Genomic DNA, 56,703 nt, shown 5'->3' with positions numbered 1-56,703 from the left:
ATCGACCATCTCGTCTGCACGTCTGTACGTCCGCGTCCGGCTGTCTATCTTGCTCTCTCTCTCTCTCTCTCTCTCTCTCTCTCTCTCTCTCTCTCTCTCTCTCTCTCTCTCTCTCTCGCGTGCGATCCTTTGTCGGGGGGTAATAGCGTGTATGTGACCGATGCTGCACCGGCCATTTTTTATTAAGGGCGCACTTTCGAGCCCGATACGCTGCGCACTTTGCTACCGGAACTTCGCTAATGATGCTCGTCGGCGGCCACTTCAGCGCCAGGGAAGAGTCGCTTCGGCGAAATTTTTTGCGGAATAATCGAGCATCGATCCACCCGCCGCCGCCCAGCGTGTTTTCGGAAAGGGGAAATGGATGGTGCGCGATGGGCTGCGATAAAAGGACGCAGATACGCGGAGCAAATGTGTTTTTGAATCTTTGTTTGTTGCTCCATTCGGCTATCCAAACCGTTATCTGGACTGGTTTTCGCGGGAACACAGCGTTGAACTGTTACTTTCGAGCAGTTTTTTTTTTTTTTCAAATAGACTGTCGTTTCTAATCCATGCGTGCTTCGCAAGATGATAAAGTCTCAATGCATTGTTCATAACTAACGATTGAGTTCTATTAAAATTAACTATCATTTGAGTAACGATTTACGATCATCAATAGCTTCAGTCCATATAACGTCAGTGAGTGACATTTCCTTTAGAATATAAAAGAACACGTATATGACATCGAACGGAAATCGATAAATTAATTACGCCGTCGGTCATACCGAATGAGACGACGAAAGAAGTTCTATTCCTCTGGTGTTATTTCATCGAGGAATCCTCATTATTCAAAATTATCCTCATTGTACATCCGAGACGCTTTTGCTGAAACCTACTTTACGACTTAAAGAGCCGATACCCGTGTACACTGTCGGAGCAGTGAATCTCTTTTACCTTGTTTCTAAAGTTTGCGAGTCATAATCAGTTAATGGCTCTCTCCGAACTGCGATCCGATATAAGCTGCAAGAAAACGTCGAACGACGCTATTCTGCTGCGACGAGTCGAGAAAATATCGCAAGGCGAACACGATCGACGATGATTCGGGAAGATCGCGCAGCCGCTTTTCAGCCTCGAGGGACAATTTTCACCGAGCACTCGAATCCCAGCTGAAGCAGTGTAATTAAGCACTATCTTCGCGCGTGGCCGCCGATAAGTAGTTCGCACTTTATACACGCTCACCGAGTACAGGCCAATAGTCGTCGGGGATCGAAAAAGCGAAAAGGGAAGCTCTTGCGTCGGCGTTTGAGCCGCCGAAGGCCGATCGTGACTCGACGACGCGGCCGGGAATTATGGATGCCATTACACCCGCCGCGAAAGATTAGAGCTTCTCGTAATATTTTTATTATGCTCCCCTCGGCCCTTGGCGCACTTACATTACATCTGATGCGACTACCTCTATAGCGACGCGCCTCGGTCGCCTTTGTCTTTTTTCCTCGTCGTCGTCGTCGTCGTCGTCGTCGTCGTCATCGAGAAACTGCGCGGTTAGGACTTATATAACTGCGCCTGCCATTTTCCGCGGCAGTAAATTCATAGGTCGGCGAGCGCGAGCGCGCTGTTCGCGAGTCTTAATAGACAAAAATCCAATTTCGTTCCTCGCTATACGTCTACCCTCCTCCTAGACGTAAAAACACGATGATTGTCTGAGGTCGCCGCAGAGGCGTTTCAGCAGTTGCGGAGCGGAGGGAAAAAGAGGGCTGCGCGAAGTTCGGCTGGAGGATAATTTTATCGGCGTATTATAGAAATAATAAAACTGCGCGCGGGTATAATGAAAAGCGAGACAAAAAGGCGGAGGGAAAAAGATCGACCTATCTGCAGCCAGGGGATATCCGGTTCGCACTGCATTACGCCCTCCACCCCTCGCCCGTACGCTACGTACTACTTCACGGTCGGGTGTCAGACTTTGAGCCCTTGTACCGGGGCGCTTTTGCGCGCAATGCCGCCCGCCGCGAGCCCGATGCCCGCTGCGCGCGAAACTAACAACTGTCGGCGCTATTAATTTCCCCCGTTATGCGCTTCGCTTTTTCTCGCTCTTTCCGACCCCCGGCTACACGCTCTCGGTACATAGGCCTTTTTTGTTTTGGAAAAGTAATCTTGCGCTTTGGAGCGGACTGATGGGCCGAGCGTGTGGCTGTATTTTTGCTGGTCCCCCGGTTTACTGGATGCAGCGCGGATGAGATTGCGAGAAAAGTTGCTCGGCGCCCGCACTGAGTTCGGTGTAAAGCAATATCGTGCGATCGCGCAGCTATAAGTACGAATGTTCCGACGGTTGGGAACTCGAACTCTCGCCGATGAATATGCGAGCCATTATTATTAAATCCAGATCATCGCAATTTGAGAATTAAAAACGGTACTTGGATGTTCGATATTTGATTCCGCTCATATTATTCCATGCATGTCGCTATGGTATTCTGCGAATTTTCACTTCTGACAATTATTCACCCTGGTAGAAACGTTAACGGTTAATAAGCTAAATTTTGGGCACTTAGCTAAGTTGTGGTTAACAATTTAAATGAATAAGAGTTTAAACATTATAAATGCATAGATATACACATTAACTCAAGATAAAACAGAACATTTGCTTGAAATTTGTCAAATGACTGTTACAATCCAGAAATTATAGAAAAATATCTTGCAATCGTGAAAAATCCAAATATTTGTAATAAAACATGCAAACGTTTTAATGCAAGGAAAAAAGGAAAAAACAATTTTTAACTTAAAAATAATACTGTGTTGGTATAATAGACACGCATCACTAAAATATTAGCAATATTTTGCTTTATTATTTTACATTCAAATTTGATAATAATGGTCAACTATACTTAACTTTTTAACGGGTTTTACTCGTTAATTTTCTACCAGGGCAGGTCACGGAGAAATAATACATATTGCGGTATGGAAGAGCGCGAATCGAGAGTTGTAAAAACTTTTACATATATAGGGGAAATTTAATACAATATCTCGCCCGCAAGGCTGCGCTCGAGCGTGTCAAGAAACTGCCCTTTTAAAGCAATTACAAACTAAACTTCGCGTTTTATTATCGCATTTTTTATTGATAAAAACACTTTTACGTGCGGTGAGCCGCGAGGGGGAAAATTTAGAAAGTTTGTCAGGAAAATTTCCAAGAGCTGCCGCTCTCTCCCTCTTTCGAGCAATAGTACACAAAAGCCGGGAGCTTATTATTTAAGAGCTCTCGAATTCAGAGCAAAAATTGCACGCTCGTGATTGGCTTTGCGCTAAGACGTCAAATTGCTTTCCTCCCGCTGCGGCTACGCTTTTTTGCCACTCCGCGGTCGAATCGGCTTAGCTCTCGACAATAGACGCATCCCCGCAAAGATTTTCCATCCTCCTCGATACAACGTATACAACTGCACGAGTAGCATGAGACTCATAATCCGAGATTCAATTTGACTCGAGGATCGTTCGCTGTGTGTTTGCGAACCGATTTTCTCGAAAAACCCTATGGGGGAGGACGAGAGCGACGTTCAAGGACGGATTTATTTCCTCCGCGAATAAAACTATCAACAATGAGTGCCGCGCTCCGCGGATACAAGCCGGGGCTTGATCATCCATAGCGCGCACGTGGACGTACAGAGAAAATAAGAGAAAAGTTCCGAAGAGAAGTTTTCTATTCACTTTAGCACTTAGACTTTGCCGAGAATTCTTTCTTCCGCCATTGGGCTTGTTCATTTGTTCGTCTTGTTCCCCGCCACTTATTTCCGAATTCCTCGAGTAGTTGCGAATGATTTGAATTCCCGATTTGATAACCCGATGCTCTTTCCACTCGGCGGTCCGACTCGGCTCGCGCAGCAAAGTGGGCACGCAGGCGAACAAAGTCATCGGCGCGAGAGCCTTTAATCCGAACGTCGGCATCCGGACGTGCGAAACAGGTGCGTGTACCCCTCCGAGAAAACTAATTTCCAATAAAAGGGACGTGCGCGCGCTCGGAAAAAACAAGCCTCCCTCCGGATTCGCGCGTTGAATTATTCCATCCCTCCCAATCACTATTTCACAGCGGCGGCGCAAACATCGCTCCGGCGGCGCCTCGAATGAAATTTCAATCGGCCTCTCTCCATCTCCTTTCGCAGCGGCAGAAAATACTCGGGCTTTTCTTCCCGCCGTCGGCGCCGCACTGCGCAAAGAAAAGCTTTTTCGTGCAGTAATAAGCGTTCTACGAGATATTGATTATGGGCAAACAGCGCACCCCCTCCCCCCATGCCATTTCCGCAGCCAGTCACTTAGCATTTTTATTAGATTCTCACATTCTGACTCGGCGGCGCTGCATGCTACACGTGTATGCGTATACATATACATAGCTCTCGTTTATTTTTCCCGGCGGCGTGACGTCACGTTCGTCTCGCAGTCGCGCGGGCTTTTTGCATAACCGCGTTAAGACGCGACCCACGGCTACAGCTGTGCGGAGTATTGCATTCGGGCTGCCTCGGAGCGGATGATGCAGTTTTATATTCTCGATGCGCTCCCGGCGGTGCGCCGCGGCTCTTGTATTCGCGTATTCTTGTAGGCGCGTCATCTAAATAACCGACATGAATTCGCCGAGTTATCGAGTAAGAGGGCTGCCGCTGTCGAAATCGCGCGCTCTCTCTCTCTCTCTCTCTCTCTCTCTCTCTCTCTCTCTCTCTCTCTCTCTCTCTCTCTCTCTCTCTCTCTCTCTCTCTCTGTTTAACCCCTCGCGTCCAAATTCAGGCTGGAACAGCGGCAGGGGGCTTTACTTATTGTCGGAGGCTTCTTCTTCTTCTTCTTTGCTTGTTTTTGTTCCTCTTCTTCCGGCGTCTCTGCAGCGCTTCTCTCGAGTGATGCAGTCTAGCTCGCGGCTGATGCGTTTTGGCGTACGCGATCGGGTTGGCTACAGCAAATTGACTCTTTGTTTGAGTCGCGCAGACGAATGGGAATTTCCTTCGCGATCGCTACATGCGCCACTCCGAGCATTTTCTTTTTCCGTTTCGTCGACGAAAAATTATTTGCGGCGTCGTGCGCGAATTTACGATAATTACACCGCTCGAGATATGCGCGTCCGCGCGCGAACATGGAAGGAAAGCGGGAGCGAACATTTTTCATCTTTTCGATTTCCATTTAATGCTCTCGTGTATTAAAGCCGGAGCAATCAAAGCGATAAGGAGAAACGAAGGAAGCGCACGATGTGCCAATATTGAAAAAAGAAAAGTTCCAACGCAAGTATTATACACACTCCAGGAGAGAGGCTTTGAAATATCAAACCGAGATAACAAAAACGTATATAAAAGGAAACTTGAGGTTGCCCTACCCTCTAAGTGAAAATCAATATACTTTTATTGTGTATAGCTGAAAAGAGCTGCTGTTTTATGACGAGACCAACGTGCATGCGCGGAAAATAGCATTCTTCCATTTGGCGAGAAAAGTATACCTAGTTGTTTATCATAAAACGGGGGTCGACAGAGGCTATAGTCGACTAATTAATCAATGCTGTACACTTCGAAAGTTCATATTGCCGTTTCGCGACGAGTAACAAAATATGTTTTCGGGGTATTGTCGTGTTCAACTAACAAGTTAATGTGTTTTGTTGAACTAGATCAAAAGGACAAATGAGCGAACGGGAGAAGGAAAAAAGTAAACAAAGCGCAATTTGATAGGAGAGAAATCCGCTCGAGCATAACAACGTTCCAGTTTCTCCACTGGACAGCAGTCGCATTACACTTTTAATTGCCCGTGCTCGGCAATTGACATGCTTGTTAACTATAAACCATGCAGTTTTTTTGTTTTAACTTTGAATCAATTTCAGTTACAGTTACGGCGGGCGAACGATTGCACGAGTCTCATTCGAAGAAAATATCAAATCACGCGTGGATATTACAATCATTATATTATATGATTGTTCTTGCGTTCCAGATACGCATATATGAGTCATTCTACGAGAAACCAAGTTTTTCGCATGTGTTTGGACATGCAATATGTGAAAAACATGGATAACACCTCCAAATTATGCCAAGAAAAAGTTACAGGCCAATTACTAATTGCTAATAAAAATGCCTTTATTGCGCCCCGGGTAATTTATTACCTGGCCGAGCGAGCATTTTTGCCGGCATAAATGGGCAGCTGAGCCCGAGATCTTGAATTGTAAAAAAAATCGTTGAAAATGGGAAAAAATGCTTAAAAAGCCAGAATTTTCACATTTTTCTTAGATTTTCGGATTTTTGACGATATTTTTTTTTAAATTCAAGATCTCGGGCTCAGCTTATGCCGGAAAAAAATGCTCGTTCGGCCAGGTAAATTATCCGGGGCGCTATAAAGGCTATTTTCTTCGGCAATTAGTAATTGGCCCGTAACTTTTTGTTGGCATAGGGTTTGGAGGTGCTATCCATGTTTTTTGCATATTGTATGCCCAAACGCATGTAAAAAACTTGGTCTGGTCAGTGTGCCCTCAAAATTACAAGAGCTCGATTTTTCGACAGGAAAGTGTCCGACTATTCGCAGAATGATTCATATATACATCGAATTTTCTGTTCGAAGTTTAATCATTTGCTCATCGAATCTTGATTTACATCGAACGGCAGCCCCAGCTCTCGTTAAATAGCCATTTCGGCAAAATCCTCGCGTATACATCTCCGCGGAGCAAACGAAAACGCGGCCGCGTAAAAAATGTAGACGCCCGGAGCCGGGTCAATATTCATTATTCGCGCTCGAAGTCGTGTATCTCTTGGCGCGCAGCCTCGTTACGTCCGAGAAATATCTAAGAAAGCGGGGAATAAATCGAGCGATAGGCGCGCTCGGTTATAAATTTCCGATAGCCGAGTGAAGAGCAAAGGTGCATAGGGCAAGGAAAAGAGCAGAATACGAGATACACTCTCGGGCACGTTCGCGCGATGTTTCATGCGAAACAATCGTCTTCGCGTTATACAAGCGGCTAGCATCGACTGTAAGTGTTGTTGTTCTTGCGAAGATATAAGGAGAACAAGGGTTGATGCCGGACTTATAATTCAGTCGAGTTTAGGTTCGTAATTCAAATATCTTGATTCTCTGGTGCAGTGGAAGAGTGAATTGCGCTACGTTTGCGCATTTATGATTTCTTCGAGGATTTAATTATAAAGGCACGAATCTAAAAACTTTTATAAATAATCATCTTTTATGCGAAGCATTCAATTCTTAAACGATACGTGAGTCGCAAGTGCTGCTTCATAGCACAGTGTAAAGCAGACTTACTATAGGCTACGAACGTTATTGGGGCCTCGTTCGAAGATAGCACAAAACTTTTAGATTTATATACTTTGATTTTTATCACCGACTCTTTAAAACCTGTTTGATAGTTTAGTAGACATGATTTATAAGATCAATGTTTGGTTTTTAATTATTTGAGCGAATAAACAAGTTAGTTTTGAGAACTTTCTTCTCTCCCAACACTTAAACTTTCAATTTCTCTGTTGGCAGCAGTTCACCTACGATACCATAAAACTTTTTTTTTGGGGCCTGCTACCTCTGTGACGGTCGTGTTGTATAACTGCCTTAGACTTTCTCTCTATAAAAATAAGTCCCCAAAAACGCCCATACAGCACATCTTAACCCACAAGTGCTATAAAAGAAGATTATTGCTACACGGCGGGGGACAGCTGTCTTCGGATCTACCGTGTGTCCACCACGAAACTTTCGATAGGCGATATGTAGGTGGAAAAAATTTCCCCAGGAAAAATCATAGTGAAAAAATTTTCAGGCCTTTTTCGGATTTTGCAGCCCATAATGAGGGGACGATAATCCGTTGAGGAAGGGTCGGGGATGAGGCTGCCGGTCAAGGGGCGATAAACTTGACACCCATAAAAAATATAGATCACTAAATTTCTGTATAAACAAATAAATTTAAAATTGACAGACAAAATTTTAATAAATAAAAAATGCCGATTAAAATCAAATTTGAATCACGAAAATCGGATAAGATTTACTCAATGCTTTTACAGCACTAATGCAAAACATTTTCACCATTCACGGTGTGCGTAAGTATTAGTGCTCTAAAAGCATTGAGTAAATCTTATCCGATTTTCGTGATTCAAATTTGATTTTAATCGGCATTTTTTATTTATTAAAATTTTGTCTGTTAATTTTAAATTTATTTATTTATGCAGAAATTTAGTAATCTATATTTTTTATGGGTGTCAAGTTTATTGCCTCTTGACCGGCAGCCTCATCCCCGACCTTTCCTCATTCTGGGCTGTAAAATCCGTAAAAGGTCTAAAAATTTTTTCACTATGATTTTTCCTCGGGAAATTTTTTCCACCTACACATCGCCTATCGAGTTTCGTGGTGGCCACACGGTATACGACGGGCCTCAGGCAGGTTGTTTCAGTTGTTTTATACCGGACAGTTTCTGGTCAGGGATACAATATAGAAGGAGGACGAACGGGGGACTGTGAAAGTCTGCATGATTATTAGATGGGACAATTTCTATTTTTGGCTTGACAGGAGTCCAGGAAAAATGTTCAAATATCTAAAATTCTGACAGGTGTATCGGATTTATACCATGAGTTCCATCAATGAAATATTTATTTTATTTTATTGAAAAAACGATTGCTTTTCAAAGCTCGCACCATGTATTATGCATGCCGCAGCAGAGATGATAATACTTTACAACGTATCTTATGATATTTTTAAACAGCTGAGGGAAATGAAAATTTCATATTTCTCGCGGCATACAAAGGATATCAACGATCACGTGTAACTGCAAAGATAATATTGATAAAAGCCGTTCAACACTTGTCCCTTGAAAGATCATCGATGTACAAGATGCAATGTGTCAAACCCGTTTCGAAGCTGTGCAACTATACCAAACGAGAATTCGTCATCGGGTAGCTCAAGCTCGCTCAAATTCGATGAAACAAACAGATCAGGACGAAGCGTCAAAACGCCAGTTGCAGAGCCAATAATACCGTTGGGTCTTAGTTAATCCAATGCTCAAATCAGGGATCGGGTATGCCTATAGACGGTCGCGCCTCGGTGTAGCTCTACAGTCTATACAGCCTACAGACATACAGCAGCAGTTTGCAGATATCGGATACTCCTTTGCCTCCGCCTCTCCAAGGACTTTGACATGCATAGCTCCTTCGCGACTGTTATGGCATTCCGAGTAGATAACTATACTGTACAATAATATACCGCGTCTACGCGCCTCTCGTCGCCGGCGCGTCGAGCAGTTGACCCGATTGACGAAACTTTTGTCGGCTCCGTAGTGCTGCATGTACGTCGTCGCGTTATAGCGCGTATCTGCATAGCTTTCGCTTCGGATGATACACGAGGTCGCAGGACGATCCAGCGAGCAGCTTCGGCTGACTTTCCACCGCGAGACTGTTTGCACACTCCGCAGATTATAAACTAATGTTTACAGGGTAATGGAGCTCGGCGAGCGAATTGAATTATTTATGCAGCCGAGCTGCCGCGCATAAACACGCGATGCTGGGGAAATTAAAAAATTTGCAATGTGTAAAAAGGAAGATGATGCATTATATCATAGAGCTTGTTAATCAAAATGTAAGGAAGTCGACTGAAGATCACAAAATCTTTACGGGCTGCACGGCTCATCATAAAAATCTCTACGTCGCTAGTATATAGGGTCACATCGTCTTAATCGCAGAGCTTTGCGGGGCCTGTAGTAATTAGCTAAAATTTTAATTAAATTCCCGCCGCCGCCGCTGCTGCTGCTGCTGCCACGCGAGAGGCTCTGATGGAAGGCGTTAAGTAAACCCCCGGGACCGATGTCCGCCCGCGCGTATTCTAAAGTGGATCTCTATAAATCCTCTTCTCTTAGCCGAACTTCTGGTCTCTCTCTCTCTCTCTCTCTCTCTCTCTCTCTCTCTCTCTCTCTCTCTCTCTCTCTCTGTTTTGTCTCCCTCGCGCTCTTTCTCCGCGCGGCCATGCCCGCCGCTTTTCCCTCTTTTTTTCTCGCTTTCTCTCTCGATCTCCCTCGTCGGCAGCGGGGCTTCCGGCCTGGAATTTCCGGCTTAACTTAAGAGCTAATAGCACCGCCAGATCTTGCTTTCCTAGACTTCTTATTCCGCGAGCTATGCTCCGCTCTCGCTCTATATCTCCAGTCCGTTTCTGAGCTTGCATATCTCGGGATTTCGAGAATCGGCCCAGATTTTCGCGGGCTATCGTACGTTTGTTACGTAGTATATTAGCTGGCTGCTATCGCGATGCGCGTGCGACCCTGTCGGATATGATCCCGAAAGCAAAAAACGCAAGGCGGAAAAATCCGCGAGCTTGACTGCGAGCATCGCAGTAGGTGAGCTAGGCCGGTACGAGGACAGGCCGGTACGAGGACAAGCCGGTACGGGGACAGAAGGGTACGGGCTCACCGAAGTCATGGACTCACCCAAGTCACCGAACCTCGAATCACCCATGAGGCCGCCCGAGCGCACTGCTACATGTACCCTCCGCTAAGCTACTTCGCTTGCAGGTTGCGCGACTCAATGATGATTACATATAAACAACAACGACGTGGTCGTGGATTTCTTAAAAAACTTATCAACAAACTTCCCATTGAACTTCATATGCCAGGATATCAATACTGTGGACCAGGTACCAAGTTAGCTAAACGTCTTGCTCGAGGTGATTCAGGAATTAATCCGTTGGATAAAGCTTGTAAGGAGCACGATATATTCTATTCGCAAAATCGCGAAAACGTTGAAGCTGGACACGTTGCTGATAAAGTATTGGCTAACAAAGCTTGGCAAAGAGTTTTGGAAAAGGATTCAAATATTAGTGAAAAAGCAGCTGCGTACGCCATAACTAACGCTAGGAACTTAAAATCAAACCTTGGAATGGGAATGAAGTCTCGCACTACACTCAGAAATGTAGTGAAGGCTGCTTCAAAATCAGTTGTACCAAGCAAATGTGCTAATAAAGTTATTCTTTCTGCTTTAAAAGGTGCTCGCAAAATGGTTAAGAAGGTTGGTGGTAAGAAACATATTATAGTTCCTCGAATATTACCAGTTCCATCTAAGATAGGTGGTTTCCTACCATTTCTTGTTCCCATATTTGCTGGTCTTAGTGCAACTGGTGCATTAGCATGTGGTGCTGCTGGAATAGCTAAGGCTGTTAATGATGCTAAAGCTGCCAAACTTAGATTGGAAGAGAGTCAGAGACATAATCAAAAGATGGAAGAGATTGCACTTGGTAAAGGACTCTACTTAAAACCTCACAAGAAGGGATTAGGTCTTCATCTGAAGCTTGGAAATGGATTGAGAAAAAAAGATCCTCGAAGTAAGATTGCCTGAGAGAGCTCTAACAGATTTTGATCTTCTAAAGTATGCTAAAATTATGAAGATCTCGAACTTTCGTGGTGTATTTATGCGTGATTCATTACCGATAAAAGGCCCGCATTACAATGAATCAGCCGTAGTAAATTTGGATGATACTCGTGACCCTGGTACGTATTGGGTTGCATACCGTAAGCGCGGTCCAAATGTAATTTACTTCGATAGTTTTGGTGATCTTCAACTTCCATTAGAATTACTACTTTATCTGGGTGTTAATGAAGTAAAATATAATCATGAAAGATATCAAGATTATAATACATTCAATTGTGGTCATCTTTGTCTCAAGTTTTTGAGTGGAAGCCTATATAAGAAGATAAAAAAATAGTTGACAAGTCATTATCAGTTTACTATCATGGAGGATTCATTAACTCTGAGTCTCTCTGCTACAACTTCTATATTTGAAGCTCAATACTTTCCTCCTATTGAACTATCTCCAAATAAAAATTACGTTCTCGGATTAGTTGAATTGCTCACATTTAACTCAATTCCTAATATAGATACAGACAATAACAAGTTCTACGTAGGTGAGGAGATAATTTACTTACCGACAGGTAGCGATGAAATTGAAGATATAGAAAATTATCTTCATGATACATTAGTTTTGAAACGTATATCAATATCTCTCAAACCCAACAATAACACTATTCGCAGTGTAATTCAGTGTAGTCATACCATTGATTTTCGTCCGTGAGATTCGATTGCTCAACTACTAGGCTTCACACAACGCATTCTTGAAGCTAACATTATTCATAACTCCGATCTACCAGTGTCTATTATCAAGGTTAACGCTCTACGAGTCGAGTGTAGCAATACCTGGTGCCTACATAAACGGTCAGCGAGTGCATATCATACACGAGTTCTTTCCTGCAGTACCACCAGGCTACAAGATCATCGAAGTTCCATCCACAAGTTATTTACCTTCCGATCACTGTGAAGAGTATTGATCAATTGCAACTACGTATAGTATACATATAGATCAAGACGGAAATCTTGTTAACTTTCGAGGTGAGATAATTACAATCAGATTACATCTAAAACAGGCGTAATGGGTATTGTCTACCGCGGAAGAGGGTATATAAGCAAACCAAAATGGCAACCAAGCATTAGTCGTCAGCGAGTAATCAAAACGCTAACACGGCAAAATATACAATTCTTAAAAGGACTCGGTCTAAGAATCAAAAGCCCTGGTGGAAAGTAACGTGTATATTCTAAATATTCAATCTCCCGTGACGTACGATGATTCGGTGTGTAATTATGAGATACACGCTCATCAACCTTACACCGCTTCATCTTACAATAATAGTGATGAAATACGCATCTCTGTTCAACATCAAGACTTATGCCTTTTACCTTCACGCAGTTCCTTGCATGTGTGTGGTCGAATAACTAAGAGTGATGGTACGTTTGTACAAAATACTAAGTTAGTCAATAATGCTATCTGTCACATGTTTATGAAAATCAGATATGAGATTAATGCTATCGAGATCGATAAATGTAAGTGAATATTAATCTTGGAACGAGTGAAAGAACTCAGAGTGAGTTCCAACAAAAGGAAAGGGTTGAGTGAGTGAAGGGTTCTTTTTAATTAACACACACGATTTCGCGGTACACAAAAAGCACTTGCTTTGGCGTAAAAACCCTCACGGTTTAGAGGGAAAAGCCTCAGCAAGTGTAAGCTTTATTGAAAATAAGGAAAGGGAAACTATACAAATAAAAGAAAGAGAACAGTGACTCTAAAAGAGAAAAAACTCAAGTGAAAGAACGCACGCAAACGCAAAGACGCGAGGTACCTTTTCCGCACGCAGAGAGAGCTGTCTTACCGCAAAGACGAACGCAAAAACCGCCGCTGAAGAGGGCGTTGAGCAGGCCTCGTCGTAGTCCGCCGCTGCTTCCGTCCTGGCCTGGAGGTCTGGAAGCCGGGCCTGGGGAGCGAAAGGATGGTCCGCAACCGTGCACCAAGCGCGCCCCGACGTCTCGGGGAGCCAGACGCTTGGCACGAGGGCAACAAGGGGTGTTGCCGCTGTTCGCTCGCCCCGAAGGAGTCACGTACAACACGTGGACACCTTCGCCAACAAACCTTAAGATTATTGCCTCGAGGCACACTCACACACTCGCACAAATACACACACGCGAACGACGCGATCGCGAATTTTCCGCTAAACACTACCAACACGGCGCAGAACGAGGTGAACAGTGATAGCTCTGAGACGAACAAGTCACTGGCTCACCGTCAGAAGACAAAAAAAATCGAAAAGCGTAAGGAAGCCAAACGTGCGAAGCGCTAGGCAGTCCGAACAGGAATCCGCGCGCGCGGGCCCTTCGCACGCTCGCAAGCGGGGCCGGCGGCGCGCAACTCGACGCATGCGCGCGCGCTCTCAACGTCGCAACGGAGAACGGGCAGCGGCGCGAAATTCAAAAAGCCTAAATTTACACCTACACTACTTGAACGAATAAAACGAACTGAACAGTAAGAACGTTGATTTATTTACTCTCATGCAAGGATGGGCCTCGATCAATCCTAGTCAAAGTCTTATTATTAAAAATGCCGGCTGGCTTGATATTGAGGAGAAAGAAAATTTAATGAATAGCGATACCACGAGAGCTGCGACTAACGAGACACCAGCTACATATGAAGATTTCAAAATTACTTTGATGAAAATCGAGTGGCTCATTCCCTATGTAGTACTCTCTAACATGCATAAGATTCGACTGCTTAGTCATATTCAAAAGAATAAATCGATTGAAATGAGTTTTCGTAGTTGGGAGCTGTATGAATATCCACTGCTCCCCTCTACACCAAGACATGTTTGGACAGTCAAAACTTCTAATCAGTTGGAAAAGCCATGCTTTATCATCCTCGGCTTTCAAACAAATCGAAAAGGAATGAGAGATGTGAATGCTAGTCGCTTCGATCACTGCAACATCAGTAATGTAAAACTCTTCCTGAATTCACAGTACTATCCTTATGGAAATCTTAATTTGGATATTGATCGCAATCAGTATGCCATGCTCTACGATATGTATGCAAACTTTCAAAATGCATACTATGACAAAAGTATGGAGCCTATGCTGAAAAAGCAACACTATATCACCTACCTACCTCTCATCGTAATTGATTGTTCAAAGCAAAATGAGTCTTTAAAAAACCCATCAGTCGATGTACGATTGGAATTTGAGTCGAGAGAGAATTTTCCTCTTGGAACATCTGCTTATTGCTTGATTCTACATGATCGTGTTGTTTAGTATAATCCTGCCAATGGTGATGTGAGGAAACTTGTTTGAATGGGGAGAGAGGTGGGGAGAGTGCTATAAAGGAGAGAGAGCATCGTTGATTCAACTTATTCGAGATGGATTACTTGGTGGATATGCAAAGTTTCAAGCAGTCAGGCAATGATTTTATTCTCAAAGAGCTCGCTGTTATTCCTCTAGGTGAGAATGCTAAGCCGCTAGTGTTACTCTTCAAAGCACCTTTTAAATGGCGGAAACTCACAGAAAAATATAAAAATGAAGATATGTGGCTAGAACAACACTACCACGGTATATCTTGGTTATCAGGTGACGTTGAGTATATAAAAATTGGAAATATTCTTCAAGAACTTTTCCGAGATGCAACTCGTATACTAGTCATGGGTTCCATTAAGAAAAAGTGGCTAGAACGTTTTAAGCTAAATGTTCATGATATAGCTGAGGAGGGGTATCCGACATTGGATAAGTTGAAAGTTGTTACTGTTTGCCCTCATCATAATGGCGCTTATACAGCCAGCTGTGCTCTCCATAATGTACAACTTATGCATAAATATTTGAAGGAGCGAAGTATACCATTAAATCACTTGTCGATGGAGTGGGAGTAAGAGTTTATAAATATGCTGCATTGATTGCTATCCACGTCGTTCGTATTTTATATACTATGGGGCCAACACCAAGCAATACAGGATATACTCCTCTACCTGATTCTAAAAACAAGGAGAAAAAGGAAAAAACTTCAAATTGGAAGCAATACTCTCAGAAATATTCGACAAACACTAATTCAATGCCTGAAAAACAAGAATATACAAGATTTTCAGTCTTTCAATATGGGACAGTCACAGAGTCATGAAGTGTATGTTCCAAATTCTAAAAGAAAAAAGACAAGTTGGAAACATTATATTCCGAAATTTGGATTATCATCTAAAAAAACAACATCAAAGTATTCAAGAGTTCGTATCGGTTGATTCCGACCGAGACAAGTTTGGACTTGTTCAGAGTATGCGGCACAGTGCACGTACAGCTATGCTGCTCCGCATATCCCCCACCATCACGCGTTGCAGTGGAATCTCTACCGCTATGTGGTGTCGCGCAACCTGCAAGCGAAGTAGCTTCGCGGAGGTCACATGTAGCAGTGCGCTTGGGCGTCCAACGGCTGCAGCGGCCTCATGGTTGATTCGAGGTTCGGTGATTTGGATGAGCCCATGACTTCGGTGAGCCCGTACCCTTCTGTCCCCGTACCGGCCTGTCCTCGTACCGGCCTGTCCCCGTACCGGCCTGTCCCCGTACCGGCCTAGCTCACCTACTTATCACATAATCCACGTGCGGACGCGCTTTAATAACCGATGATTATTTTGCCGCAGCAGGTCGATTAACAATGTAACCACGATTAGCGCGGGCGCAGCTGTCTCTGTCTGCGCGCGTGTGTTTATCGCTTATACCAACAAGATCCCGCCAGATGCCAGTACGTAATTGGTATGGACGTATTCGTAATTAAACATTACAGTGTTGTATACAGTATCGCGCCGAGCTAATAACGCGCGCTCTATACACAAAGCGATACACGATCTCGCCGAGCGGATTCGTGCTTCAATGGACCCGCGCGCGCATCATTTATATTCAAACGCGTTTTGCCATCGAGGGATGTACGTGTGCGTGCAGGTATTACAGCAATATATGGTATGCCGCGATATTACCCGGTCGGCCAAAAGAATAATCACTCCTAGAAATATAATCCATTGTTCCGAGCACCGTGGATGATACTCGCGCACACAACTTCGCGAGTGATAAACTCTAATACATATCCGAGCGCAAAAAGTTAGTGCGTTTCACACGGAGACGCGGAGAGGCTCGATCTCCGGAGGCTCGAAAGTTTAGCTTTGAACGATGAATCGGTCGGGATCTCGAGGGGCATTCTTCTCGCAGCTATCTCTCTCCCTCTCGCATTGGTTTTAGCCCGGAAACTCAAAGTCGAGGCCATTAAAAGTATTATAAGTCGCGCTCTGGTCAGTCGGCCGCGCGATTGATATTCATGATTTCCGCGAGAGCATAACACCAGGCAGATATCGTCCTCGTCGTTGACGCCTGCAGGGAAATCGAAAGGGTCGAAGCCAGCAAATCCGCCGGCAGCTCGCTGACTGGCGTATTCGATTCCGCCACGTGAGAACGGCTCAAAAAGTAATGGACTGCGCGAATCCGGCAGCGACACTCTATTTTACTTGACCGTATGCGATTCTATACGAAGAGCGCGACTAACCCCTTCCTTCCTTTCTTCATTCTTCTTTTCTTCACTGTGAGCGTGTGCTTTTCTTCTTATTTTATATACTATATTATTGTCTTTTACGAGGAGAGAATGATGTTACAAGAACAATGCGCTCAGTATACGCTCAACTCCCACTCATGAATTTCATGACATAGTTAATAAAAGATAATATCAATTTATTGATTTCAAGAGTGCCAAAAGTTATTTTTATGAGCCTCGCCCCTTTTTCATCCTATATACGCCATTTGTGCCATGAGTATAGTACACTGAGAGAAAAGTTTAGTTACATCAAATAAATAAATTCATTCAAACATCAAAGGTGTTGGTAAATTTGATCAAAGCATATTTTTATTACAGTTTGATAAATATAAATTTGAAATGAAGAAGCAATCGCTTCACGTGAACTTAATAAATATTTCAATGAACAGAATATTTGGTAATAATCACCAAATCTCAGTCGAGTCAACTATTTCTTTGTTGGGACTCGAAGTTTTTGACTTGATGTAATAATCGTACCAAGCAAATTCAAGATCTCGGGCTCAGCTGTTTATTTATGCCGGGATAAATAATGCTCGTTTATCGGCCACGTAATAAATTACCCGGGGGCGCAATAAAGGCTTTTTTTTTTGGCAATTAGTAATTTGCCCGTTACTTTTTGTTGGCATATGGTTTGGAGGTGGCACCCATGTTTTTTACATATTGTATGTCCAAATATTAACGCATGTAAAAGACTTGGTCTGGTGAGTGTGCCCTCAAAATTGCAAGAGCGTCATTTTTCGCCCGTAAAGTACTTTTCGTAGAATGGCTCATATATGTAATGCCTGAGAAACTCAAACGTGGAAAGTTTTATTGATGTTGCCAATCAGATATTGCAAAAGACATTGAATTGAGTAAATTTTCATACAAAATAGTCGAGAATAGTTATTCTGGGATAGCAACTTTTTCCATACTCATAAAACGATAACGTTTCACATTTATATGCAGATGATTTTTTTGAATGAAAAAGTTATGCCCAGAAAATTTGCGGGTTCATCTCACAGATTCTTGAGCGGATTCTTGATTCGCGATTGGCTTAAACTTCAACATGGCCTTTACATACCACACCATCCAACACATTTGTATTGCCATATAAAATTACGCCCCTGTGTGAGTTTCCAATAGCCATACATGGACGAACCTTTCTTATCTACATGCGTGAACGGTGCTGATTGTGGAGTCTTGTCGAAGATAACCGCAAATTTCACGGTCGCCTTTGCTATATGGTTTTTTCAGTGTAGTTTTTGAAATGGAGTGTATTGATAAAAGACTTTAGGATGCATATTCGCTCTGGGCATCGAGGTATTTTACGCGTATTCTACATAAATTGGTGGCCGCCCTCGGAACTAAACGGTTGCAAAAATGTGTAGCTTATATGGGAAAATGACAAAAAATATTTCTTATGAAATCCCTAGGTGTTTAAAATGCTTGTAAATTTTTATATACATCAAGGGTACTGATATTTATCTTTCAAAAAAGTTTGCCCTGGTTTAAAGCAATACCAATTTTTCACCAAATTTTTTTGTATAACTCTCCTTATAAGCCAATATATTTTAGCAAACCAACAGTTCTCAGTTATGCCGCCAAAAGTGGCGCTGATAGTAAATTGTACGCAGAGCGAATAGAGCTGATGCATATTTATCGTTTCGCCCGGTGTTTTCGAGCGAGATACGCTTAAATAGCAGTATTCTCTTACATGCCTATGATGCAACTGCGTCAGATGTATTGAATCTCCCATGAACTCGGTACTGCCTACTCCTAGTCGCTCTGATGAACCGTCTTTTAGCCATGATAAAACTGCTTAGTAACTGAATAACCCTCTTGCGAAAGGACCGAATCGAATTTTATTAGGTTTTCCTTCCTCCTGCGTGTATAGCCTCATTCAGACCCTCGCGCATTGCGCTGAAACGAAAAAGCCGTATTGTAGCTCTCTCTCTCTCTCTCTCTCTCTCTCTCTCTCTCTCTCTCTCTACCCCGACCAAGTTAGGGCGCATCGATCTCCATAAAATCGAAACGAGGCAAGGGACGTACCTGCTGCGGATTCACGGCGTATAACGTGCTCTAGTGAAACTGCCGCTTAATTAAATCCGAGTGCGTCCAAGCGAGCGTGGTTGTGATCTTTTTAGTATACATATACACATATGTGTAAAGTGTGCCGACACAACTGATGCTCGTAAGGTAAAGGCACGTTGATCTGCCGAGCTGAATCCACCAATTGTGAAGTCGGCACTGTTAAATACCTATAAATGAGGCAATTAGCGTCCGAGATTATAATGTTTTTACAGTCAAATACCTATGCAAAATTACTTATTATTTATTAGCAGATTATTAAGTTCGTCGTAGATTTTTACGACGAAGTGCTAGTAGCAAAGCCCTTTAGATTGCAATAAAAATTGTTTTTCGAATTTCATTTAACAGATTTGCACCTTATAATTAACAGTTTGAGTGTTTATTATAAAATGTAATATAACGTGACGTAAATGTATAAAAATTGAAAAGAAGTTATCTAAATATACTATTCTTACGTCCCGGGTAATTTTCTTACCTGGACGAGCGAGCTTTTTTTTCCAGCATTAATGAACAGCTGAGCCCGAGATCTTGAATTTAAAAAAAATTGTCGAATATTATGACCGTTCCTATCAAAATTGGCGAGCAATTTAAAATAGAGTAAAAATCGTCTAAAATGCAAAAATCTGGGGAAAAAGTGAATTTTTTTCACTTTTAGGTATTTCTTTTTTTCCACCACTTTACTCTGTTTTAATCCTCATTTTATTATTTTTTTATCAGATATCGTTGTCGGCGACCCCGTAACCCTGACACCCTCCATAGTCAATATTCGCATCCAAGCATCGAAAACTATATTGCTGACATAACCCACAACCGGGATATAAATATAACATTAATATATTGAATTCGCCAACCGTTACTCTTTCGTTGACCAAACTTTCGCCAAGCATATTTGGCGAATAATTGGTCAATTGGCCATTTTTGTTGGAGAAATTTCTATGGCAGAGATAATATTATAGTATATTACGTACTTAAGCCGAGAAAATAAAAAATAAAGAAATAGTATATTGTGCAACTAGGGGTGGAGTAAACGGGCTATTTCTAACAAGGGTGAGATTTGAGCACGAGTTGGAGTCGAGGTAGAAATTGCCCTCCCCCCCTTGTTACACACTGTACTTTTTTTGACAAGTGCCTGTAAAGACCCGTTTTCATGCATATAGAGTGAATGGTAAGTTGCGCATATTGAGTCGTGAGCTACTCTCTATCAAAAATTTTCAAAATTTTTCAAAAATTTGATTCATTTTGAGTGTTTTTGAGTAGCGGGAGGGAATATAGCCATTCCCTCCCTCACGCTCGAAATTAACAGCTTGCCATTCACTTTAGATGCATGGAAACGGATCTTTTTCATGGACGTGTTAAGAAAATAAAGTTTCCAACTTTTCGTAGAATAATTGATATTCAGCTATTATGTTATGATTCCATTTTTTGCGCTGACAAAGAGCCCCCGGCCCCGACCTCAGGGATTTTAATAAGTTTTTGATATATTGTAGTACTCAAAGAAATAAGGGACACGTATTTTTTTCTGCCAACATTCACTTTAAAGGGGTGAAAACTACCTCCAAATTTTACCCCCGAAAATCGTTTTTTTATCATATCTCGAATTCTAATTAATATTTTGTAATAAAACCAAGTGGAAAATATTTGCCACAAGTAAAAAGTGCTTTTATTCATATTTAGTTTGAGATTTTGGTCCTAATCAGCGATAACAAGCAGAATGTGAAATTTTTATTTCATGATTTTCTACGCTACTTTCTGGCATAAGAAAAGGTCCATTTCATGCCTGACTTGTGAAATGTTTTTTGTGAAGCTTCAAATAGGTTATAAACAGCGAGTATACAGATGAATGTTCAACAAATCTAAGATCTGAAACTATGTTAAAACACATATGAAGTACAGCCACAACTACACTACAGAAGCAGTTATATAAAAAAAAAACAAATGTCTGTTCTTTTTTTCAGCAATAGAATTTTAATCATTAAAAAAAAAAGAAAATTCACTGTCTTATATAGTAATTTTTAATATGTACAAATTTTACTATATAATATAGTAAATATATTTTACTACGATATTTCTCTCAGTGCACCCATTGAAGCTCTACTGCGCTCTTTGATAATTTACAATTAAACATAGTTTATATTGGATTAATAAGTTATAATGTGCTCACAAAATTATTGCAGTAATTTTAGATTTGCTCTCCGTGAAAACTTATAGAGGCCAAGTTATTCGTTAACATGAACACAAATAATCTGCTTCTTAATAATCTTTACACTCGCTGCTTAAATCGACGCACTTTTATTTCCAGCCAGCTTCGCGACACCTTCAGCCTATAGCTTATTCCCACATAGGTATACTGTGCAGAGTGTGCGGTGAGCCGAGCTTTACGTGTTTCCGGTTCCCGGGGCTCGTAAACCAGTTGCTCCGTCGACTTTCTTGGTTTTCTCGCGGTGACTTCTTATCGCGGCTCGCGCTCGCTCGCGCGTCAAATTGTTTCCGCGAGATAGCGCGACGAGCCGCTATATAAGTACACTGCGCAGCCAAAGATCATCCGAATAGGAGATTAACTTATGGTAACTGGACGGCCGGCGCTAGTCTTTTACGCTGATGAACTACGCCGGGATTTATGGTCTGGTTTAACACCTTGATTTATGCGCGCTTTTTTGCCCAGCTCTATATATAAGATTACTACTCCGTTTCTTATTCATGCCTTTAGGCACTGTATAATGTGCCGCGCGCATGTATTTCATTTCTTCACATGACTTTTCGGTTTACGGGTAGTTGTGAATTTTTTGCTTTCACGATGAGGTTTTCGACCGCGGTCTCTTGCTTCATTCTGATTGAGTATATTATGGTGAGTATACAACTGTTTCGACTTGTGTACCTTGCTGGTTTCCTATGATTGTATCATTATTGTACAATATGCAACGAGGGAGCGAAGCTGGGGCAGTAATCACTCGAGGGAAAATCGACTTTAGTCCCGTGTTGCATATAGAACTTTATTCACGATTTAACTGTGGAGCCACTTTATTTCTTGAGAAATGGGACATTCAACAGCTAAATTAATACAATTTTTTTAAATATTCAAAATATTCACAATTTTTAAAAATTTCCCGCATTTGCGGGGGAAAAAATATGAGAAAAAAAATGCTACATTAGTCCCTGTATATATATATATATATATATATATATATGTGTGTGTGTGTATATGTGTATGTATATATATATATATATATATATATATATATATATATATCTCAGAAATACCAAAGTGCATACCAACCAAGATGCTCAGCAATTCGAACCCCGAAGAAGGAAAATCTGATCAATACTTCGAGACAGCTTGCGTTTCAAAATGGCGGACTACAGTGCAATGAGATGGTGAATTAATCAAATTTCTATAAAATATAAAAGACCTGCAAATAATCTTATTTGATTTTGTATTATTTGTACCGAGACATTCATACCAAATCGGATTATCTTTTTAATGAGATATTTGTACAAATCGAGATGAATGTAGAGATCCTTTAAAAGTGATTACTAATATTATGATCTTCATTAGATAGTTCAATCAAATATTTATAATTTGAATATTTGTGTTTTTTCTATAGGTCAGAAAATGTCGTGTACCATTTATATTATTATTCAAGCAGAATAAATTATTGTTAAGCTTAAGTGCGTACTGAGCCATTCTTTTCTAAAATAGATGAATTGTATGACTATCAAAATATTTAATCTTTTTATCTCAATCGCAAGTTTTCTTTGCAAAATTTGAATTTGCAGCAAGAGCTGAAGGCGAGAGCTTGAAGCCTAAAACCAATAAAACCTGATCCAATAAAAACCTAATCAGCTCTTCTCCAGCGATCGCACGTGCTTTTTTTCTCGCTCGACGTTTGTCACGATTAGGCCGCGGAGAGGAAAATAGACGAGCCGACGAGTCGAGTAGCGAGAAAAGAAGCCGACGAGTCGAGTAGCGAGAAAAGAAGCCGTCAAGCGACATAAATGCAGTATTTACGGGATACGGCTCTCTTGCCCCGCCGCACAAAGGTTAAGTAAAGTGTATTTTCCTTTGGGCTATCCTACTCAGCCCTACTTATGCTATAGCACGCTTGCGTCTCCACTTCTCTCTCTCTCTCTCTCTCTCTCTCTCTCTCTCTCGCTCCTTCTCTCTTGCTCGACCCTCGACATCCTTTGGCTCCGTTTTAATCTTCTCCATTCCCTCAGAGATTTATCCAGCGTGATTTGTCCGGCTCCGGCTCCTGTATATACTCGCGGCGGCCTCATCGAAAGACCGCCGCCGTCGCTGCCGAGGAGGATTCCGAAAGCGGAAGAGAGAAGATGAACGAGTGCGAGAGAGACTGACAGCCTGCAACGGGGGGATGGATGGACAAAGAGAGATAAAAGACGCCGGAGGGAGAGAGAACGTGAGAGCGGGCCGAAAACAAACACGGAGAAAAGCAGATGGATGGGGCGTAGGTGCGCGTACGCGTTATATATAGGTATATGTATCAGGAGGAGAGACACGCGACGCAGCTCTCTATACAGTATGTACACAATCTACACATGCAGAAGGATGTAGGTAAAGGGAGAGATGCTGTCACGTCGGGGGAAACAAAGACGCGCTCGCGCGAACAAGACAGTTCTATTCTATTCCTACACAATCTCTCTCATTCTCTTATTCTCTCTCTCTCTCTCTCTCTCTCTCTCTCTCTCTCTCTCTCTCTCTCTCTCTCTCTCTCTCCGTTACTTGGACTCGGCTTCGACCAATCGAGGAAAACTATTTCGTCGGGCGACGTACACTGATTGACGGCTACATGAACTTTTCGAGACGCGGCGCGCTCTATGTATACCGAACTTGACTTGTCTCCGCAGCCGCAGCGTGTCTTACTCTTGTGCACACCGAGAAGAATGACTCGCCTCGTCCTCCTTCGAGTTAAATGAAGTTGACAGTTAAGCTGGAGACGAGTCGTCGTCGACATGTGGGCCGCGCACTTTGCGCTCTGTATGAGCTGGAACTGAGGGTGCAATATAATCCACTCCTGCGCAGCTCTACGCCTCGAACATTTTTAATATGATCTTCTCCTAATGTATGGAAAATTCACGTGACTTCCAGACGAGCTTCCAAGTAAGATCCCTGTGAGGATGTCTGCCCTGCAAGCTCCAGCACGCGTTAAAACTGTCCTGGCCGTCGCACCTATAATATAACATAGCTGAATATACGTAATATAATATAGTGTAGAGAACGTGGAGGATGAACGTCGTTACTTGAACTAACATGATTTTTCGCATGATCACAGCAGATTTGGCAATATCCAAGGCATTTATAGAATTCCCAATTGAGTTGGAAACTCTTTTTGCTATTCTTAGGCTGATACGCAGTTATTCTCACAAAACATGTTCCAAACGCTTGAAGGATGAGTGCCTCTCGTCGGCCGCAAAAAAAGATCCACAGCCAACCGAGCGGTCCCGCGTTGATGAAATAATGAGCGCGCGCATTGAGCATCGCGCGCTCTCGCATAAAGGAGCAATCACGGTTGCGTTGACGAGGTATGGAGGTCGAGCCGCAGGTACCCGTGTACATACTGCAGAACGCATCGCGATCTTCAGGAGTAGGTGTACCGCGCGCTGCGTCTGGTGCGCACGAGATCCGGCTCGTCTGAATTTCAGTATTAAAACCACAATAAGACGGCGCGTGGCGCGGCTCAGCAGCTACTCGAATACGGAGCTGCTGTAATTAACACGAAACACGCGGGCTTGCAGTGTGCACCGCGCCCGCTGTGTACGACGACGCTTCTTCCGGGCGGAGCGAACGAATGCGTGTCGTAAGCCGACTTGTGCCGCGCATGATACACGCATCAGAGACGCACATCACGCAGATGATGGCTATCGCCAGCCTCACTCGGCGTATAGGCATCGAAAGCGCGCACGCGACGCGGAAACGCATGCGACGGAGACGGCGACGCTTTGAGCGAAATTAATTAAGACCCTACCTGCACGCGCGCGGGATAATCCTTTGTAATCTATCTATTGAAGTGCCACGCGTTATGGGGCTTACACGCGGCGCGAGTAACGCGAGCAGCTGAAGCTACTCGTAACCTCGCGCCGGAGATCGGGTTGATGATAATAATCGGGGCCAATTTGCCGGCGCGAAAAGTTTGTCTTATGGAGTCTTAGCTGGCCGTACGCGTATTCGCGGTTCTCGGACAATGAACGTAAACTCCGCACTTACTCCGCCAGCGTTCCTTCGTTGGCTCGCTCGCGCTCACCTCCTTCTCCCCCGGCTCCCAGCCAGCTGTAAACTCGAAGCGCGGATACTGCAGTGGCGCAGCCTAAGTTATCTCGAGCCTTCGTTCCTCACTGCACTTTAGCCGATTGCTTGATTGAAACATAACATATCGGGGCAGAGGAAGCGTTTGCCCCAAGAAAGTTCGCGGGATAATAAAAGCGCGCGGAGGAGAGCTTTCGCGGGAAGCGAGCAGCGCTGGAAAAATTTATTCGCGTTTGTTTATCTGCAGCGAGAGATATCGCATTCGTTTGTTTGATTTCATTGTGTTACACAGCAGTCCATGCGGAGTTCACTGCGTCGTCAGGCGAATCCCTTGCTAGTTCGATTCGACGAATTTCAGCTTCGCGGCTGTCACTCTTCTTTTTTTTTGCCGCCCCAGCGTGAAACCCACATTTGCACGGCTTCCGATTTATCATTTTTCATTTTAATTACGAGGATTATCTGCGCAATAATAATGAACGTGCATGCTGTTCGAAATTTCAAACGCCAAATAATTCTTCTTCGCCTCTGTGAATTATAGGACACGCTTACTTGGAATAATTAGAAGTATGCAAATTTCTCATTTTAATAGTACATACATTATGTTATGGTGATTCAATGCTGCCGTGGCCATAATGGATCTCACAAAATCACGAATTCATCAAAATAAATCATGGTGCGCTTCAGTGCCAATTCAACAAACGCAATTTTCCCGTCCATAAAAAGAAAATCTCATCAGGCACATTGCATGATCCAACGCAGGCGGCAGGATAAGACTTTTCGGCCCTCCTGTGTGCGCGTACGCACATCAGCATCATACATTACGAGCCTCTTTGCGCAAAAAGCCCCTTCGGAGCACGGAGACGAGCTTGCAGTCTCCCACTGGAAAATTCGACACATAATCTATATTCGATTCGGTAATGTACAGCGACGTTCTCGAGGCTGGCCCACTTTTCGAGCCCAGTGACTTGGGAACGTATGTCGGCCAGTACGTGCGACGGAAAAATCACGAGCCAATTCGCCCGTCGGGTAAAATTTCAGCTTGTCCCGCGGCCGCTACACGCAATTTTTCAGATCTTTATTAAATTGTTGCCGGCCGTGATCGCGCACACGGTAAACTGGATTTTTGAATATCGCGTTCAGATTTTTATCATAATAATGAAATTCGAGCGAGAATCTCCGTCTGAATTATTTGATTTAATTGAAATAATGGTTGCGTCAAAAAATTAGAACGTGTGAATTTTCCCGCGCGCGCGCGCGCAACGTAATTAGGCCGCGAAGACATCAGCCGAAATTCGCAAGAGCGAATTGGCCTTCAATGAGAATCAAGGTGACGAATTACACGTCGAAGCTTAGAGCCCCCGCAGCATTAGCTAAGCATCAGGAGCAGCGGCACTTCCTCTTCTGTTGCGCTTACAATAGCCGTAGGCGCTCGCGCATAATACTCATATAGAGCTCGAGCGCCGCGCGAAAATTGCCACTCGTTGCTCGGGCGCTTGTACTCGACTGTATACTTGCGTATACTGCTGCTGCTGCATCGTCACCGCAAGACTCGAGTGCTCCTCCGCCAGCGTTCGAGGTGAATGCGTCACCCTCTAGCCACTAATCCATTTCTATTTTCCAGGGCCTCCGCGCCGCGGCAATTGCCCCGAGATTGCCGAAGCTGTTAGCTGCTTACTGGCTACAGTACCAAGTCGTCCCAATCTTGACAATTCCAGTCATCTAATGACCGATAATTCAAGGGGCTTTCATTCGCAACCTCGCGACAGAGAGAGAGAGAGAGAGAGAGAGAGAGAGAGAGAGAGAGAGAGAGAGAGAGAGAGAGAGAGAGAGAGAGAAGAGTTCCTTCGCTCTCCCGACGGCGCACGTAAGCTTCCCAGCGGCGGGCTTGAATTCGATTCATTTACCGCTGCGCGATCCTCGCCTTTTTTCGACTTTTTTCGGGCTTTGTCTCCTCGCAACTCTCTTCTTTGTTTTTTTTCCGCAGATACAACCTGCCAATCTCCTCCTTATCCCTTACGGGATCTCTCTTCAAATCCAGAGCAGCGCTCGATAGCATCATCAAATTATTTCGTGCTGCTGTGCGAGAATCACACATAAGCATGGGAGCGGGAGAATAAGGGAGCAATGCCGTTCGGGCAGAAGCTTTATTCGCTTAATCTCTCCGCCTTATCTGCTGATTGGCAGAGCCGAGTAGTCGCGGGTCTGGTTGACTCTTTAGATTTGAACGTGCGACGACGGGAAATCGCGCAAAGTCGGACCAAAGAGATCTCTCTCGCTCTCTCTCCCTGTGTCCGTCCCATCAGTGTGTATATTAGACTACGACCGATGTGTATGTATAGGTGATTCCCGCTACGGATCTTGCTCCGTCGTATTATAGAGGGAGGCTTATACATATGCTGCCAGATGAGCTCCGTCGATAAGGCGTCATACGCGGATGTTTGGAGACGGCATAAGGAGAAGCCCGTTATTTCCGGTAAACATTGAGCGAGCTCTCGGAGCGAGGGGAAAAAGAGCTGATACGTATTTTTTCAATTGCTATGACGATCGCGCTATACGACCTGAGAAAGAAAGGAAAAAGGCAGGGTAGTGTTTACGCACGTTTTCGAGAAAACGGCTCGTCATTTTTCCGTTGATGGCACTTGAAGATATTGATTCGTGAACGAACGAGTACAGGTAAAACTCTTTGAGTAATTTAGTTGAAATACTATAGCGAGATTAACAGCACTTTGCGCGTTTGCATGTATGCATTTTATTTCATATGATATTATAATAATATGATTTGCAATAATGTATAGAAACTTCAAACTCCAACGCTCAAATGTCACGCGAAATCAATTTTCAATACTTACTACTCCTCCAAGACTACTTCTCCAAGCTTCATATTTTTACAACTGCTTAGTGCTTATAATTCAAGTACTTGCCAATTCATATAGATTTATGACAATCCACTAGCTTATAAATTTCTAATGTGATACGTTATAATCGAGAGAGAGAGAGAGAGAGAGAGAGAGAGAGAGAGAGAGAGAGAGAGAGAGCACATCCTAAATTGCGGACAGAGATCAGTCACGCACTTTACTCCCCGCCGCGAAGACTAGCACAGTTCAGAATTTCACCGCAAAGACTATAGCTTATACACGGAGAGCCCTTTTCTTCGAAAAACACGATGGAGCCTGCGCAATGTTTATTTCGATGAACATTCACCGAGAAGTAGCGAATGTGCACGCAAAAAGACGGTGTCAATTTTGTCAATATGCTGGCGAATTTTTTGGCTTGACTGGCGACTGTTGATTTCGTGGCAATTCGTATATTAACCCTGGCGATTTCGTGGCGATTCGTATATTAACCTGGTGATTTCGTGGCGATTTTCCATAATATGATATTGTAAGACTTCTATTTTATATATTTTAATATCGCACCTTAACGGATAAATTAAGTAGCTGCGGATAAAAAAGAGACAGCGTATGCGCAATAGAAAGAGGGTCAGACGGTCGGTCGTGCTCTCTCTTTCTCTCTCCCTCTCTCTCTCTTTCTCTCTCTCTCTCTCTCTCTCTCTCTCTCTCTCTCTCTCCTGATTATCTTTGTAAGCATTTAGTATTTTGTCCTGAGGATTCTATCGGCTCTAAGCGCGCGTCCGCACTCGACTTAAAAATAAAAAATGTTCAAACCTCTTGTTATCGCACATCTTTTAGACTCGGCAGTGCTGCGATCTGGAACGCGATTCCAGATAGCGTACGTAGCTTTTATAAGCAGCGTAATTTTAAGTTCAAATTATATGAATATTTTCTTGATAAGTTCACGCTAGGACTGCGATAGTTTTTATTTACTCATGTGTAGCTGTTATATATTTTTTTAAGTATATTTTTATTGTAATGCGATTTATGTGATGCGACTTTTTTGCCATTGATCTCTGTACCTGATGCTTTAATTTTAAGGATTTTATTTATTTATTTTTAATCTGTATACGATTTTGTTACTGTTTTCTGCCTGTAGCTTATCGTCACATTACAAATGTGCGCGTATAATTATGTTTTTGTAACACATGCACGATTTTCGCGTTTTTTTGACCTAAAATTAGGGACTAAAGTAGTCGTTTTCCGACCGGCGGGCGAAAAAATGCAGCAGCGGACGTAAAAGTACTGGGATTGGTGCTTGACTCTAAACTCACGTGGAAGGAGCACGTTACACAAGTGTGTAAGCGTGCTCACTCGCTAATGTACAGGCTTTACTTTTTCAGAAAAAGTACTGTTACAAACGGAGTACAGTTACAAATAAGTAGACGACGGGACTCGAACTCGCGGACCCAAGAGCCAGAGGCCTGTGCTCTAACTACTGAGCTAACGTCTACGATGCATTCGGACGCTATGCATCGTAGTACGGCTCGGCGGACTCTTACTTCGACTTTCTCGTAGCACTCCGGCCTGTTAGGGGGGAAGTGATACCTCTGGATATCCCTACTTTCGCGACGGAGACGCTGAGGAACTCGTTTCATATCAGCGCCTCATACCTATGGAACAACCTGCCATCACACCTCCGTAACACTACATCCATCGCAGTATTGAAGAAACTAGCTAAAGATTACTTTTTCGAACTCGAAGACGCATAAACACATAAACATCGTCTACACAGTCACGTTATGTTATATATAAACGATCTTCCCGACGTATGCATTAATTGAAAATTTCACTTATATGCAGATGACTTCTGTTTTTATCTCAGTGACAAAATTGCGAACGTCGGCTCGCTGGTGACGAGGGCCAACGATATTCTTGATGCGGTGTCTCGTTGGTCAGGTGTCAATGATCTCCGAATCAATGCTCGCAAAACACAAGCTATCTGGTTCGGCACCCGCGGATTTGGCACGAAATCCCCCGGACATAGTATTCGAAGGACAAATTATTGAGCCGTGCGAGTCGCTTAAACTTCTAGGGTTCCCGCTGGATAGTACTCTCACTCTTAAACATCAATGTGCCAATATTTCTCGGAAATGCTTTGCTACGCTGTCCAGACTTCGGAAGGGCGGTTATTTCCTCCCACGGGCCACTAAGCTCTCTTTGGTTAAAGCACTCGTCTTCCCGTACCTTGATTACTGTGGTCCGCTTTTCTTAGGTTTAACGAAGGAATTCGCAAAAAATGTTTCTCGCTTTGTAGAGGGTACCAAGATTTTTGAGCATATCACGCCAGTCTACAAGAAATATAAGATCATCTCTTATAGCGGGAGAATACAATTTCTTATCCTCTCTCTCCTAGTGTGCGTGCTTCGTGCTGATATCCCCGGATATCTTAGGGATAAATTCACATTCCGTGCCAAAGACAAGATAGGTAGTAAGAGAGCAAGTGAGCTTGATCTCACCATCAAGCATTGGGAAACGGACTGTTTCCGTGATTCATTTAGAATAGGTGCAGCGAGACTGTGGAATGATCTGCCACATGATTTGTGAGCGAAATATAAGATGCAATGCTTTGAATACCATCTACTTGATTACTGCGCAGCGATAGATGTCCGCCTTCATTGAAATGCAATATCTGTGATAATTTTTCTCGTCATTGTTCATGCGTATATTTATTATCTTATTTATTTTTGTCACACTTTTACGTCGTGTATTAATATTTTATCTTATGGAATTTAATTATAGTATCTATTTATAGTTTGAATAGTAGTTTTATTTTACGTCTAAAATTTTTTCTATACGCGACGGCGCCTGACGCGGCTTGCATGCCGTCTTGATTGCGACATAATTGTATAATGTTTGTAAACTGCCTTGAGTGCGACTATAATGGACCACAGAGTCCTTAGTCATTTCAATAAATAATCTACAATCTACAATCTCTCTCTTTCTCTCGCACTTATGATATTCGCTACTATGAACACGGAGCTTTAGTCGTCAGTGCCAATCCGATACAAGACGTAAATAATATAAGGAGAGTGGGAGAGAGCATAGCTTTTTCCGCGAATTTACAAAACGCGTGGTGAGGAATAAGTGTCTATGCTGTCAAAACAAAGTGTACAGTCAGAGTGCAGTGACATCTTATTACTACTACAATACATCTATCTAAAAAGTGCAAATCTAGTTTTATGTAGGATTAAGAATGAGCGAAAAGAAAAAGGAGAAGGAAAAAGCGAGTTTTAAATTACAATGTAAACTGGAAAAAAACCTGGGCTCAGGGTAAGTTGTTGCTTAACTAATGTATATTATAGTCTATGAATCAATTATTATATTGATGCTTCATATAGTATCATGACAAAATGTTTCAAATAGTAGAAAGTATCGACGCACGTAAAGGTATAGTTGCACGCTTGTGGGAGCAAAAATGTATTACTAGAATTATTTTGTTGCATAATCATTTTCCTATAAATTAAAAACCTACGTATATTTTTACATAATTACTTATAGTTTTTAAAATCTATTTACAGGGTGGTTGATGTAAGCTGATTTTACCAGCAAAGAACAAAATCAAGCTAATCGTAAGGTTTGTCGCAAGTCTCTACGAGCTCAGCTAGCAGACTTGAAAAAAACACGCTTTAAAGCCTACTCATTTAAAGGAAATGAATAATATAATAGATGCTACCAAACAGAAGAGCTTGGATACCTTGTGCAATGTATCATATAAGAAGCAAGAAAAATCTAGAGATTTAAAAATTGCCACATTTATAGCATGTCCTACAAGTATTTGAGGAATGGATCATCTTAATAATGTTTTAAAAAACTCCACACCAGCTTTAAAAGACATTCAAATGCATCGTACAAAGTGTAGCAATTTAATAACTAATGTTATAGCTCCAAATTTCTTAAAAGAGTTAATTGACGATATTGGACATACTGTATTTTCACTGATGGTAGATGAATCGACTGACGTGACTGATTGTAAGTACGTGTAAGTGAAAGATATTGACTATGGAACAAAATACAGTATGGCATTACTCTCAGAGGATTATAAAGTGACACAATCAGCTAAAGCAGACATGAAAAAGAGATTTCACCAATATTTGATAAGGTTGCTCAAAAAACTGTGTGCAAGGTCGCCATTGAACACACATTATTATAGAAAATTAAAAAATGTATCACCATCAATTTGCGCTAACCAAGTTCAGCGAGCCTCTTTCAAGGATTTGCCGTTTCTTAAAGAGTTTCTTAAAGATATAGATTCATTGTTGAAAGCTAAATATCAGTATAATAAACTATTAAACATCAATTAGACGAACATTGTAGAAAAGAAAGTTCTCAACTGCAGCTATGAATTTTGGGCAGCTTTGTATATGTATCAAAATGTAGCTGATCAGTATGTATTTAGAAAAATATTTTCATTTATGCTTACAATACTGACTTTACTATCAAGCAATGCCGTTGTTAAAAGAAGCTTCTCAATAATGAACTTGATTTAAACTAAAATCAGGAATAATATGCTCTTAGTTTTATTAAATGCAGTCATGCGTATTCGACTACCACGGAGAGACCTTTTCGTTGAAAAACACGATGCTTTCGCGATGCGTTGAACTTGCGCAGTGTTTATTTCGATGAACAGTCACCGTAAAATAGTGTACGCGCACGCAAAAAGACGGTGCAATCACCCAAATTTTCAGTGATCGCCGCACTGAAATAACAGGTGTTGACGCGCGCCATCTCGCGTGCACTGGAAAAAACGGTGATCGCACTGTCTTTTAACACACTCGATAAAACGTTCACTGTTATTTTCAATGATTCGGGCTCTCTGTGAGTGAGTGAGCTCACATAATATGTGCTGTAGGAATTTCGAACCTTCAAATAAAATGAAGTGACTTTAAGGCCAAAGTTGTGTGTAATTATGATTATAATTCCAAAGATATGCGCAAATCCAGAAAAAATCGGAAACTTTTGGGGGTCGAGTGAACGAAATTGAAATTTGAGGGCACACCTCCCAGACCAACTATTTTGGGTTCCTTAGGCCACCCAGAATCCGAAAAACCTTGGGTTCCCGCGATTTCAAAATACTTATTTTTTTGCCGCACAGTTTAAATTCTCTTATGGGAAGTTAACATGGGAAAAATAAACGAAAATTACCCATGGTTCAACTTTATCCACTGAGTGTCTGAAGGCGCAATCCAAAAATGTGTATCACTAGGCTCGAGTATTAGAAGAGAGCTTCAATTTGAGGGCTGGTGGGTTAAAAATGGTTGTCTGAGTAAAAAGTTGTCTAGGCTTGAAAATAGCGAGAAATCATGAAAACTTGGATTTTTTACGAAAATCAGCCTAAGGAACCCAAAAATGTTGGTCTGGGAGGTGTGCCCTCAAATTTCAATTTCGTTCACTCAGATCCCCAAAAGTTTCCGGTTTTTTCTGGATTTGCACACATAGATGAGATGGAAGAAAACATCAATAAAATATTCAGTGAATTCGCACCGAAAAATAGGTGTTGGCGCGTGCCCTCTATCGTTCACTGGAAAATACAATCTATGCACTGTCTCTTAGTCTGCGTCCACAATTGACCGTTTAGGCTTCGTATTCGGTACCGACTATGTGTAAAAGTTATACCCATTTATATGCAAAACGCTAGTGTATTTGGTGATTGTAGATGCAGCCTTAGGCTATGTCCATAACTGGCCGAATTCGTTAGCGTATTCGTAGATGGTAGCGCTTTGGGTAGTACTGCTAACCTAATTCGGCGTTTGCAATCAGGCCTTATCAGGCTGTACCTAACCTCAATATCCAAAATAGTTAGGCAGTATTTTGCGGAAGATTACATCGCTGAGCGATGGCAAAAATCGAGACTTACGCTGATCATGGTAAGTATACCGGTCAAGCGGTAAAATGACAATATTTCGGTAAATGTACCGGAAAAATTACGATGCAATACGGATTCCCGTAATGCGGTAATTTTGGATGCTGTGGTAAAAATACAGTGATGTGGCATGATAAAAACATTTTTGACTAAAAATAATATTTTCTTAACACGTGCATGAAAAAGACCCCTTTTCTTGCATATCTAAAGTGAATGGTAAGTTGTTAATTTCGATCGTGCGGGAGGGAATGGCTATTCCCTCCCGCTACTCAAAAACACTCAAAATGTATCAAATTTTTGAAAAAATTTTTTGAAAGCGAGTAGCTCACGACTCAATATGCGCTACTTACCATTCACTCTATATGCATGAAAACGGGTCTTTACAGGCACTTGGTAAAATAAGTACAGTGTGTAAGAAGGGGGAGAGGGCAATTTCTACCTCGACTCCAACTCGTGCTCAAATCTCACCCTTGTTAGAAATAGCCCGTTTACTCCACCCCTAGTTGCACAATATACTTTTTGATTGTATTGTAATTATCTTTATCAAGTAATTTTAAGGTTAATAAGTAAAACGGTGGATACAAATGAACAGGCTTTATTTTGTCAAATTACATATTCTCTTTTACATAACGATAAATTCTATATGATTATTTAAGCGTACTGCTGCACCAAATAAATATTCATTATTAATCACTATTACAATCATGATTAAAATTGAAAAATGCATCAACCAAATATTTAAAAGCATCAATGGAACATGGAGTCTTTGGAAAAGCTATACCGTCGACCACAACGCAATACCTAAGTTTTGGCATGATCGGTATCGTTGTCATCATAGTCTCAGTGAAAACCACACAATTCGGGAGCTTTCACGGTTTCAGGAATTTCACCGGCGAGTCGTCGTACTACTAGTGGTAAAATTACACGGCTAAACATGGAACAAATACAGCGGATATAGAGGGACCCCCACTGAACGAGATAAAGTTACAGTCACATGTCACTTTACCTCGTTCAAGCATGTGATTTCGTACATCAAAATGGGAATCATCCGCAAAACTTTTTATAATACTACCCCAAACGTGCGCAGGCCTAGGTAAACGCATGAAAATGTAGTAAACTAAAAAGAATTATGATCGTTACAGACCCATCCCTAAGTGGCGTCCGGATTTTTCTTCTCGCAAGCGCTAGGCTTTTGTACTGGTTAATATATAAGCCCAATCAGATTACTATAAGAATTAAGTTAATTATCGTGGCGAGAAATGAAAGTTAAGTTTGGTTGAAAATTTTGGATTTTAAATATTTATTTTATTCACCGAGAAAAATATATAGTGATCATTGCCATAATTTAACTATAAACTCTAGCAGCATAGGTATACAACAATATTTTATAGTAATTATCACTCATAAATTTATAGTAAACATTTTTGAAAAAATCGGTCTGAAATCGATGATTTTTTTACTATACCCGAATAGCAAAATTTACTTTATTCAAATAGTTAGTTTTACTATAACATATTATATTAAGTATATTAAGTACCTATTACAATTTTTATGTAGAAAATACTAAATGATTTAGTACGCTGTACTATACTCTAATAGAAAATATAACTGGACAATTTATAGTAAACCTGACTATAAAAATTGTACCACCGATCTGACGAAAAAGGCCAAAAATTTTACTAAAATAATATGGTAATAATTACTAAAATATTGTTACATTTACTATAAATTTTGTGATTACTACCATATTTCAAATTACTATGGTGTATAGTAATCTCTACTATGTCGATTTGAATTAAGAAAATTTGCCCCATATCTGCGCAGAATCTGGCGAATTTTATGCTGGGTGGCCATAATTTCTTGGAGAATCTGGGCAAAATCTACTCCCAGTGGCGACGGCACTCGGCCAGAATCTGGTGGCGACCAAAATAATAGTAAGGATTTTGAGGTTATACATTAATTAAAACGAGTTTTCTCCAGGAGTTTCGATAGAATTAAAAACATAATTAGTCGAAATTCGTTACTCGGGGGTTTTTGAGGTCGCAGAACACGAATATCGTGACGGCAACGCTCCCCGAGGTACCTGATGCCCGGGGTGGACGCTATCAACGTCGTCTCCTAGAGTTTCACGGATAATTAATAATATATTTTGTCCAGACTCGCTGATTGGGGGTTTTCGAGGTCGCTGAACACGAATGTAGCGACGACAACGCTCCCCGAGGTACCTGATGCCCAGGGTGGCCAGTATCACCGTCGTCTCCTAGAATTATTTTTATTAGAACGCCATATCTATGTTCCGTGGCCCAAGAAATCCCTGAGTAACGTATTTAACTCAATTAATATCAAAGTCCCACAAAACTCCAGGAGACGACGTTGATACTATTCACCCTGGGCACCAGGTACCACAGGGACAGTTGACGTCACGATCTCCGTATTCTGCGACCTCAAAAACCCCCAATCATCGGGTCTCGACGAAATATATTATTAATTTTCCGTGAAACTCTAGGAGACGACGTTGATACTGCCAACTCTGGGCACCAGGTACCTCGGAGAGTGTTGCCGTTACGATATTCGTGTTCAGCGACCCCAAAAACCTATGTATAACAAAACTGGACTCATTTCCATCAATATTTATGGAGTTCTTATTTATTGTAGGATGTACACTTTTATAATTTAAGGGGCTCTTTTGAAAATTAACTTCCCGGCCAGATTCTGGCCGGATCTGCCAGAATCTGCGCAGATTCTTCGAAAAAAAAACTGCCCAAAAGATAGTTTTACGGCCAGATCATCCAGCCAATTTTCTAGCAGGGTCATGTGTTCGCGTATGTTTACGTACATATGGATACATTCGCGTACGTTCGCGTACGTTTACAAAAACAAAACATACGTAAACGTACGCGAATGTACTAAAATGCAACAAAGTTCTACGTTTAGTTGTCTTTTCGTGCTAATGGATTTTTCCATTTGTGTATAATTCATGAATAAATTTGTCCATGAGTATATAACCAGCATACTTCACATACGAAAACTTGATTGAAACTCCACTAAAATTTCAAATTGATAAATGCATTTTCGCTACAGTTATATATAATCATGTCCCATAGAAAAACGTTATTTTTCAGTATTCGATTGATTTATTACTAATTCGGCTGGACAAAAACAGTTTCTAAGCGACTGCTAATTTGACGACGTGCATAATCTAGAATCTTCGTTAAGAGTCACAAAAAAAGGTAAGTACGCTACACGTCAGTCAGCACTCTAAACCTTCTTCGTCTCTCAAAATTCGCAAGGAAGTTCAGTTTGACAACAGCAAGGACAACATCTAAACAGCATGCAATATCTCAATTTCTACAACCAAACTATTACAACATTGCATGAGCCTGCAATAGAATTAAGAATTTCAAAAAAACTAACTACAAAATTATATTTTTAAGCTATTGGACCAATATAATTTTAAATTACTTTAACCATTCAATGACAGATATTTACTAATTCCAAAATGTTTCATGACTAAGTTAAAAATGTTCAAAATATAAAAATAATAACTTATTCAGAAGAACAATTTTTTATGCTATGGGGCGGATAAGCCAGTTGAATAATCGAAAATTGTTTCATTTATTTTTTATAAATAAAGAGATTATTATTATTATTATTATTATTATTATTTTTTTTTTTTTATTTATCCGGACAGTTGGAGAAATGCTTAATGCACCATGACAGGAGTGCGAGGCTCCCCGTATGTGAGACCCTCCTGGCGCGGGACAACGCCAGGTATACTCACTAAAACTCCACCTCTCGTAGGGCCGCGTAAAACCCCCCCCCCCCCCCCCGGTAACCGCTTTCGCATTCCTTCGGGGGGTCGCCTGTCTTAAGCTGTGCTAGCTTTCAACTAGTCTTGTAAACAACCGTCATTGTTTTTCGCGCGGAGAACCGTCTCCACGTACGCCGTTATCTCGTCCCAGTTCTGCTTGCTGTCAAGCATCGTTTCAACTACAGTCTCGGGCGTGAACGCCCCTATCGTCAGCTCCAGTGCTCTACGCTTTTCAGCCCAGTGAGGGCAGTCAAAAAACGTGTGTCTCACGTCGTCCCGTTCGTCACCGCAGTACTTACACCCCGGTGTTGCCACTCTGTTCATCGCGAACAGGTAGCTCCTAAAGTATCCGTTACCGGAGAAAAACTGGGTAAGGTAAAAGTTTACCTCCCCCCATTTCCTGTCCACCCACGGGCCCACATCTTTTATAAGGGTCCTAGTCCATCTAGCCTTTGGACAATCGGTCCACCTAATCTGCCAATTACGCATTGTTATTTCTCTTTTTTCCGCGGCAATTGAGGTGCTATTCGACGCTAAACGAGCCTCGTAGATCCGCTTGCGTTCAATCGTAAGAAGATCTACGGGGATTACCCCCGCGATTACCATCGATGCCTCGGCCGCGACCGTCCGGTAGGAGCATGCTATTCTAAGGGCCCCCCTTCGCTGTACCGCCATAATCTTTTTCCGATACTTATTCATAGTCATAGCGTCAGCCCACACCTCTGCTCCAGATAACGGGATAGAGTTAGTGGTCGCCATGAGTAGCCGCCTAACTGTTGGCCTAGGCCCACGGACGTTAACCATGAGTCGGCTAAGTTGCGCTATTCTAGTCGTAGCTTTTTTACAGACGCGATCTAGGTGCTCCCCGTAGTTCAACTTCGTGTCTAGAGTTATTCCTAGATATTTGGCTGATGGTTTCGTCGTTATAGTCTCGCTGCCTACCTTCATGGGTATGATGGTCGGTTGCTTTCCTGTCAATAGGACAATTTCGGTCTTATCAAGTGCTAAAGTCAATCAAAGCTTGCGCGATGACCACATTCCGTGCTGTTATAACCGCTGCCACGTCGTCGGCGTATCCAACGAGCATCACGTCCCCCGGCATTTCGAGTTTCAGAAGCCCATCGTACAAGATACCCCAGAAGTCGGGCCCCAAGATCGAACCCTGCGCAACTCCTGCAGTCATAGGCCTTCTTCTGCGCCCTTCTTTCGTGTCATACTCGATAACCCGGTCCCTCAGATAATCTTCCGTAAGACGTATAATGTATCGCGGCATACCGAATGATTCTAAGGCAGCAAGTATGTCGGTCCATCTTGCCGACTTGAACGCGTTTTTTACGTCTAACGTTACCAAAATCATGATGTCTCTAGTCGCGTGTCTACTCTCCTCTGTTACCTCTCTAACGGCCCCTATGGTGGATCGTCCTTTTCTAAAGCCATACTGTTTATCGAAAAGGTCTCCTGTTTTGCGTACAGCACTTAGTATTCGCGGTTTAACCAGTGCTTCCCCCGTCTTTCCCATCGTGTCTAAAAGACTCAGTGGCCTATAGGAAGTATCCGTATCGCTTCTTTTTTCGGTTTTTTAATCAGTACAAGTCTTGCTCTTTTCCACCGCGAGCTAAAAACTCCCTGCACCAGGCACTGATTGTACACCCAACGTGCATGGATTCGTTAACTGAGATTTGAATTTAAGAATATGGAACAGGAACTGAAACGTCATGTTAGGTTAGGTATTCGAAATCGGAGCGGGGAGCTGGTTTCAATCTAGGTATGACTATGCTTCGTGGTCAAGTCTGAAAAATTCAAATTTAAAAATAGGAAAGTCGGGTCGAGATTGATAATATTAAGGAAAATACTATATAAGTTAAGTAAATATGTATAAGTCAAAATGACTTGTGTATATATATAGGTTAAGAAAAATAAAACCTGCATTAAAAACTTTATTAAGCTGTTCAGTTCGTTTTATTCGTTCAAGTAGTGTAGGTGTAAATTTAGGCTTTTTGAATTTCGCGCCGCGGCTCGCTCTCCGTTGCGACGTTGAGAGCGCGCGCGCATGCGTCGAGTTGCGCGCCGCCGGCCCCGCTTGCGAGCGCGCGAAGGGCCCGCGCGCGCGGATTCCTGTTCGGACTGCCTAGCGCTTCGCACGTTTGGCTTCCTCACGCTTTTCGATTTTTTTTTGTCTTCTGACGGTGAGCCAGTGACTTGTTCTTCTCAGAGCTATCACTGTTCACCTCGTTCTGCGCCGTGTTGGTAGTGATTAGCGGAAAATTCGCGATCGCGTCGTTCGCGTGTGTGTATTTGTGCGAGTGTGTGAGTGTGCCTCGAGGCGATAGTCTTAAGGTTTGTTGGCGAAGGTGTCCACGTGTTGTACGTGACTCCTTCGGGGCGAGCGAACAGCGGCAACACCCCTTGTTGCCCTCGTGCCAAGCGTCTGGCTCCCCGAGACGTCGGGGCGCGCTTGGTGCACGGTTGCGGACCATCCTTTCGCTCCCCAGGCCCGGCTTCCAGACCTCCAGGCCAGGACGGAAGCAGCGGCGGACTACGACGAGGCCTGCTCAACGCCCTCTTCAGCGGCGGTTTTTGCGTTCGTCTTTGCGGTAAGTGAGCTCTCTCTGCCTGCGGAAAAGGTACCTCGCGTCTTTGCGTTTGCGTGCGTTCTTTCACTTGAGTTTTTTCTCTTTTAGAGTCACTGTTCTCTTTCTTTTATTTGTAGTTTCCCTTTCCTTATTTTCAATAAAGCTTACACTTGCTGAGGCTTTTCCCTCTAAACCGTGAGGGTTTTTACGCCAAAGCAAGTGCTTTTTGTGTACCGCGAAATCGTGTGTGTTAATTAAAAAGAACCCTTCACTCACTCAACCCTTTCCTTTTGTTGGAACTCACTCTGAGTTCTTTCACTCGTTCCAAGATTAATATTCATAAGCTGTTTTTATAATTAAATGCAGAATTATAATAAATTTTCTCACACCCACATGAAATTTAAGAATTTTCGATACCTGCAATTTTTAAATAGGTCACAGCTGCAAGTAGTCACATCAATAGTATAAAGAGAATACTTATATTAAATCCTCACATATATTTTAACAGAAGTATAATAGGAGCTGTTATAAAGGTGAAAGAAATCAATAGTTTTATCACAATTTTATTTTTATATATCAATAAACAACGTTTAAATGAACAAAGACAATAAATAATATAAATCGTCGTATAAAAATACAAACTAACGTAAATATGCATCGAAGCATTGTAAAAAAATACATTGAAGAAATTCTCTTATAGCCTACATCGAAAATAGAACACAAGAAATATACATTAACATAATATAAATTTTCTATTACATTGACTGGCTTATGTGTTATTGTATCGGCTTTCCACAGTTTGTCCCCTCACCATTGCAAACTGGTCTTGTAAAACAGGTGCAGAAGCAACAGTTTATCTGAAAAAAATAACTTAATAAATAACATGTAATGGTTAATATATTTTTCATGAAAAGTTCAATTACAATAAAGCTTGAATAATTTTTCATCTAGAGGTCTGAAATTGAAAACAGGCGTTATAACAATGACTAGAAAACTAACTATCATGGAATTTTTCATTCAAATATGTCCTGTATATGGGTTCACCTGATAACCTCCTCGCGGTTCTTCATTTTGCGGATGTGATTTCTTATATTTATTATTTTACATATTCCCTTCACCCCTGAGTCATTGATTATTATATTCTAGTCAATTTTTAAGCACAGAAAGTTGTAATCACTTTGCCTCTTACTCAAGTATTCAATAAATAATTTTCACTTTAGAAGTTCACTTGTAATAAATTATTTTAACTTGAGTAAGAGACAAAGTAATGAAAACTATCTGTATATAGTTAAAAATACAACAGAATATAATAATACAATTGTTTGGGATGAAGGAAGTTTGTTGAACAATAAAACCAAGAGATCACACACGTCAAATGGCGAACCGCGAGTAGGTTTTCAGGTGAACATTGATACAGAACATATTGCAATGAAAACTACCCTGATAATCAGTTTTGTATACATTGTTACAATACCTGTGCCAACTTACAGACCTCTAGATGAAAAATTAATCATACTCTATTGGCAATAAACATTTTTGAAACTGTCAGATCCACTTATATCAATGCTTTTCTTCTATTTTATGACTACAATTACATATAGTAATTAAGCTAGTAGACTGATGAGTTTCCGCCAAGCGATGTGAGCAGTGTGAACTAAATACTCCAAAGTAATTAAAAACTTGTTGACAATTGTCATAGATCTGTAAAATAAGTATAAATTATATGTAAGTTATATTTTACTATAAGAAAACAATGAATTAATCATAAAATACTTACTTTCTCAAAATACTAGTAGAACTGTAAGGTAAAAAAACACGTGCTAACATAATATTTATGTTAAATAGTGTGAAAATCACTAATCTTGATGATTGAACTTTGATTTACGGTAGGCAGCTTTCAAACGTTCCAGCATTGTAAATATCTCTGTAAGAAATAAATAATTTGTAATTTCACAATACAAAACAATAGTGAAAATGAAGTATTTCAATTCGCATAATACTTAGTCTACAGTAAATCAATAATTAATAAATGCCCCTCCGGCATCTATGACTTTTTGTAATCTTCTATTCATTGAGTGGCTTAAAGTTCTGAAGTATGCTTGTTCGTTGTTTAGTGCAGTCCAACTATTCCTGATTCGTAGCCTCATTTCAAGTAGATTATGGGCAGCGCTGGGTACCCATTCTTGAACTATTTTCGCCCAAACATTCTCAATGGGGTTTAGATCAGGTGACCTTGGTGGATGATTTAGGCGTTGTATTTGCGGATGTGCAGCATACCAGTCCCTAACGACTCGACCAGTGTGGACTGGACTATTGTCTTCTATTACCCACACGGTTTCTTCATTTGGGTAACGTTGCTGAATACCTGGTAGAAGATAGTTTTCAAGCAGCTGCACACACTGATTAGCATTTAGTCTTCTCTCAATTTCGACCAAATCACCAGGTCCGTCGCCAGAGATCCAGCCCCGGTATGATTTCGTTACTCTACCACTGTTTGTAGTTGGCAAGACATAATTTCTATTATATCTTTCATTAGGTGGCCTCCACACTCCAACTCTTCCTGCAAATATCATTATTACATGATTAATTAGTATATATTTTGTTATGACAACTAATAAACTTTAGTTGAAAATAATAAAAACGTTTAACGTTGTTCAAAAATTTCAATAATTGTATTATTTTTAGTTTTAATTTAAAGAAATATGAATAATTTAACATTTTTAAGTTTTATGTTTCCAAATTAACAAAGGTTTTATAATTGCTTACCATCCTTGCAACTTGAAAAGACTTTTTCATCCATGAAAATAGTATGTTGCCACTGTGCTTCTGTTCTTCTTAAGTTAGCATTTGCGTAAGCTAATCGTGTATTATAGTCCGGTTGACGAATTGCAATTTTTTTTGCAGCTTTATGGAAGTGAATGTTACTGCGTTTATTTAGACTTCTTCGGATCGTTTGCTCATGAACGTTCAAATGTAAAATTCTTGGCAATCGTTTCACAGCCTGAAACGGATTTTCATGCAGAACATTAGTAATGTTCTGTAGATCTGCATCCGTAAGTTTAAATTTTCCACCATTACGACGTCGAAGATCGTGTACTGGTGCATTTTCATTCTCTTGAGCAAATCGTCTGGTCCACTTCTTTACGCATGCAGTTGTGCAGTTGAAGAAAAATGCGATTTGATCAACTGTTTGCTGACGAGTCCACAAATCCCGCATTTGTAAAAGATTGTCTCTTGTCGGTCGAAACGGCATTTTCGCGTAAAGCAAGATACACTTTGCTTTGCGTTACACACAACACTACGTAGCACTTTGTCGAAGTATACTGTCCGTCAGTACTTACTAGCCAAAGCTTAAACACTCTCTGAACGTCCGACGCGGAAAAATATAAACACACGGTGCGTACTCGTATGTCGTCTGCGCTTTCGACAAAATTCCACGAATTACAGAATGCCGAGCGCGAGGCGCGTTTGCCGATGTGACCGCATCGACCTTCCTATGAGCCCATAGACAGTAGCGCTACAGTCGCGCGCGCATTCGGCAGTCGGCATTCGCTTTCGATCAGAGAAGGTTTCTCGTACTGATATTTCAGTACTTACTGCAAGTATATTTACGCTGTGTTAAGCTATTTCATTATTACGATGAACAACATAGAAAGAGTAGTGGCACAGGAAGTGCATGAACGGGTTTTCTTGTATGACTTGTTACATCCGTCTAATCTTGATCAACAAATGCGAGCTCAAGCTTTTCAAGAGATGAGTCTGACTATTAGACAAGAATTTCCTGAAGTTGCAAAGGTGTATGATGGTAAGTCAATTGAATCATTATCTAATAACAAATATATAAATAAATGTAATACATTAATTCTCGTAACTTTTATAGCTGACAGAGTAGTCTCAATTTATAATAATCTTAGAAGGACATATGTCCTCATTAAACGAAAGATTATTGCTGGTGATTGGAACTTCCAGACTTTATCAGAGAAGAGGAAAGATATATACGATGCCATGTCGTTCTTAAAATATTTTATCCGACATCGAAGTGGACCACCAATGATTAATCCTCTACGCTAGCTACTTATATTTTGTTACAATCATTAATTATTAGACTGTGAGTATATAATGCAATTTAAAATACTTCATTTTGAATCTCGTTTTATTCTCACGAATCATTTATTTATTACAGATTTGTTGCGGTAAATCAATGTTCAATCATCAAGATTGGTGATTTTAACACCATTTAACATAAATGTTATGTTAGCACGCGTTCTACCTTACAGTTCTACTAGTATTTTGAGAAAGTAAGTATTTTATGATTAATTCATTGTTTTCTTATAGTAAAATATAACTTACATATAATTTATACTTATTTTACAGATTTATGACAATTGTCAACAAGCTTTGAATTACTCCAGAACAGTATTAAGTTCACACAGATCACATGGCTTAGCGGAAACTCATCTGACTACTAGCTTCATTACTATATGTAATTGTAGTCATAAAATAGAAGAAAAGCATTGATATAAGAGCATTACATGGCTTGGCGATAACTCATCAGTCAGATTCTACAGTACTAAAGGTAATTTGAGTCACAAAATACAAAAAGAGTGTTGATATAAGTGGATCCGACAGTTTGAAAAATGTTTATTGCCAATAGAGTATGATTAATTTTTCATCTAGAGGTCTGTAAGTTGGTATAGGTATTGTAACAATGTATACAAAACTGATTATCAGGGTAGTTTTCATTGCAATATGTTCTGTATCAATGTTCACCTGAAAACCTACTTGCGGTTCGCCATTTGACGTGTGTGATCTCTTGGTTTTATTGTTCAACAAACTTCCTTCATCCCAAACAATTATATTATTATATTCTGTTGTATTTTTAACTATATACAGATAGTTTTCATTACTTTGTCTCTTACTCTCAGACCTCTAGATGAAAAATTATTCAAGCTTTATTGCAATTGAACTTTTTATGAAAAATATATTAACCATTACATGTCATTCATTAAGTTATTTTTTTCAGATAAAATGTTGCTTATGCACCTTTTTTACAAGACCAGTTTGCAATGGTGAGGGGACAAACTGTGGATAGCCGATACAATAACACATAAGCCAGTCAATGTAAAAGAAAATTTATATTATGTTAATGTATATTTCTTATGTTCTATTTTCGATGTAGGCTATAAGAGAATTTCTTCAATGTATTTTTTTACAATGCTTCGATGCATATTTACGTTAGTTTGTATTTTTATACGACGATTTATATTATTTATTGTCTTTGTTCATTTAAACGTTGTTTATTGATATATAAAAATAAAATTGTGGTAAAACTATTGATTTCTTTCACCTTCATAACTGCTCCTATTATACTTCTGTTAAAATATATGTAAGGATTTAATATAAGTATTCTCTTTATACTATTGATGTGACTACTTGCAGCTGTGACCTATTTAAAAATTGCACGTATCGAAAATTCTTAAATTTCATGTGGGTGTGAGAAAATTTATCATAATTCTGCATTTAATTATAAAAACAGCTTAATAAAGTTTTTAATGCAGGTTTTATTTTTCTTAACCTATATATATATATATATATATATATATATATATATACACAAGACATTTTAACTTATACAGTATTTTCTTTCATATTATCGATCACGACCCGACCTTCCTATTTTTAAATTTGAATTTTTCAGACTTGACCACGAATCATAATGTTTCTAGATCGAAACCGGCTCCCCGCTTCGATTTTGAATACCTAACCTAAAGTGGCGTACGTTTCAAGTTCCCGTTCCATATTCTCAAATGAAAACCCCGCGAAACGAATCCATGCACGTTGGGTGTACATCTCCAAGAGCAGGCCGTTGAGATGCGACGATCCTGAGCATTTCCGCAGGGATGCCATCCAGTCCCGGTGCTCTGCCACTCATAAGGGACGAAGTTGCCGCGATGAGTTCGCCTTCTGTAAAAAAGGTATCTCGTCTGCCGGTATTTCCGCCGCTTCTGTCTGGGGTCTGATGGGATGTGTGGGTAACAGCCCATCGATTACTTTTTCCATCGTTTCAGCATCCATGGGTTCCGTGCGTTTTATTTCGCCCATCTTTCGTGTATCCATCGCCGAATGGATCTTTCTCGACGTCGTCGATGATCTTCGTCCAGCAGCGGCGCTTGCTCTCTTTTATCGCGTCTCTGAGAATTTTTCGCGATTCGTCCTGTCTTTTGGAAAGGTCTCCGGCTTCGGGTGTTTTCTGCTTCTAGGCTCTTTGAGCCCTTCTTCTAGAGTAGACATTTTCTTTCCTAAGCTCCGCAATGTCGTCTGTCCACCAGTACACCGGACTTCTCTGGTGGCTGGTAGACACCCTGGGCATGGTCGCATCGCAGATCTCAGTTATCAGATTAGTAGTTTTCTCTACTATTGTCTCTGCTCTTTCGGGTCCGCCTAATTCGTGCGGGATCCCGTTGGATGGGAGGTTCGCGCTTTGAATCAACACCGCGAGTGTCTCTCAGTTCATGCGTCGGGTATTCCATCTTGGCGCTCGACTGTGATTTCTCCTTGTACTGGTCTGACGGTCTTCGTTGATATTGAATAGAATATACTGGTGGTCGCTAGCTGTATATTCTTCCGTGACGTGCCAGTCCCTTATGTTGCGGGTCGTCATTTCGTTTGCGAAGGTTACATCCGGTATTGATTTCCCAAAGCCTGTTCTACAGTAGGTAGTGGTATGATCCTCGTTCGCTACTATCAAGTTCAGCCTGGCTGCCATCTCGAGGATGGCTCTGCCTCTTGGGTTCGTCGTCGGCATGCCCCATTCTGTGGCCCTCGCGTTGAAGTCACCCCCGATCACGATTTTCCCGGGGACCTCTCTAATAGCGTCCTCCAATACCCCTAGTTTCCTGGTAAAGTCAGCGGTAGTTAGGTTCGGTGACAGATATACGCTGAAGAATGTTATGCGACCCATCCTTCCCCTTACGTAGTCTTCTCCCGTACCCGTATTCGCCAACCCGCGCCCGGGCACCCAAATGGCTGCGGTTTTTTCGCCGTTTGATACCCAAAAGGGTGGGTCTAGGTTCTTGTATTGTTCGCTGATCAATAGGACATCCACTTTCTGCTCCCACACGTGTTGGGTTAGCAGATCATGTGCGAGCCTACTTCTGTGCAGGTTTCCTTGGAGTATCCTTGCCATTATCTTTGGATCTTGCTTGCGTTAAGGGCCGTCCGGAAGACTGTGCACGCTCCGGTGCCTGGAGTGTGCATCGTCCTATCCTCAGGCGTCTTGTCGTCTTTGCAAAGAAAACACTTTATCTGTTGAGTCGGCACATTGCATGCCGTCGCTCTATGTCCACCCGCACCACACTTCCAACAGCTAGTGCTCCTGTCAGGCTCTTTGCATTTCACTTTCACGTGCCCGTAGCCAAGGCAACGGTAGCATCGCGTGACGCTCGCTCGCATCCGCACTCGGCAGTTTACCCAGCCGATGCGAATCTTTCCCTTTTTGAGCAGTGCGGCGGCCTTGGTCTGGTCCAATTCGACCACTGCCATCCTTTGCTCTCTCATGTTTGGCTCAAACAGATGAACTTTGGCATCTTCGTCCTCTAACGTGGAGCCTTCTTTTCTCTCTTCTTTGATTGGATCTGCTCCGGCTTTACCTTCTGTTTCTTTTTAGTCTTCCTGCCAGCAGCTACTTCCCATTGTGTCTGACCATGAGAAGTCTGGCCGTTCCCCTCGCTGCCCCTACTTGTCGAGGGAGTACTTACATCCTTCTTGTCTTTTTTGGCGGGGGTACCGCCGCCTCCGTCAGATGATGCCCGTACCCTCTTCTTTGATTTTACCGTTTTTGAGGCTTTGCATTGTCCTCACTAGATTGTTTGGGGGACTGCCGCTTCGCGACAACTTCCTTCTGGTCAAGAAGCGTGAAAGCTTCGATCATCATGGATCCTATTAAGGGTAAGCCTTCTTTGATCTTGATATTCACGCCCTTTTGCTTTTCCAGGGTTTTGGTAATTTCCCTGGTCGTTTCACGCACCTCCCGTAGCTTGTCATGCAGGCTGGCGTGGGCTTGTAGGTGCCAATCCCTTATGGTCTGGCTCTCTTCTCCTACCGCTGCGTTCTTGTCATATCGGTATGCTGCAGCACTCATGACGCTGCCTATACTGGTACTGCTGCTTGATTTGTGGATTGGATATCCACCGTCTTGTGTTTTTGGCACCCTTAAGGTTTCAACTTCCAGGTTCTCCTGTGGGTTTTCCCCGAGTTCGTTTGTGGTTCCCATATTATAAGCATTTTTTCTTCATCCTGGCATGTGTCCGACCCCCTGGATCCCCTCGTCTATGGGGACAGCTGAAATGGCCCCAACACATGACTGTAGGCGGTGCCAGACTGGGTACATCATATCAGGGTATAGCACGCGCTATCGCACTAGCCCGCCTCCACTCTCTTGAGCCTCCCACCCCGAACACAGGTGCTCGGCTCTCTGGAGAGTTTCCGGCAGATGTTTATCGTTGCCTTTCGTGGCTTCAGTTTTAAACTTTTTTATTACAATTTGTTCGTCGCATTTTTCTATTTCATTGGAACTTAATTCTAACGGATATATACGCTGAATTGGGCGCGTTATTTCGCCAGTTGCTGTTACTAATCGCACTACACGGACTTGTCCGTCATTACTTGTAAAAATTTGTTTGACTTTAGCTAATGGCCAATCTAACCTTTTTGTGCTATCACTTCCTACAAGAACGATGTCTCCTACTTTTACTGCTCTACAGCTTCTATTTTTTCGCTTTTGATGTGCTAATGCACCTAGATATTCGTTTCTGAATCTCTTTCGCATATCTTGTTTTATTTTAAGATGGTACGCAAATCGCTTGTTAATATCTAATTTTTCTACTTTGTCTAAATCTATGACGCCAATCTCTTTTACTTCTTACAAGAACATTGATGGAGATATGGGTATAGCTTCCTCATAGCCTTCTGAAATAAATGTTAAGGGACGCGCATTGATAACCGCTTCACAGTCAATAAGAATGATCATCATCTCCTCATAACTAAGACATGCTTTTTTAAGAGTACGTCTTAACAGTCGCTTGAATACACCGATGAGGCGCTCCCAGAACCCTCCCCACCAATGAGCTGACGGCGGGTTAAAACGCCATTAAATCTGCTGCACGGCTAGTGTTTCCGCTAATTTTTTGTAATCAACTAATTTTAAGGCATTATTTAACCCGACAAAATTGGTTCCATTGTCACTATAAATTACGCTCGGTCTACCTCTTCTCGCTATATGACGCCTCAAAGCCATTAAAAAGGGTGCTACTGATAACGAGTTCACTAGTTCTAGATGCACAGCTCTATATACGGCGCAGGTGAAAATGCAAATCCAAGCTTTTAATTGCCCTTTTAAATATATTGGCTCCGCAAAATCTACCCCTATTATCTCAAAAATCGCTGTATCCTTATGCGATTAAGCGGCAAAGGAGCTGCTTGTGCGATGCTGTTCTTAGCATCATGTCTGCGGCATTGTACACATTTATTTATAACTTCTCTTATTACTTTTCGGCCCCCTATTATCCAAAACCTCTTGCGCAGCGCATTGAGAGTTCCCGCGACTCCTGCATGATTGAGCTCTATATGTTTTTCGCGAATAATTGACTCGACCATTCTGTCTTTACTAGGCAATATAATAGGACATCTAAAATTAAGCGAATCTTCCCGATATAAAAGTTTCGTTTTTGTGCGAATAAGTCCCTGTTCGTCTCTAAAAGGTAAACAAAATTCGATAAGTTTATCATCTAATTCTTTGAAATGCTTATCTTGAATTATTTTTAACAGTGAAGTCTCCGCGTTACGAAATTCGTTTGACGTCAAATAACCATAATTTCGAGCCTCCTTTTCAATTTTACAATTAATCAAAAATCTTTTAACACGAGCTAAAACTCTAATTAATTTCGAATATTCGGAAAAACGTTCAATCCAACTATAATCTATCTTTTCGCTGTTATTCCTGATACTAACTAAGGTTGTATATCTCGCTTTTTCTGACTTTTTTAACTCCACAAAAACTTCTTCTTCATTAACGCATAATTCATTATTAGGCCAGCTTGTTGGTTCCCATTTAAGCCATTCCGGCCCTTTCCACCAATTCGATGCCAACAACTGCTTGACCGTACAGCCTCTTGACGGCAAATCAGCTGGGTTAAGGTGGCCGGGTACATGCCTCCATTGCCGAGGCTCCGTTATTTCCCTTATTTCTTTGACTCTATTTGCTACAAAAATACTCCAATTATCTACTTTATTGAGCCACGTGACTACCGTTGACGAGTTGGTCCAAAAATATACTTTGTCGCACTTAAGGCTTTTAAAACATTATTAGTCAGTCTCGCGCCGATAGTCGCTGCTAACAATTCTAATCGCGGGATACTCCCGGATTTATCCGTTTCACTTTTAATGGCTGGAGCTACTCTAGTTTTTGTTTGTACGAAATTAACTTGAACATTAGGCCCTCTTTGAATTCTTAAAAAAATCACCGCTGCGTACGCGCGCGCCCGGTGAACAATTTTCCCGCTACGTCAGCTCCGATCAGAAGAGCCACGGACTTCTCTTTGCTGCACACATCCGTTAAATTTACGTTGAAAGACTTCAATTCTTGCAGCCAGCTACCTTCGGTCACTGTGGGAACATCTGCACAAATAATATTCTGACCCAACGCTTGAAAATTGCACCAGTAATTGTTGTCCAAGCTGCCAACCCGCACCAAATATTTATTATGCGTTGCAACCCTAGACTTATCTCCGCCAAAAAGCAAATGCACCATATTTTGTTATTCAAGCGGCTCATAGTTCAATTTATTGGCCACATCTCTCAATACATAGGAATTTTGCGAGCCAGTGTCAATCACAGCGCGCACAATGATTTCCGTCGCGTCGTTACGAATTTTTACTCTAATCGTATCTCGTTCGATGACGCCAAACTACATTCCTCTTGAATATTTACGGCGCTCACCGAATTTACAGTCTTTTCATTTTGCGAGCCCGTGCGTTTTTCCTCCGCAAAGCACATGACATCTACGTGTCGACGGTTACACTTGGAACACTTTACATTAACATGACACATTCTATAGTTATGCCCGAACTTCAGACAATTAAAACAAGCACGCTTCTGCTTTACAATAGCCTGCTTCTCAGAAATCGACAATCTTTGGCCTTATAGCATTTAGCACTTTCGTGATCGCCTTTCTCACAGAAAATGCACACGTTCTCTTTACCTTTTGACGCAAGCAAATTCCGCGCACTCGCGACTTCTTTCCCCGCTCCTTTACTCTTTTTGGCGCGTTCTTTCTCACTGTCTTCTTTCAACGAGAAGCCTTGCACTGCCATCGAAATTCGCAACTCGTTCTGAACTTCGGACTCTAAAAATTTGATCAACTTCTCCAGGCGCGTTTTAGATGTATCAAACGAGTTTCCCGCCGCGCTCACTTCACTAGCACCGCTTGAGCGCGGCCACAAAAGCAACAAATCTTCTGGCAGCGCCGATTCGACCAAGGGGAAGAGCATCGCCGCACACTTGTCTGTTGTGACGCCGAGCGTCTCTAATGATCTTAAATACGACTCAATTTTATCGTATAAGCTTGCGAGCTCTATTTCCTTGGAAGACATCGCATTTTGCAGTACGAGTTGTAAAAGTTCGCGCACATACACCTCTATTTGTATATCGTCGCGGCCGAAACGTTTCGTTAAGCTTTCAGTCACTTTACCATAATTATCACCAGTCGGCGGAAAACTTTTCACTAACTCCGCCGCTCGCGATCCTGGTATCATGGCCTGTATCGAATACTGGAACTTGTCTTCATTACCCAAAGTAGTGCTCTCGTGAATCTTTTTGAATAAACTCCAGAATTGAAGCCAATCTCGTACGTTACCGTTGAATTTTGCCAACTCTATCTTTAGGTAATGTTTCTTTTCTATCGTTTCTACTGGAGCAGTATTTTCATTGAAACTCGCTGGATTTGGGGATACACTCTGCGTCCTGCTGTTCCTGGCGGCGATTCGGCTATCAAACTTGAACTTTGCTGATAGAAACTTACTCTTATACACGTCATTATCATCAAGTTCCTTTTCAATAACGGCGTCTTCTGTCACCTCGTCGCTCGTCAGTTCATCTAGGAGTTTGGTCGCAATACTTTCAAGTTCACTATGTTTATCTGCTACTAGACTATAGGTCACAGTTAGCTCTGCGGTCCCTGACGTTACATCGTCCAGCAATAGATTCAGTGAGTTCAGCGCCTTTGTGAACGCTGTTCTTAAACTTGACCTCTTTCTTTTCAACTGCTCCATTTTTCTTGATATAATATAGATATAAACTTTCACTAATCACTAAAAGCACAACTGTTAACACTAAACCCAAGTCCTGTCACGGTCGCCAGATGTTTTATCAAATTGAAAAAGACTCGAGAAAATAAGTTGTGTTATATATATTTAGGTTTATTATTCAAGACAAAAAAGAAGAACTTATACTTTTACATTCAGAGACATCAAGCGTTACATTTGCTCAAATCGATCGTCGATCTTACTCGCTTTGATGCTCGTTCAACACTGCCGATATTTTGGCTGTCGCACGCGGATGCGGCGTCGCTTTTCCTCCCACTACGCCCTTAGCCGTTACCTTTTTTGCAGGTATAGACTAAGGTCCGAGTACCGATTGCTACAGACCCACGCCTGTCCGAAAAAGGCCCTATCATAAATGACCCTATCATTAATGACCCTATTATAAAACGTGTCTCCGATGGCGATCGACGGATTTGGTTTTTCCCGTAAGCTTAATCGCTACTCTACCGCTTTCTCCGAGTTTTCCTATACTCTACGCCATTACACATGTACGCATTTTGCTTACGATTTTATGCTAACACAACACCACGGGTCGCACCGCACGGCAAACGCGGCGGCCCGATTTGGTCCACGGAGCATATTGAGATATGTCGATGATAAAAATAAAAGCTTTTGATAATAGTACATTACACAACTGGGAGCGAAAGTTGACTTTTTCAAGCGAGGGTGATGATTGAGCACGATGGGAGTCGAGGGCGCTGCCGTTTTTTCTCGTTCTTTCATTTTGCCGTAATACATTTTCTGTTTGTGCCCTTATGCATTAGGTTCATGACATTAAACAATGGCTATTTTTCGACGAATTCCTATCAAACAGAGTCACAAGGCACATTTTCGGTGTTGGAACGTGGTTTTGTATTGTTCTAAACATGTACAATAAGAAAAAAAGTATCGGGCGCATGGCTCAACATTTGTTTTTTTCGGTTTCTGCAACTAGAAAAATGCATTTTTCTCGTATAATTCCCCATATACACACAAAAACACTATAAAGGCCTTTTTATAACACGTGCATAAAAAAGACCATTTTCGGCGCCTATAAACTGGGCTATATAGGTAGAACGAGCCTACAATAATCGGAGAATCGGAAATCGAGCGGACCGAAAATGGTCGTTTTTGCCTCTAGAGGCGAAAACGACCATTTTCGGTCCGCTCGATTCATTTTTTTTGTTCATCTCCTTACTAAAGCTTTAAATGGTTAAAAACTGTTGAAACAGTTTCCAAAATATCAAAATTTTCCAAATTTTCCAAAATTTTCCAATATTTGCTGTTTATTAAAATTTTGATTTACTAAATTTTAAAAGCTTTACTAAAAATATATTTAAATAAATAAAATATATATATATATATATACACACACATATATATGAATCTATACACGCCCACCGTAGTGGATGACTCGAAAAACTCCATTCTCGATCCACTTCATAGGCGACCCAAATGGTTTTCCTTATACACTTGTTATAAAAAGCACGGTGAACAACGAGGGGCGAATGTGCTTTTCGGCGCCTACGGCGCCCTCGACTACCACTCGTGCTCAGACATCATCCTCGCTTTGAAAAGCCCATTTTCGCCCCTTGTTGTACAATGTACTATTCTTGAAAAGGCCTCAGGCTTGAAAAACTCTACTTTCGCTCCACTTTTTTGTAAGCGAAAAGCGTGTTGTCTATGCACGTGTCATGATAAAGGTTTTTTATTCTTCAAACGAATTTTCTTCCCTTGTAGAACTTCCCCCTCAGATCATGCATAAACATCCAATAAGCTCCAAAATCAGCCGCACCGCTCTTTATTTTAATTTGAGTGCCAGTCCACGTAATGAGAAAGAAAAGCTTTGCCTTCTTCAATTTAATTGCCCCCTCCCGCAATCTCGATTTCTCCCGCTGAGCAGCAACAGCAGCCGTTTTGCTGCAGTACAAGTGGCCTTCTTTATCTCCATCTCGGCTTTGCTTAACTTCCGCGCGCAGTCATTACGAAAATGAAGATAAAACACGTTGCGCCGTGTAATCGAAGCTCTTGTCCTCGACGAGAGAAGCCAGCGGTAGGAGGCGAATAGAAGCCCGTACAAAGAGGAAATATTGACCTTATACTCGAGGTATAAGGATGCTCCTGGAGGAAATCCGAAGCGCGGTGGCGCTGCAACTACTCGAAGGAGCTCTTGCTTTCACAGCTGCGCTAAACGCGTCATCGAAATTATTGACGAGCGCTAAGCCTCCGGCCTAGTAATAATATAACGACGAGCCCTTCTCTGCTGTATATCCAGCGCGAAGCCGCGAGAGATAGCGATGTCGGCGATTACCGCAGTCAGCTATACCGAAACTTTTACGCGCGCACGTTATTTACTGTCGCGGCCGTCGATTTTACGCGTTTTTAGTTCGCTCGTCAGCGCGGCCTGGGCTCTTTCATCGCCGCTCGCCCTTCGAGAGAACAGCGGAAAAGTCTCGTTTAAGTCGTCGCAGCGTCGTCGTTCGTTTTAATCTTAGCGTTTCGCTGCAGCAGCAGCAGCAGCAGAGAAAAATCGAAGGGCAGCCGCGGCAGGGCATGGAGAACTCGAGGACGGCGAAATAATCTCGAAGCGCCGGGGGAAGTTGATTCGATACTACATCTTACTGTCGTTCGCTTCTTTTATCCCTTCTATACTTACTTATTTCATGACTTTCGGTTATCTTTTACAGTTTTACCGTAAAACCGCTTTTTACGGAGTTCGGGCCACTTGCCCTCCCCCGCGAGAGTTTTCTCCTTTTTCTCTCCGTCTCGCAGGACGTTCTGTTCTGTGCGATACGGACGAAAAAAGAGCAGCTCGTTCGATCGGCGTATACTATTATGTCGCTCGTCGAGCCTTTGGAAGGACCGTCGCGATTTTTTCCCGATTTAACCGCGCATCGGCATTCGAATTATATTTTTCGATCGGCGGTGCAGGAAGCAATAATAGCGACGAGCGAATAAAAAATCGGAGGGCTCGGATAATAAAGTCATTATGAGAGACTTACTGCTTACTGCGACGGGAAAATCTATAATTCATTTAATCCAACATCAAGATTATTGGGAGCGACGCAGCTTTAATTTAAAAGAACCTGTCAGAGCTTCAATAACGAGCAAATCAATACGCACAATCGTTTATCTTTTTTCCGTCTACTTATCTTATAATCTTCGAGGGGTCGGATCGACGCGCGTCGGAGATTTCCAGAGAGAGGAAGACTTCCCGAGCTGTGGGAGGAGAGCCGACGAGACGAGAGGGAGAACAGTGATCGCGAAGTAATAATCCAAAGTGGATAAATCACCAGTCGAACTTGTTCGAAGAATATTTTTACGGCGCGCTTGAACAACTCTCTCGCTGCATACTTTTCTTCGCTATTCGCTCTGATTAAATATGCGCGTATATATTTCGAGGGCAGAGGCAGAGCCGGGGAGCAAAGTATAAGGTATGAAATTACTCTATCGCCCGGGATCCTCTTTATTTTTACCCTCTCTGGGTAATTTTATTTGCAATTTAATTTCTACCAGCCGAGATCGAGCTTTGAAAACTTTATCGAGATAAGTCGCTGTGTATACCTTCTGGTAATGCGAAATAAGCTCATTTCGAAGCTGATGAGATCAGCGCTGCTTTGAGCAACGTTAAATTAGTTACAGAATCGCATTTGATCCAACAACGATACCCCGATGAAATAATTTATACTCCCAACAATGTCATGTACGAGAGCACTGTTTGCGCGCGAATATTAAAATATTCAGGCGTCTATTTTTTCATCTCGCTGTAGGGTCTCGCCTGAAAACACTCGGACTATTTTTAGTAAAAACAGAGAGAGAGAGAGAGAGAGCTAGGGAGCTTGCGGAGCTCCGATTTCCCGCTGTGCGCGCGCGCGCGCGCATACATACAGCGGTGAAAAAACAGGCGCGCGTCTCTATATTCCGCAGCGGTGAAGAAATCGGCAACATAATTCAAACGAAGCCGCGATTCGTATCTCGGAGTCATCGGGGGGAAAGCTCTCGGATATTACATTA

At 41.9% G+C, this 56,703-nt stretch overlaps 3 protein-coding genes and 1 long non-coding RNA gene across 6 annotated transcripts; 1 reads left to right on the top strand and 3 right to left on the bottom strand.

Annotated features, from left to right (window-relative positions):
- Window positions 1-18,323: 18,323 nt before the first annotated feature.
- LOC103316902 lies at window positions 18,324-25,348 on the bottom strand. Its single transcript, XR_004226928.1, has 3 exons — window positions 25,157-25,348; window positions 18,898-19,106; window positions 18,324-18,768 (listed from the first exon to the last, which is right to left on the bottom strand). It is a non-coding gene; the product is annotated as an uncharacterized LOC103316902 (long non-coding RNA).
- An 18,104-nt stretch (window positions 25,349-43,452) lies between these two features.
- Window positions 43,453-45,425, top strand: LOC107980655. Of its 3 annotated transcripts, none has more exons than XR_004226935.1 (3): window positions 43,453-44,138; window positions 44,214-44,909; window positions 45,357-45,425. XR_004226935.1 is itself a non-coding variant. In XM_016981664.2 (3 exons), the coding sequence occupies exons 1-2, from the start codon at window positions 43,973-43,975 to the stop codon at window positions 44,402-44,404; spliced, it is 357 nt and encodes a 118-aa protein (XP_016837153.1). In that variant the 5' UTR covers window positions 43,454-43,972; the 3' UTR covers window positions 44,405-44,441; window positions 44,517-45,342. The 3 variants fall into 3 exon arrangements, 2 of the variants coding, with proteins under 2 accessions (XP_031781302.1, XP_016837153.1); XM_016981664.2 differs by lacking the exon at window positions 45,357-45,425 and having other exon boundaries at window positions 43,454-44,138; window positions 44,214-44,441; window positions 44,517-45,342; XM_031925442.1 differs by lacking the exon at window positions 45,357-45,425 and having other exon boundaries at window positions 44,214-45,342.
- A 1,413-nt stretch (window positions 45,426-46,838) lies between these two features.
- LOC116416576 lies at window positions 46,839-47,519 on the bottom strand. Its single transcript, XM_031925504.1, has one exon. It carries the CDS (start codon window positions 47,517-47,519, stop codon window positions 46,839-46,841), a length of 681 nt encoding a protein of 226 aa, XP_031781364.1.
- Window positions 47,519-47,875, bottom strand: LOC116416575. Its single transcript, XM_031925503.1, has one exon. The coding sequence runs from the start codon at window positions 47,873-47,875 to the stop codon at window positions 47,519-47,521; it is 357 nt and encodes a 118-aa protein (XP_031781363.1).
- Window positions 47,876-56,703: the final 8,828 nt, after the last annotated feature.

Source organism: Nasonia vitripennis (assembly GCF_009193385.2).
Source record: "Nasonia vitripennis strain AsymCx chromosome 2 unlocalized genomic scaffold, Nvit_psr_1.1 chr2_random0010, whole genome shotgun sequence".
NCBI lineage: Eukaryota > Metazoa > Arthropoda > Insecta > Hymenoptera > Pteromalidae > Nasonia > Nasonia vitripennis.
The sequence above is the reverse complement of the archived record's forward strand: the minus strand, read 5'-3'. Positions and strand labels throughout refer to the sequence as shown.

What these genes read in the sequence shown, in the direction of transcription:
- LOC116416575 (XM_031925503.1), bottom strand. Translation starts at nt 47,875, where the DNA reads ATGGCAGTGGTCGAATTGGACCAGACCAAGGCCGCCGCACTGCTCAAA.
- LOC116416576 (XM_031925504.1), bottom strand. Translation starts at nt 47,519, where the DNA reads ATGGCAAGGATACTCCAAGGAAACCTGCACAGAAGTAGGCTCGCACAT.
- LOC107980655 (XM_031925442.1), top strand. Translation starts at nt 43,973, where the DNA reads ATGAACAACATAGAAAGAGTAGTGGCACAGGAAGTGCATGAACGGGTT. An exon ending in AGTTGCAAAGGTGTATGATG is followed by an intron (nt 44,139 to 44,213) that starts GTAAGTCAATTG and finishes TAACTTTTATAG; the next exon opens with CTGACAGAGTAGTCTCAATT.